The 71667-nt window shown below is 46.3% G+C and overlaps 2 protein-coding genes across 5 annotated transcripts in view; one reads left to right on the top strand and one right to left on the bottom strand.

The window, feature by feature from the left end:
• Positions 1 to 14676: 14676 nt before the first annotated feature.
• LOC123594116 (transmembrane protein 185A) lies at positions 14677 to 51391 on the bottom strand. Of its 4 annotated transcripts, none has more exons than XM_045470755.1 (8): positions 49736 to 49757; positions 29695 to 29871; positions 28252 to 28331; positions 27306 to 27513; positions 21577 to 21660; positions 18219 to 18395; positions 17563 to 17686; positions 14677 to 16354 (listed from the first exon to the last, which is right to left on the bottom strand). In XM_045470755.1, the coding sequence occupies exons 3-8, from the start codon at positions 28299 to 28301 to the stop codon at positions 16110 to 16112; spliced, it is 888 nt and encodes a 295-aa protein (XP_045326711.1). In that variant the 5' UTR covers positions 28302 to 28331; positions 29695 to 29871; positions 49736 to 49757; the 3' UTR covers positions 14677 to 16109. The 4 variants fall into 4 exon arrangements, 3 of the variants coding, with proteins under 3 accessions (XP_045326711.1, XP_045326708.1, XP_045326710.1); XR_006710671.1 differs by lacking the exons at positions 28252 to 28331; positions 49736 to 49757 and adding exons at positions 16448 to 16592; positions 51176 to 51352 and having other exon boundaries at positions 16240 to 16354; XM_045470752.1 differs by lacking the exons at positions 28252 to 28331; positions 49736 to 49757 and adding an exon at positions 51176 to 51391.
• A 17606-nt stretch (positions 51392 to 68997) lies between these two features.
• Positions 68998 to 71667, top strand: part of LOC123594531 (transmembrane protein 185A-like) — a 4477-nt gene continuing 1807 nt past the window's right edge. The window contains exons 1-2 of the mRNA XM_045471285.1: positions 68998 to 69932; positions 70465 to 70588. Of these exons, the coding sequence (XP_045327241.1) occupies positions 69612 to 69932; positions 70465 to 70588 (445 nt within the window). The 5' untranslated portion in view covers positions 68998 to 69611. The remainder of the gene's footprint in view (positions 69933 to 70464; positions 70589 to 71667) is intronic.

Below are 71667 nucleotides of genomic sequence, written 5' to 3'. Positions count from 1 at the left end.
GTCCTGCTCCCCTGAGAAGCCCTCATTCCCCAGCAAAGCCTGCTCTGAACTCCAGCCTCCTTGGCAGGGGTCTGACCTGCAGTCTGGCTGCCACCCACCTGCCCTCCTCTGTGGCAGTTATCGCTGGCAGCTGCCCTAGGTGCTTCATGAGCAAGTAATTGACCTCGCTGCCTGTCCTCAGTCACCGAGCCGAGCCACCCTTGCCAGGTGCCCAGAGGATCTGTCCAAAGTTTCCCCACGACGCTCCCCACCCCTGTGGGGATGCAGCGAGAGTCCACAGGCCCAGTGGGTGTGTGCTCTGAACTGCTGGCCCGTTGAGTGCCTGACGTCCAGCCTGTCCAGGGAGTGAGCCTGCAGGAGAACGCTGGGCCACCCAGCCAGCTGGGATAGAAGGGGACCGGGCTGGGCAGGAGAATGGGACAGCAGGGGCCAAGCATGAACACCAGAGCAGCCTTCAGTTGGCCAAGCTCCTACAGCCACGTGCGAGAGTGATCTTCTCCATCCTCACACCTTCCATCCTCACCCCCACTTGGTGTCCAGAGCCATGGAATCCATTTAGGACAGATGGTGACCCAAAGGGGCTAGGAGAGGCCGTGTCGGCAAGGTGCAGTGTCTGGCACCTTGATGGCATCGTTTTTCCTGGGGTCCCTTCGTAAAGGGACATGAGGCATCATGCTTGACATCCTCACAGAGGACAGCTAGAACCCTGCTGGTTGTGGGGAGAACACCTCTGGCCAGTGTAGGACCACAGCTTTGCACCTGTAGCAGGCTCAATTTGAATGGGAATGCTGCCACTCATAAGCTGAACACCGCATGTCAACTCTCTCTGGCTCTATTTCTGGATGGGCAAATGGGTACAGACAGTATCAGTACACATTCAACGTGTAGCTTCGAGTTGTACACGACGTGACCTGTGTGTAAAACGCCTGGCCCAAATTAGGTGTCAGTAGCCTCACCTATTGTTCTTGTGCGTCTAAGCTGTACCTTTCCCCCTTATTGTGAGGATGGATGCTGAACCAGTCAGTGCATGTGTTGTGATCCCTGTGAGCATCACATGATGGAGTTTTTCTTTCCCGCTGCAAACCTGTTGCCTAGCTAATTCCTCTCACATGTCAGAACTGGGCAAACACGGTATAAGTTGTTCTAGAGTCGGCCAGGGCGAACGTCAGGGCTCCTAGAGTGGGCATAGAGAGGACATGGGGCTGGGGCAGGCATCTAACCTCCCCCAGGCTGCCTCTCCTGCTCTGAGCGCCTCAACCTGGAGCTTTGGAGCACCTCGTGGTGCCTGGTTTGAGGCTGTGTGAAGGAGAACCGCTTGTTGTACACCCCTAGGGATGGTCTGACCACCACCACCTCCCCCCCCCCCGTTATTTTGTGGGCACTTCCTGAGCATCTATTTTATACCAGGTTGCAGGGATGCAGGTGGGTAGCAGGTTGCTCATGGGGGCCTGAGCCGAGGCCTGGGAGAGCACCCACGAACTGTAAGTAGCTCAAGGCAGGGGGCAGCGTGCTGTGCATGGGGCTGATCCCACGAGGCCTTAGAGGCTAGTCCCAGGCCTGGGGGCGCTTCTTGAATGGTGTATGATGCCGAAATGCTTGGTGCAGAAGCAGGGTGCCATCGCACTCGTGTTCTGGGAAGGCCACTCAGGAGAGTGATGTGGGGGCTGCGGGTGGAGCTGGTCCTTTGGGGGGCTCCCGCCATTGTCCAGAGAGGATGAATGTGAGGCTGCTTTAGGCCTGGCCGGGGGCTAGAGAGGAGGGACGGGCTCCTGAGATGAAAGCGAGGTAGAAGAGGCCAGAGTGGTGTAGGAATCAGGCTTGGGGGCTCGGAGACGGCAAAGCGCTGAGGTCATCATCAGGAAGGCTACTGCACCTGCCTGCTACTGGGTGTGTGTGCTCGCTTGATTTCTTGCGTTTTAACACATGTTCATCATCCGTTTAACTTTTTAAATTTCTGTAGACTGGATGTTGGAGAGTTTTATATTTATAGAAAGTCTGCACTCTTTGTACGGAGAGTCCCCATATACTGCACCCCCAGTTTCCCCTAATATTAACCTCTCAGATCAGTAGAGTTCATGAGGTACAACTCGTGAGCTAATGTGGATGTGATATGATTAGCTAAAGTTCACCATGCCTTCAGATTTCCTCAGTTTTCTTCTTGATATTGACCTTGAGCATGTGGCTGAGGTAGAGGCTGTCAGGTGTCCCCTCTGTAAAGGCACTCTTTTATTTGCCGGTTCCACATTGTCCTGTTTGGAAGGAAGTCGCTCTGTACAGCCCTCACTTCACTGGGGTGAGGGATGATGCTCCCACTCTTTGCGGGAGGAGTATCTACTTCAGTCAATTGGAATTCTAATGCAGGGGAAATTTGTCTACTCTCAGGCATTTGTGTCTTTGCCATTTGGTCATGCATTGCTCTCACGATGGACTCAAGGATATTTGTTTTATACTTTGGGTTATATTCCAATATTACTTTCTTTGGTTGCTCAGACTGCTCCATCGTTGGTCATCAGAAGCTGAGTCAGTTACCTTCTGAGTCCTTTTGACATACAGTGTGGTTCGGTTTGTCTTGTTATTTGTTTTCGGTTTTGTTTTTGTTTTTTACCATGTCCCTACTTTCCGGCACTACAAGATGCCCAGGCTCATTGTTAAATGATAAGATATTGATCTCTGTATCTATGTCTCTGTCTCTCTGTGCCTCTCCTTTTCTCCTTCTGTCTTTATTTCTATTATACAGGTTTCTGCCCCTGTTCCTGGCACAGGGCTCCTAAACCTACTGTAAATAGGGGTGCTAGGAGGATCTTTTGTTCTAATGTGTAGTCTTTGGCTCTCGGTTTGATGCAGGGCTCCTCAAACCCTCGTCAATTCTCCAACGATAAGAGCACTAGGAGCATCTTGTCTTCTAATGACGTGACCCTACGTGGGCTCCTGGATGGCTCCTGGGTGGCTCCTAGACCGCTCACCAGAAGGACCAAGCCATGATTAGAAACTTGGAGTGTTCAGCTCTGTTCCCTCATTCTCCAGATTGGTGAGAGGGTCCAGACATGGAATTAATAATCAATCATGCCAACGTGAGGAAGCGTCCATAAAATCCCAATAGTGTTAGGATTTTGGGAGCTTCTATGTGGGTGAATACATCCCCGTCCTGGGAGGGTGGTGCACCCCAAGTCCATGGAGGCAGATGGTCCTGTGCTCAGGACCCTCCCAGACTTCCTTTGATGTGTGTCTTCATGTGGCTGTTCCTGCCCCTTAATAAAGTGGCAATCACAAGTGGTTCCCTGAGTTCTGTGAGCTGCTCTAGCAAATAGTCGAATCCACGGTGGGTCAAGGGACCTTCCAATTTGTAGCCCACTCAGACGGAAGCTGTGGGTAACCTGGGGACCTACTATGTATGATTGGCGTCTAAAGTGGGAGGCAGTCTTGTGGGACCGAGCCCTTCAGCTGAGGGATCTGGCGTTGTCTCCAGGCAGAGAGTGTCAGTGGTGCGTCAATAATTGAACCAGGACACCCAGCTGGTGTTACATAGAATTGGTTGCTGTGGGGGAAAAGCCCACAGAATGTTAAAAGTGTTGTGAGTATGGTAGCAGTGTGGGAGGAAAAGGCAAAAAGGAGGAAGAGTGACATTTTGTTAGTCAATGCTGCATACTGCCTGCCCCGATCCTGGAATCATCCGTACATCTAAGGAGCCCTGCTTCCGTTCCTTGACGAATGGTTTTAGGAAACAAGATGTGCGTGTTAGGTGTGCTCATTGCTACCGAGGTGTTGTTAGTTATAGGCCCTCTCTGCTGACAGAGCAGGGACACATATACAGAGGTACTCACCCCTGCGTACACGTGTATCTATGAACAGTTTTTGTGTAATCTTCTGTTTCTATGTGAAGTTAAACATGGCCTCATGCTGATGACTCCAACTGTAATATACTATCCCCTGGATCTTCTAGCCTCCCACTATTTATAAGTCAACACCCCTCTCAACAGTGAGAAACCTGGCTCCCACTGTTGGCCATCCACTTACATAGTTGTTCAGTTTCAGGTATGCTTGTGTAGCAGCATCAGAATTGTTAACCTGTATGTGCCGTCTTGGGAAATAGTTGCATGAGCTAGAAAACAGTGGTTATCTCATTCCCCGTGTCTTAAGTCTCACAGACTCACTTGCTTCCCTAGTTACTTAGGTAAGAACCTTCTCCCAACCCCCTCCAGTGAAATTATTTCATATATTTGTGATATGTTTGCCAGAGTTGGATTTCTGAGACAGGCTGCATTCCTTCCTGGGATTCCACTGACCTCTTATGTGATTTTGTGCATGTGTGTAATGGGCATACACGAAGGTACACTCTTGTGCTGTAAAGGTCAATGGGCTTTGACAAGTGCGTAATACCATATAACCACCATTACAGTATTATACACAGTGGCCTCACTGTTCCAAAATATCCCCCGTCTCTACCTATTCAGGCCTTCTTCCCTTCTCCCAAACCAGTGGCGATCACTGAACTTTTAAAATAATTCTCTAATTTTGACTTTTCCAGATGCCAGAAACCTGGAATCATACAGTACACAGCCTTTAAGAATGATTTTTAGGAATTTGAGTCTTCTCTGTTTCTCTCGGTAAGTCTAGCTAAAAGTCCGTCACTTCCGTATCTTTTCAAAGAACTGACTTTTCTTTGCATCTATTTCCTCTTTTGTTTTTTTTTTTTCTTTTAAATATTTTATTTTTAGGGGCGCCTGGGTGGCGCAGTCGGTTAAGCGTCCGACTTCAGCCAGGTCACGATCTCGCGGTCCGTGAGTTCGAGCCCCGCGTCGGGCTCTGGGCTGATGGCGCAGAGCCTGGAGCCTGTTTCCGATTCTGTGTCTCCCTCTCTCTCTGCCCCTCCCCCGTTCATGCTCTGTCTCTCTCTGTCCCCAAAATAAATAAACGTTGAAAAAAAAATTAAATATTTTATTTTTAAGTAACCACTACACTCAGCATGGGGCTTGAACCCCAAACCCCAAGATCAAGAGTGGCATCCTCCACCAACTGAGCCAGCCAGGTGCCCCTGTTGTTTCAATATTCTCTATTTCATCTACTCCCACACTAATCTCTCTTATGTCCTTCCTTGTGCTTGCTTTGGGTGTGCTTTGCACTTTTTTTTTAGTGTTTAGTTGTTTTTGTGCTGTGCTGTGCTGACAGCAGAGAGCCCAATGTGGGGCTCACACCCATGAACTGAGCCGAAGTCGGTTGGACGCTCAACTGACTGAGCCACCCAGGCACCCCGGGTGTGCTTTGCTCTTTAGTTTGCCAGTGTTGATGGTTAGGCTTTTTGTTTTGTATAAAGTGGGTGTTTACAGCTCTAAATTTCCGAGGACTGCTTTCACCCCATCTCCTAAGCTTTGGCGTGGTTGCTGTAGATTTTGTTCACTTCAAAGCATTTTCTAGTTTCCCTTTGATTCTGGTATGACCCATTGGTTATTGTCACAGACTGAATTGCAATGCCCCCCAAATTCATATGTTGCAACCATACTCCCAGAACCTCAGAATGTGGCTGTTGCTGGAGATAGGGCCTTTCAAGTGGTGTCTGAGTTAAAAGGTAGCCAGGTAAAATGAGCTCTAATCTGATATGGCTGGTGTCCTCAGGAGAAGGGTAGATTAAGACATATAAAAGGAGACACTAGGGGCGGGGTGCATGCATGCAGGGTGACCATGTGGAGAGGCAGCAAGAGGGCAGCCACCTGCAAGCCAAGGAGAAAGGTTTCCAGAAGAACTCAACCCTGCCAGCACCTTGATGTTGGACTCAAGTCTTGAGAACTCGGAGGGAATAAATATCTTTTGTTCAAGCCAGGCAGTCTGGTCTTTTGTTCTGGCAGCCGTGGCAGACGAACGCGGTTATTTGGGAACGCGCTGCTTGATTTCCATGTATTTGTAAAATTCCCACATTTCCTTCTGTTACTGATGTGTGCTTTCACTCCATTGTGACCTGAGAATGTACCTCATACGGTGGGAAGTTTCTGGAGGGATGTCTCGTAGTCAGGCACGTGGATTTTTCCTGGGGAAAGTGCCCTTGAGAAGCGCATTTATCCTGTTGCTGGGGGGAGTCGTCCACAGGTGTGGTTAGATCCAGTTGTTCCACAGTGCTGTTCTAGTCTTTGATTCCCTTACTGTGTCTCCATCTAGTCCTTCTCTCCTTTACTGAAAGCGGGGTGTGTTCGCCAGCTAGGGCTGCTTAACAAAATGCCACTCACCGGGCAGTTTACACAGCACGCATTTATTTTCTCACAGTTCTGGAGGCTAGAAAAGTACAAGCCAAATGTTGGAAAATTTGGTTTCTGGTGAGGGAAAACCTCTCTTCCTGGCTTGTAGAAGGTGGTCGTCTCACTGTGTCCTTTACATGGCCTCCTTTCTGTTCACGGGGAGAGAGAGATCTCTGCTGTGTCTTCCTCTTCTCACAAGGACACTAGTACCATCAGCCTTGGGGCTTATGACCCTGATGGCCTCATTCACCCTTAGTTACCTCCCTAAGGGCCCTCTCTCCAGATCCAGTCACGTCAGGGGTTAGGGCTGCAGCATATGAATCTGGTAGAGGACACGCAGTTCAGTCCATCACGCGGGGTAGCAAAGTCTCCAACTTGTATGGGAGAAGTGTGTGTTTCTTCCTTCAGTTCCGTCTGTGTTTGCATTGTTCACTTTGGGGCTCTGTCGTTAGCTTTCTCAGGAGATCCCCCCGACCTGCACTAGCGGTTGGATTGTCACCAACAGGGGTGGGAGATGCGACCAGGGGAGACTCAGGGTTCCTCTGGCTCATGGTGGTCATGGCTTCCCTTGTACCCAGGCTCAGCTCTCCTCCCACCCCCACCCCAGCAGTGTTTATGAATGGGCCCTCGCTGTTACCCTGCCCCTGGGAGACTCAAGGAGTCCTGCCCAGGTCTTCCCCTCCCCACTGTGCACCCCGGAGGCAGCATGTGGTTTGCTCTCAGTGCGCCCTCTCCTCCAGTGCTCTTGAAACGTCCCCTGTGCAGTGATTCCACTGCTCAGTGTCCTCACGGAGCAGGCAGGCTCAGGACCGTCCAGCTCAGCTGGGACCCAGCACCTTTCTAGAACACATGCCATTGAACAGTGAGAGCTTGGACAGTTGAGGCTGTGTAGACATTGTGCTGGGTGCTCAGGGTCACCGTCCCTTCTTGTATGAGAACCGTAGCCACCAAGGAAGTGTGACAGCACCTGACAGAAAGTCCTGGCACCCTGGGCGACCATCGGGGCAACATGTAGACCTGTCTCGTCAGGTGGCTGCTGAGGGGAACGCTGAACCATCATTGCCCCAAACAAACTGAGCATCTGTTGTGAGTGAAGGTCCCATGCCATCAAGGAGCGAGCGTGTGGCAGACCGTCACTCCTACTTAAGACAGCAAGAAGTTGTGCAAACAGTTCAGTAAAGTGCCTGCACAGCCTCGGTGGGCGTCTCCCACATGTCGCTTCATAACGTACTCAGTGATCCTGTCCCTGGTGTTGGACAAGGTGGTCAGTAAGATGGGTGTAAGACCAGGTTCACATCGGCCTGAGTCAGCAAAAATATGCCAGCAAGGCCTGTGCCTTGAGTGCTGTGAGGGGCCCGTGACTCTGATGCTGCACTTGGGAAGAAGAAAGGGTGAGTCCTCTGAGTGCATCCTTCCCTAATGGTCTGAGAGACTATTTTCCTGGCCCCTCTTGTACATAATGACCTGAGGTGGCCTCAGGTGTAGAGGAGGGATACAAGAACACATGAGCGGCCCAGTTCCAAGTCCCCATTCGTCCCGTTCTCTGCCTGACATGGTTTTACTGCAAATTCGGCTTTTAAACTGAGCTGAAGCACCGAGAACATCAGTTTAAGAACTTGAGAAATTTAGCTAAGAACAAAGAAACCCATGTTTCCCTGCCACCTGCACCTTAGCTGTTTCCTGAGAGCTGTTGGGTCACTCAGACTTTCAAATACCACCCTCCTGTATTTTTAGGAGCCCCAGTATGTCTCTGAAATGACGTTCCTAACAGTGATGTTGATTCTGTCATCATAGTGACAGAACTGTCACCTGAATGGTCATCATATTCAGCTGACCTTTTCAGTTGGGTTTTATATTTGGGAAGGGGAGGGTGAATTCCTTCTTCCGGATCCTGCCTTGAGGCCTCGTGAGCAGTATCTAGTGGAAGCATGCGGAAATCGGTTGAGAGGGGAGGGTGTGCAAGTCACCGTCTGGGCCAGGGTCTGTGCACAGTGCCACTGTTGGTATTGGGGGCTGGGTCATCCTGTGTGTGGGGGCTGTGCTGGGTGCTGCAGGCTGTTTAGCAGCATGCCTGGTCTCTGACCTCTGGATGGCAGTAGCATCCCGTGCCTGCCCCACTCCCCAGGTGGGACAACCGAAATGGCTCCAGACCTGGTCACATGTAGCCCAGGAGGGAGACCGTCCTGGTGTGAGGGGTTGCCTTAGATGAGAACCCTCTTCTTGGGTACTTGAGGCTATTTTTTTTTACATGTTTATTTTGAGAGAGAGAGGGTGTGATCGTGAGTGGGGGAGGGGCAGAGAGAGAGGGAGAGAGAACCCCAAGCAGACTCCATGCTGAGACCTGCTCTTTCGGAGACCTACACAGGACTCAATCTCCTGACCTTGAGATCATAACCTGAGCTGAAATCAAGGGTCAGACACTCAACCGACTCAGCCACCCAGGCATCCCTATTTGGTGATTTCAAAGGCTTGGCTGCGGAACAAGTTCTCAACTCTTGGTGCCCCTCTAAGAAAGCTGTCTTGGGGGTGGATGCTTTATATTCTGTTACATAACCATGTGACACCTGATATCCATCTTTGGGGCAATGGCCCAAAGCACCAGGTCAGTCTCTGAGGCATTGGTGTGTCCCTGTTTCATATGGTGACTCTCGTGATGAGTGTGAACCACAATCATCCCCGAGCCCTAAAGGACACCCAGCCAGAAAATGGTGTGCATTCTTCCACAGAACATGCAGCCCAGCACCGACAATGACAGCGCTTCTTTTTCCTGGGATTGGCCATTCAGTGGGTGAAAGGCTCTGACTCTTCCACCGTCCCTCCCGTCACCGTTTGGCACCTTCCCCTAAGAAGGGACCGAGAGAAATGGAACCTAGAGATGTTGGGGGCTCACTGAAGAACAGAGCTGACCCCAGCCCAGGCCGAAGGAGGCTTGGGCAATGCTTTGTGGGGAGTGAGTCCACGCTCACCCAAGTCGCCCGGCTCTACGCTGCATCTCACATACTTTGGAGCACCCTTCACGCAGCCCTCCCTATGCAACCCTTGCTGGTTGAATCGCATTTTCACTTTCCTAGACACACTCACCTCTGATGGTGTCCTGGGAAGGAAAGTAAAATCCAGTCTTCTGGGCCAGCATGGTCTCTCCTCTGGACCCCCAAGCACGAGTTCTTTCTAAGACGATCTGGCCATCCCGGCCCAGCCCATAGAAGACTTTCTTGCTCAGTTCACCCTCGGGTGAGCTCCGACTGCTGCCCACTGCCCAGCCCAGGAGGGCTGGAGGCCAGCCACTTTCCGTCCGCAGAGGGAAGGGTCAACATGTAGACATGACTGAGTGGTGTGAAGAAAGTGTGGGATTGGTCTGCTAATGACATCATGCTGTCTAGATTTTGTAAATATGACCATACCCTTTTTGAAAAGCAGACACTGCGAAATTATAGTTCTGCACGTCCACCCCTTTCTGGATAGATCGACATGTCAGCAAGTTTCACATGGGTTTAAGTTCACAGGAAAGTGGTTTTCAAAACAGCATGGAATTTAGGATCAAGAGGCATATGGAAGTCCAAAATAAAGTTGAAAAAACCGTCCCTTTTAAGAGCTAAGGAGTTCACAGGCTACTGAATCTTAGAAAGGGGACGAGAACCCATTTGGCAGCATCAGTTTATAAGGGAGCAGGTGGGGACAGGACAGATGCGCTGCAGTCAGATTAGCACTAAACTCGGGATGACAGGGGCTGCATCCTCCACTGCCATGTGTCCATCCTTTATGGGCTCTTCCTCCTTAGGGGGACTCTCACCTGCTGTCCGGTGGAAAATAAAGGAGAGGGGTCGGTGTCTTTGGGTTCTGGCGGATGGCTGCTTGTGCAGACGTTCCCCCTGCACCTGATTTTGGAGCCTGTCTGGTGTCTATGCCCAATTATTGCCATGGTGAGAGCGTGGACGCTTGCTTCCTATGCTCCTTAAGACCAACACTCTTTAAAGCGGTCCTCGAGAAGAGCGTGCGTTATTTACAAGCTGGACGGCCCAGCAACCAGAGGTTTCTTCCACGTGGAACCATGATGCCTTGAAATATTTAGTTCAAAAGGGAAAGAAAAGAAAAGAAAGAAAAGGAAAAATTCACAAGAAACTGTACCTGCAGTGAAAGCCGAACATAAATCCTGTCTTCCAGGCACCAGGGAGCAGCCTCTCAGACTGGAAAACTGTGGGACTCTGGCAGCGACTGTCCACACCCACATCTGGGTGCTGGAGAACAGTGAGGGCACATTTTAGCCCTCTTATGAGGTGAGACTTGATCTCTTCTCGTGTATAAACCGAAGATCCTGCTATCTACGGGCACCAAGAGGACAGGGAAATGTGCCTGGATGGCCAGGAAAACATTGCCACTGTTATCCTTAGGCCACTGATGCTAGGTTCTTGGACCTGTCCAGTGCCTTAAAGAGCCTCTTTAACGAGTGGATGGTGAACATCGGAGGGGCTTAACTGACTATCTACTCGGTGCTGCATTATGCCAGGAGTGGTATTCCACTGAATTCTCTAGCACACAAGCGAAAGAGGGCTACCCCACTGCTAAGAAAGAAACATCACAGGGGCCAGGAGCGCTTGGGTTCAGCAGAAAATGGCTCCTTTTCTGATACATTTTATTGACCTGCCTGTTTTCTGACAAAATGATCACCTGCAGGGGTTGTAGTGTGCGTAGATGGGGTACCCTGGTGGCCATCAGTAGGTGGCAGGTATTCTGGGAAACAACGGCAGTCCAAACCGCCGTGGAATGGACCTGGGGGACAAGGAATCACAGTCATGGAGGCGGCGGGTCTGGAAGCCACGACAGGCATCCAGCGATGGCACGAGGGCAGCAGCCCAGCCACGGGGAGGGGCGCAGATGGCACATGTCCCCGGGCTGGTCTGGGGGTGCCAGGAGCGTGGGAGGCATGGCAGCAAAGCTACCAGCGGCCCGTAGGAATGCACATGGGCAGAAGGCAGGGCGAGACAGACCAGGGCGAAGGCCCCAGGCATGGCCATGGCAGCCATGGGAGTGTCAAGACCTGGGTGCCCTCAGGCTGGCCGCTGGTCGGCCGGCCTCCTGCAGCATCCAGATCCAAGTTGGGCCTGGCTGCCATCCTTGGAATGGCTGGAGGGGCGGACTCACTCCTGACCGGGGTAGTAGGACTGTCAAGCTCTCGGCTACTCACCGGCTCCCACTTGTCCTCATTAGAGGTGGGGAGTTCCTCTGGTCGTTCAGTGGCTGCAGGTGCTGGGGGAATTCCCAGGGCTTCGGGCTTGCTCTCCACCTGCCTTAACCCAGATTTAATGCCCACTCTCCTCTTCATCCTCACGAGGAGGTGAGAGCAGGCTCCCTTAAACAAGGGACTGCTGTAGAACTGTAACTGAGATGCAAAATCGAAAGAGGAAAAGAAATCCCAAGTCACAACAGAGTTGATCACAACCAGCACCAACATTCTAGGCCCCTGTGTGACCTAAGCCAGTGGTCCAGAGACCTCTTTGGAGGAGATCGCAGTCCCAACAGGAAGCTGTGCGCTAGCTTGCCCATCATCCCCATTCACTGACTTATGACCCGCACGTCACCTGGGACAAGGAATACAAGGGGCCAAGTGGGGTAAGCGTATAAGTCCGACAAAGGGGGACGTGGAGTCTGCAGATGGGGAGAGATCTGGCGGCTCTATGAGCAAGTGTCAGCTGGCAACAGAATTGCCCCGTTGCTGGGAGTTGCTCTTGGCCTGCAGGGGCCCGCTGAACTTGGCAAGCACACCCATTTGGCCAGTCTTCAGCAGGCTTCAAAAAGTGCTTGGGGGCTAGCACCCCCAGACCAGCCCAGGGACACAGCTCTTTCACCAAAAGGGACCCGTACACCCACCTCAGTTACGGTTTAGAGCTATGGGCATCATGCATGCACACGTCCCCGGTGACACTTGTCACTTGTCCCCGAGCAGGAGGGCATGAAGATACAGTGTCTCCCAAGTTTTATTGAGATGGGATTGTCAGGCAGCACTCTGTTTAGGGTGCACAGAGCAATGCCTTCGCCTACGTGTGCTGTGGAGTGATGGCCACAGCACGCTCAGGGCATGCCCATCACCTCACATAGACACCAAACCAAAAGAAAAAATTAAGAAACGGGGAAAGAGAAAAAAGCAGGTGGCAACAAGGAAAAAGTTTTCCCCGTGCGACGAGAACTCTTAGGATCTACTCTCTTAACCACGTGCCAGCATCCCACCCTGCAGCGTGTGCTCTCGTCCTCATGCGCTGGGCCTTTGAAGAAAGCACTCAGGACACCCTTGGCACCATCCGGAGCACCTTCCCCATTTTCAGTCTCTGCTGCCATTGCCACTGTCCATAGTGGGACACGGGCACCCGATCACCATTGGGGCTGCTGGGATTTCCAGCCCCCTGGACACCACCACCCAAGAGTCTGCGGGTTCAGCCCCTGGCGGGGGTGGGGTCACCCACCCTTACTTTGCTCAGCATGGGGTCTCCGGGGAAGAAGCTGGCCAGGCACATGGATGGGAGGACATCCTGAAGAATTTTGTTGAATCCATAGAGGATTCCATCGAGCTGGTGGATGAAACTTCATACAGTCTGTTTCAAACACTTTGTTCAGGTCATGCCTCTCCAAAAACTCCTTCTGGAACAGTTTCTCGTCGATGCCTATGCAAGTCCCATCATCGCCCCACCAAATGGATGCAAACTGATTGCTGTTAACAATGTTCCGCAGCTTCTTGGGGAAGGGCAGGCAGAGGAAATTGCCTGCTCCCAAGGACAGGGCGTCACAGGTGGTGCGTGGCCTTTTGAACAAAGGCTCCTCAGTCAAAGCTTGCAAAGTATTTTCTTCAAGCAGCAGCCTGAAGCCAGGGTGTGGGGAGGGTCTGCTGGGGAGCATAGCTCTGCAAGCCAATTGCGGGAACCCCTATTTCTGGAGGAAACGGCCCATCCTGAAGCCAGGCCCCTGGCCTGTCGGATGACTTTTCTTGTGGTTAGCCATCCTCGGCGGTGGTGCGTCCTTCCTTCCTGTAAACATGAGAGTGTATCGTGGCCAGCAGCACCCCTTGCTAACAGTGCAGCTTGAGACACCACAAAGGGGCTCGGGTCACTTGGGGGTGACATCGCAACACAGCTAGCCGGTAACCTAATAAAAGGCCAGCCATGCAAGTGACCTGTCAGTGTGCCAACATTCTGGTCACACAAGGTAGTTCACCCGGAAAGCCGACACTCATCTACGGGTTTAAAGTAACCATGCCAAACATGGGGGCAAACCACCAACTGTCTTTGTGTCCTCGATCTCCCAGGACCTGGCTGACCCACACTGATGTGCTGCCCAAAGGTCAGAGCTCATTTTCTGAGGCCATGGCCTTGAGAGCCCCGCACCAGATGTATACTTTCAAACAGGCAGCAGAAGTCAGGACGGGTGTCCAGGGTCAAGGGAGTAGCCACACGGTCCTTTCAGCATTGTCACAGCCAGGACGGCGAGGTCCTCCACAGAGACCCTCCTAATTCACCCACGCCTGGGTCACCCGAAGGCACATGGAGACTGCTGCTTAGGTGAATGGGTTAGCCAAGGGACCCACCGCCACCTTGCACAATGACGAGGGGGAGAAGGCCTTCTCTTTGCCTCTCCTCAGCCTGCACGTTGCCCCTCTCCTCACCCCACCAATGCCTCCCGGGCAGATTCCCGTGCCCGTCGGGACAAGGCAAGAGCCACGGGCCTCACGCTGGCTTACTTTCCTTGACTGATGTCTGTAGGGACACCCGGTTTGTGCCCAGGGTTTGAGCTCTGCAATCCTTGCCTGGGGGGCGGGGCTGGGAGAATCAGTAAGAGGCGGCCGTGCAGAGAAGCCTCTCTCGCACATTCTCCCCATGTGCAGGGCCACCTACCCTGAAGACCCACCACACACACTCGATTCTAGGCAGGAAGTCAATGATCTTCCAGACATTTCCATGAAGCAGAAATGCCTCCACACTCCAGGGCATTCTAACAGCAAGTCTGAAATACAGTCTGTGGCCTTTGGCTACCTGCAGGCGAACCATGGGCTGAAAAGCCATCTGACTCAAATGCCCGGTAAAATGCAGAGACAGCTAGGCAAGCTAGGCAGAAATCACAGGGGATTTTAAATGTAAGTAGCACTCTGCCGCTGGTGTCACCGAGCAATGCCTCAGGATCACTAAAAAGCCCATTTCAGTTTTAGACTGTCTTGGGTCTCAGGAGTACTCTCGTAAGGCTCCTAAGCTATCCCAATGATGGCACGGGGTTCCCCAGCCAATGGTTGAGTCTCCATGATGTCTGTGTCCGTCTACACTCTCTAGGTTCAGGCTGTACCTGGAGACTCATCAGAGATGTTCACCCACCCCCACACGCCTTGACCGCCTGTGGCAGCTACAAGGTGTTTCATGCTGGCCGAGAAGAACCCAAGCGTCCTGGACCGACCGTATCTCGCGGAAGATGCACGCAGTACCATGGAAAAGGAGGAACCAGTTTATTGAACAACTGCAGGGAGCAAAAATAGTGGATTGAGCTACATTTGTTACACAGCAAGCAAGAAAGGCTATGCCATTCCCAACGTTCCCCCTCCCCCCCAGAGACAACAGGCTTGCTGGGCGCCGCTTCCAGGCGGCCTCGTGTGCTGGACGTCGGCCGAGCCTGACGGAGAGATGTCAGCAGCTGCCCCCGTTAAACCCTTCCCTCTCCTGCGTGACAATGCCAGTGCGCCTTTTCCCTCCTTTCACAAACGGCTACTTGTTCTCAGGCCAAAGGCTCTTATCCTGGAGGATCTGCTTTCTTCTGCTTCGCCCAGGGCTCTACCAGCAGCTCTTGGAGCAAGTGTACTCCTAGTTGAAAGCACGGGGCTGGCCGGCCGGAAGGACTTTTGTTGGGGGCCCGACAAAGGGCCTCAGACCCTAACAAACACGTGATTCCAGTGGCTGTTTCCAGTTTCAGCAACTTCTTCCAGTTTCTCTAGTTTCAGCTCACGCACATATTCCCAGAATGTAGGAAAAGCACAAACCATTTCTTGCTTATTGTGGCTGTTCTGGCAGTAGCAGCCACTGTGTGTGTGGAGGATTTCAAGGGGGGTGATGACGATGGCCCGTTAAGGGGTGACACCCCCTGGGCGGGACAGGTGCGCCAGCAGCTTCTGCTTCTGCAACAGAACACACGTCTCCCATACAAGCTCGTAAAAAAATACTTTAACAGAATATACTGTACAGAACTAGGATTTAACACGGTATATTACAATGCTAAAATATTTGTATAAATACTATACAGGCACGGAGTCACTCCATTGGAAAGGGCTCACCGATGGGGCCATTAAAAACTGCTGTCAGCATTGCCCAAAGAGAAACGACTTCCACAGCAGGAACACAAACAGTAATGACGGTGTAGGTACACTCGTGGTGCCGCAGAGGCGTATTTACAGTTCCTACTGACTACGCTGCGACAGGAGAATCTAAGCTACATGGTGTGGCCGGCCTGGTCTAAAAAACCATTTTCCAAGAACACTTTCAATAGGAATTTTAGCACTTTGAAAACCAGCTCCTTCTCTGGCCTAAGCAGCCATCCCTAACAGATCCAAGTCAGCTCCTGAGGCGCCTGCCCAGAGGTGATGGCTTTCCCCTTCTCACACACACTCCCTCCTTCACGCCCACGTCCACTGACACGCGCCCTAGCCCAGCCCGCACCGCGGGTGCCAGTCACCTGCCATGTGTGCGTCCCGTCAGGGTGAGTCACTGGTAGGCATTGAGTGCAAACAAGGCATGAGATGGAAGTTCCCGGAGCCCTGGCCTCGGCTCCAGTTCTGGGTGGGGTCAACAAAGAGGCAGAGGAGGGTAGGAGACAGCGTGTGTGCGTCCCGGTGGTCCGCTTGCATTCTGTCCAAGGAAGTGGTGTCTAATCTGGCATTTCAATATTCAGTTTGGGAGGTGGGAGGACATACTTCCCAGGGCTCTGGGTGATAACGACCCTGGTCTTCTTCCGAAACATTGGAGCAATTTTAGGAGGTTCAGGAACTGGGGTTTCTTCGGTTTCCTCAGTATCTTCATGATGGAGGTCGTAGGAAATGTTTCCATATTCTCTCAAAAATGGGAAGATTTCAAGCAGAAACTGACAGAAATCCTTGCGAATACCAAACCACCCTGAAAAAGAAGTATGAAAAAACTTTTTCAAACACTAGCCTCCACTGAATTTCGTGTGACTTTTCTTTCCTGAATGTGACGTTTTACACGTACCGTTTAATGCTTTATCCTGATGTCTTAGAAATGAAGATAGAGCAAGGCCTGAATAGCCACTAAGGGCAAGGGGAAAGGCCTGTGGGCTCCGTGGCTCTCCAAGTGGGGCCTCCAGGCTGGCAGTGACCACATGAACCCCTGCAACCTTGTTAGGGATGGGAAACTGTGGGTGAGGTGGGGCGGCCCACAGGCACAGGCCTTCCGGGACTCGGATGGCTGCTCCAATGAGAAGGACCACTCTAGCAATGTCAAGTCCCTGCGGCATCAAGACTTTGTCAACATCCTCCCATCTGCCCCGCCTGGGATACGCTCACATGTGACAAAGAATGTCAAGGATGTCATCCCAGAAAGGGACTTCTGTCAGTATCTGGCAGGCACATTGGTCCAGGCAGGCAGGCAGCCTGAGCTACTTCTCAAAGTTACTTCTCTGAGGCCTGCTCTTGCTGTCTGTACCATGGGACCATCGGCTCAGTGCTGGTTCTCCCAGGGCACAATGTGCTCCGCCTCCATCCCCCTGGCTTTTAGAATGGTGTGCTCTGGGGCTACCCGCAGAGGAGTTCACAGTCTAATGAGGAGGGAACCTCTGTCAAGGATCACTTCAAAACCGAATGTGCCATCGTGTGGGTGGAGAGAGAAGAGAGAGCAAGCAGAGCACCACTGACAAGACACAGTGATATCAGGAATGTCACTGGGGAGAATGAGGAGGACACAGAACCTAAAAGGACTCTCAGGATTTGGTTGGCGACATGGATCTTCATCTGATCAATCCTTGGGAGCCCCTGGAAAGCAGGTATCTTGATCCCCATGTTGCAGCAGAGGGGACGGGGCTGAGAGGCTACCTACCATGGTCAGTCCTACCTCAAATGGCAGAGCGTACACTAGGAAGGCCATGGTGTGGTCAGGGAAAGCAAGGTTGAAAGCTCACCCTTTCCTTGGAAAATTCCAGGCCTTCCTCAGGTCCAGATTTCCCACACGACCTCCCTGAGCGCAGACCCTCAGGCTCATCTTTTCAAAGAGTGGGGCCACGTGCATGCACACGCACACGCACACGCACACACACACATGCACGCACACACACACACAGGTCAAGGGCTTCTGAAGTGCTGAGTACATACAGTGGTTTCCTCCCTTCTGTCCAAATGTGGTTGCCATCAGAGTGATCAAGGAGAGCCAAAGGGGGACAAATATTGGGATACAAGAGAATGCGTTGTGGCCATCCAGTTTGTGAACCAACAGGATCTAAGGAAAGAGAAACAGTTGAGGTTCTATTGATAAAGCATCTGAGGGTGGATGATGTCTGAAGCCAGTCCACCCTTCCCTTGTCAGGTGTCATAAGGGGAAAAGTCAGCTCCACAGGAGACTACGAAACCCTCTATTCTGTGGGACAGAATGAGATAAGCTTTTGTATCCCTCTTCAGGACTAAGCAAAATCTGTCCATTTGGGAAGTTTCCAACACCAACATTGTTACAGGAGGCTCCTCTGGTGCGCATTCTATAATCCTGCACAGAACTCAAAATACCAAAAACACCCAACGTTCTCTTTCTACATGTAAACAAATCAGTACACACCCATGCATCATGGCTAGAGAGACTTCTCACTGCCAGCCCCCCAAAAGAAAGGTCGCTCTAATTTTACCATCATCCTCTCCATGTGCTTTTCAGGGGCCAGCTCATTTCCAGGCAGAGCAGGCTGCCTTGACAGGCACGCAGGGTGCTGTCACAGGGAAGGGTGGGACTCGGGGCCTGAAGAGTTCTGCTGTCAAAAGCTTACCTCAAAAGTAAGGAGAGGCACGACAATGGTCATCCAGCTCAGTGCCATTGTTATGTGTGTCCTTCGCTGTTCTGCAATCACATCCATGGAACGCAGGAACAAAACAGACCACACGATGTAATAGAGGACCACCAGGCACAGAAAGGACATAAGAATCCACAGGGGAACACACACGACCTGAGGGAAGGAGGAGAGGAAAAAACCTTTATAGTTTGTGCCCAGCACCTCAAGGGAGGCATAGCCAAGCCCCCGATGGATCTCTGTAGCTAAGACAGTGTGCACCCGAACGAGGACAGCCGCCCCGCACCCCAGGGGTGCCATGAAGGACAGTGTGGGGCCTGCCGCCCGCGCTGGGACATGCTCTGCTGTGGGCCACTCCTGGGGGAGGAGCCCAACAGCCGCCCTTCCTAAGATATGATCTCACTCAGCCGGCCCCTGGCTCTGCCCTGCAGGGAACAGGGCAGCCCGCCACCCTGCACACTCACCTCACCTGCCCCTGACATGCCCTCTCCACGGGCTGCTTCCCCATCCCACCAGAGGCACTTTGGCCAGAGACTCTGGGGGACGTGCTCCTGGGAACTTTCGCTGCCCGGGTTGCAGAAGCCCTCCGCTCACATGCACGCTGTCACTGACAGGGTTCTGCCACCTGGTCCCTGCCACCTTGCCCAGGCGGGTTACATGTCTGCTGCCGTTGCACCGGAAAGACCTGGCTTCACCCCTGCATGAGCCCAGAGAAGAGGCACTTGAGGCCCCACCAGTCTCCCCTGCGTGATCCTTCTCCTTCCTGTTCTGCCCCTTGGATCTGTCTGTCATCCTTCCGTCCCATGTTATCGAACGGTAAACTGACTGTGTCCTTTTGGTATATACTTCTAGGATTTGTCACCCATGCACGTGCAGAACTGTGTATCCCCTGGCAGGACACAGGACAGCTCCTTTACCCCACAGGACTCCTCCGTGCTGTCCCTGCAGTGTCATACCCTCACCCCACCCCTACCCCAGGCAACCACTGATCCATCCTCTATCACTAGCACTTTTATCTTTCCCAGAGCGTGATGTGCATGGCACCACAGAGCATGTGACATTCTGAGACTACCCTCTCTCAATCTGCAGAATGTCTGGGAGGTTCTTCCAGTCTGTTGTGTGTAACGACAGGTCGTTTTTAGTGCCGAGTGGTATTCTGCCAGACGGATGCACCACTGCCTGTTTATCGAGCCACCCGTGGAAGTTGATCTGGCTGCTTTCTCGTGTCTGGCTATCACAAACAAAGCTGCTGTGAACACTTGCGCGTGGCTTTTGTGTAGCTGTACGTACTCATCTCTCTAGGGCAAATACCCAGGATTGGCGCTGCGGCGTCATAGGGTGACTGCACGTTTAACTGGATACGAAATTGCCTGACTGTTTCTCAGAGTGCCTATGCAGTTCGGTACTCCCCCTGGCGGTGCACAAGTGTCCCGGCCCCTCCGCGCCCTCCCCTGCGCTTGGCATTGCTTTCTTTCTCCTTGCCATTCCGGTGAGTGTGCTGAAGGGCCTCATCCTGATTTTCCTCTGCCTTTCCCTGATGGGTGATGACATCCTGTCCATGTGCGTATTTGTCGTGTGTCTATCCTCTTTGTGAACGGTCTTTCCAAGTCTTCTGTCAGTTTTAAAATTGGGTGGTTTTTTGAGTTTTGAGAGTTCCTTCAGATGTTTTGGATACAAGTCCTTGTTTGGACATGTGCTTTCCAAATATTTTCTGCTGCTCTGTGGCCTGTCTTTTCATTAATTCCATTTCAATTCTGAGCTTCTTTTATGGACCTTGTTGTTAGTGTCACTTGTAGGGACTCCTCATCTAACCCCAGGCCTCAAAGATTTTCTCCTACGTTTTCTTCAAATAGTACTTTGGTTTTCCATTTTGTTTTTAGACCTATGACTTGAGTTGGTGTGTGATTTTTAATCCTCTCGAATCGCTTAGAGTTGCTGATGGTAGGTCTGGCCGAAAAGTCTCTGGAGAGCCTCTTTCTTCCCTGTGTTCCCTCCTCATGCAGCCGCTCTCACTTGGGGCCCCCGTGGGTGGAATGTCCGTGATCATAGCAGCCTCACTCGGTCTCTCTTGATCATTGTGGGAAGTGCACAATCAGACTGCTCCACCTGCTGGGACCTGCACAGGACTGGGGCCGGAAAAATCCCTCCATTCACCTACAGAAGACATTCTTCATTCCTCATCTTTTTTTTTTTTTTCTCTGAGGGCACGTTATACTAAAATTTCGGTCTTGCTCACATTTGTTTCCTCCATGTCACAACACAAAATTCTGAACCCAATTACGATTCCCCAGAGACGGCACCCTAAAAGTGTAGGACAGGTAGCCAAACGTTGTTTTATTATGACTGTTTTATCAAAGACTTGGGCAGAGGTGAAGAGTCTTGTCTCTATTCACTATGGAGGTGACTTGTGTTCCCTCATTTTCTTCCCTGTCACCAAATGAATATTTTCTTTTTTTACTCTATTTGTTACTTTTTCTTAAAGTAAACCACGTTCACATGTAAAAGTACACATGAAACAGCAGAGGGGAAAAAAAAAAACAGAAGAAAACACTGGCATGACCTCATCTCCCAGAGGCAACGCACCTCTTCCACCTCTGTTCTCTGCATCAGTAGTGGGAAGTCCTACCGGATTCCCTAATTTGTAGCTTGCCATGAGTACATACTTACATATATATGTAGCCCGATCGATCCATCCACCCGCCCTTCTATCCATCTATGTAGGCAATTTTAACCACACACCCAGTAACTGAGGCCACAGATTATACGCATGGCTTTACACCTCATCCCTGGAAGGAGTGTGAACTGACACAACTCTTTTGAGAAGCAAGCTGGTAGTGCAGTTTGTATTTCAAAATCTCAGAAAGCTCCCACCCAGTAATACTGTTTCCAGAGTCTTTCCTATGAAAACAATCAGGCAAAGATTTTTATGTACAAAAATATATGTTACATCATGGTTTAGAATCACACTCGTCTCAACTTCAATATTCGGAAATAAAGGGATGGTTTGGTAAATGCACTGGAAGAATACTGCATCAATTAAACCTTAGGTTATATTATCAAGGCCTTTTCCACACAGGAAAATGCTTACGATGCATTAGAATGAGAAAGCAGTGCACAAAATGACACACACAGTACGCTCTCAGCCATCTGTATGAGACAATAACCTCCAGCACAGGAAACACAAACCACTAACCGAAGAATCTCCCAGGGGATTACAGGGGATTATCATTCTATTACCCAAGCTCCTCTGTCTTTTCCAAGTTTTCTACAATGAACACAAATTACGTTTATAATTAAAAAAAGAAAAGTTTATTTTAGGATTTTAAAAGTTACATACAAGCCAGGGCCAGTGGATGATCTTGTCCAGTCTTAAGGCAATGAATATAAACTGCAGGATGTTGACAGAACACAGTATTTCTAGCTAAAAATGAAGAGAAGAGTCAATTAAACAAAGTAAAAGTTGTATTCAATACTGCAATTATTTGGTTGACACACTAAAAGGCAATGCGAATTACAATATGGTAAAAGTTTTAGCAAGTTATAGTGGGACCTCCAGGGGTGCCTGGGTGGCTCACCCAGGTTAAGCACTGACTGGCTCAGGTCACGATCTCACGGTTCATGACTTCAAGCCCCACATCGGGCTCTGTGCTGACAGTGCGGAACCCGCTTGGGATTCTCCTCTCTCCCTCTCTCTCCGCCTCTCCCCGACTTGCACACAATTTCTGTATTTTGAGAGACAGTTTATTTATTACTTTATAAATAAATAAACTTAAAAAATTATACTGGGACCTCCTGATTTTCAGCACCACAGGAACAAAGCAATGCAGCGGCAAAAAGAAACCTGCCCCTGGTCTCCTGCCTCAGGCCCTCTACTTAGTGGCTGCTCTGTCCTTTACACTCTTACCAAACAATAACTTTGTTTCCAGGCTCGCTGAGTAGAGGCAATCCGTGGCAGACACCCCAAGCATCCTTCTTGCCCCTACCCACAAACTTCTTGATTTCTAACCATACCTGTATCTCCTTCTTCTTGTACTCAGGACCCAGATCTACACCCCACCCCTTCCTTTCTGGTTCCTTGAGGACCTTGTCACATCAAGACATCAATTACAGATTCCTTACTGCATCTTTTTTTTTTTAATGTTTATTTTTGAGAGAGAGACAGAGACAGAGTGCGAGTGGGGGAGGGGCAGAGAGAGAGGGAGACACAGCATCCAAAGCAGGCTCCAGACTCAGCTGTCAGCACAGAGCCAACGTGGGGCTTGGACCCACGAACAGTGAGATCATGACTTGAGCCTGAGATGTTCAAACAACTGAGCCACCAGGCGCCCTTCCTTATTGCATCTTTAGCCCTGCCTATTCCACTGATCCCTCCCAGAAGCACAGAAAAAAATTCAAGTCATTCTCATCAAACACAAAACAACCCCAAGACCAAATGACCCCATCCGTCCCTGGAGTCAGCATCCCCTCCAGCCACAGCACTTTCTGTTTCCATCAAGCTATATAAGACCTCCTGGATGCGCAAGCCCTCCTGGCCTCCCCTGCCATTCTGAGCTCTCAGCACTGTGATCCGGCCCCCAGCCCTGACCACTGGCGACTGCTTCTATCAACGTCGCCAGTCACCTCTATAGCATCAGACCCCCTATATCAGATCATCCTACGGGGCATCTATGTGGCATGTCTTTCCAGGAGCCCACTGCAGTCTTACCCTCCTCCTCGTGCTCTTACAGCTCCTTTTCAGTCTCCTCCTCTCCTTAAACCCTGATTTCCCCCCAGAGCCTTCAACTCAGTCTTCTGTCCCCACTAGAGAGGCACAGATGCAAACACACATGCTTACACTTGCTTGCCCTGCCGTCCAGAGCCTTGTCTTGTATGACCTCCTGTTGGTTGCTTCTCCCACTCCTGTCTCTGATCTAGCCTTCCTGCTGTGGTCCAGACCCAGACCTCCCAGAGGTGCCTTGGCTGGAGCCGGCCCCGGACTGAGTCCATTATCCCCTCGCACCTTTACAACTTTATCCCGTCCCACTCCCTTCCGTAGCCTCCCACCTTGAAGGTTGGGTGGTAAGGCACCACACTGGCCCAATTACCCAAGCCACACTGCCAGCAAGCACCCTATATTCTTTTTCCCACTCTTGCATGCTCAGTCACCATGTCCCGTCCTCTCTACCACCCTGAGGACCACTGCCTAGTCAGGACCTTCCCCTCACCAGCCCCCCAAATGCCTCCAACAGGCCCCTAACTAGCTTCCCAGCCTCCAGTCTGGAAGGCTCTCTGCTCCCAAGTATCTGGGCTGTCTTCCTTCTGGCCGTGGCACTCACTGCTCTTCAATGGCTTGCCACTGCCTACAAAATGAAACTCACAGGAAGCCATCTGATCTGGCCCAGAGCTTCCCCAAAGTTCTCAGCCCACAGGGCATTTAGTGAGGTAGTAATTCTTTCATAGGCCTCTGGGCTAAAAGAAATCCCTAGCAGTTCCACTGGGTTAAGTATTTAGATCTAAACTTAGTAAGTATTTATGTCCTGAGTAGCCATCTAAAAAAAAAAAAAAAAAAAAAAAACCTCATATAAATTGAAAGAAAAATATGATTTTTATCTCCTTCTTAAAGAACCACAACTGTTCCCTAAGAGGATGTGTGTGCCTATTGGGTACTGCATCATTTCTTAAGACAGTGCCACCCTCATTACCTGTTCTCCAGGTAGATTTTTGCACAGGACTACCTTTGCATCATGGCAACTGGCAACAACCTTGCTTCTTATACAGTATCATCAAAACCAATGTAGTGTGACCAAAAAATAAAATGGTAAACTACTTGGAGGTAGTAGTTCATATCATGTCCCCAAGGCCGGTTGCTGTCATTGCTTCTCCCTCAAAAATGTCCAATATCCCACGGTGCCCTGTGAGTTCACTATGGCGCCCTGGGATGGCTCAGTGCATGCTCTGAGGACTGAGGATCTGGGCCCTACTCAGCTCTTCTCTATGGCCTTCCTTTCCCCAACTCCCGCCACTGTCTCCTTTCCACTTCGTGTTCTAGGCGACCTTTTTTTTTTCTCTTTTTTTACCATGGTAAAATGCACACACTGGAAAACTTACCGTCTTAACCATCTCTAGTTGCATAATTTGGTGGCATTACATACACCCATACTGTTGTGCAGCTGTCATCAACATCTACCTCTAGAAGCCTCGCAACTCGCCAAACTGTGCTCCAGTCATACTGGAGTCACCATAGTTCGCTCAGCATGAGGACAGATTTTCTCCTGCCTCTGTGCCTTTGTGTGTTATTCCTTCTGCCTGGAAAACACCATCCCCTGCCCCACCTGCATAGGCAGCCTGGCAAACCCTGCTCTTCCTCCACATCTCTGTGTAAGCCTATCCCTGGTCACCCTCTAGCAAATGCAGGTAGGTACTCTTGCTCCCAGGAGATGAGAAGCAAGAGGGAGGGAGCTCAACTGCCAGCATGCTGTTTCTTCTTGCAGGCAGGAAGGCCGAGACTGTGACTGCATGAACGACTTGCATCTTGTAGCTCCACATTAGGAAAATATGGTTTCGTGCCCAATGTAGTCCTGGTCCTTGTATATACTTTTACTTTCTAAGAAACAAAGTTCCAAAATTTTAGTCATCTTAAACCTCCTCCTCAGTCCCTATCCAACTATATTTAGGTAACTCTCCCAGTGCTTTTCAACCTGGGCGACACCGCTGCTGCCCCAGGAAAAAGCTAGGAAATGCGCAGCGGTACCGCCAGCCATCACAAAGACCTGTCATGGGGAGCCCCTCCGCTACCATTTCATGGCCAGAGGTCAGGCATAAGCATCCTGCAATGCAGAAGTCAGTCCTGTTCAACACAACATTTCCCATCCAAAAGGCCAACAGCTCATGTCCCTCACTTCCTGAGAAATGTCGAGCCACATGCGGAGTATCTAGAACACGTGCTCTCAGTGATTCTGTGTAATGTGAACTTTCGCAAATGATTTTTAAAGCTTGGTTTTGCTTCATCTGCCCAGGTAATAGAGAAAACATGCAGAGCAAGAGAGGCATAAAGTAAAACGGTAAGGGTGACTGGGTGGAAGTGGTGCCTTTAACCGGCACAGGGAGTGCATATTCAGGTGGGGTTGCATGAGGAGCCTGAAGCTGGCGGAGAGATCGGAGTTTTGCAGTGTGAATTTAGGGAGTGACAGAACCTAAGTGGCAGTGGAGACAGGAAGTATAAACAAGATCAAGATAATTCCGAGGGAGTAGGCAAGGTGAGGACAGAAAGTGCTCCCAAGCCTAGAACCCTAAGAAGCGGCGATAGAGCCAAAGCAGAGGTGACCAGACTAGTCAAAGGCTCAGGAGTGTCAGGAGCTACAGAAAAGATGAACTGAGAGAGACCACTGGATCTGGCCAGTTTCTGGGGAGTGTAGGGCTGAACAGGGAGCACGGGGTCAGAACAGCGGTCAGAACAGCGCTGAGGCAGGGAGCCTTTCTGTGAACTCAGGAGCGAATGCTCAGAGGAACCAGCAGGGGAGAAGGTCTCCTTCCCCCTGGGAAGGAGTGCCACGCAGAGGCAGACGGGCGGTAGGCTGCACAGGGGGCAAGGAGGGTCTCGGTGTTTCCCAGCCTTGCTCCCATTACTGTCCCCCAAGGAGTCTTTTTCCTAACTGCACTCCCTCATGAAGTCTTCATACCCTGGCAAGCAGCCAGGGGGCCGTGCGGCGAAGCAGCCGGGTTGGTGAAGGCTGGGGGGACTGCAGGGAGGGGAAAGTGGGTCCTCAGATCCCGTGGCCGCTCCAGCCTACCAGCCACACTGCCCTGTGCCCTTGTCCCCAGTGCCAGGATGGGGAATGCCCTCCCTGTTCCAGACCAAGCCCTTCCTAGTGCTCAGGGTCCTGTGCCCATGGGGTCCCTCAGGGTCTTATTCTTTCCCCCTCCCTCTCTGTGGGTGCCTTCTCAAGTTCACGTACCCTGAGCCTTCCAGCTCAAGTGCCACCCCCTTCCTCTACTTTTTACTCAGCCAGCTCAAAACAGAGATCCCTAGCCATCTCGTTCTCCCCTCGACTCATCTGTATAGGGCTCTGGGCCTTCAGCCTCCGTGTGGTTCGGTGCGGGCTCTGGAGTCAGGCTGACTGACATGGGATCCTGGCCCCAGCCCTGCCCCTTAACCAACAGCCAGGAACACATTCCTTCCTCTCTCTGGAAGACAGGGGTGGTGACTGCATCTACTTCGCAGGGTTGTTGTGAATCTTTAAGAAGATACTACCACATGGGAAGGGACTAGCCCAGTGCCCAGCACACAGTAAGTGCTCAACAAATGTGAGCTGCCATCATTTTTGATACTAGTATTAGTTTTGCTAGTATTACTTTTTTAATTGATCTGTGTATCCTCTGTGTCTAGGCAAAAACAGGGCTTGAAGCTAACTAGAGAGCAGATGAAGTGCTAGATCATGGGGTCTGAGGTGGCAAGGTGGTTAGTTTTATGTGTCTGTTTGGCTGGGCTACATGGCACCCGGTTATTTAATCAAGCACGAGTCTAGGTATTGCTGTGAAAAGTATTGCCTTTCAGTAAAGAAGGTGGTCCTCGATACTGTGGGTGGCTTTTGTCAATTAGGTAGAAGGCCTGAGGCTCCCTGGAGAGGAAGAAATGCTGTCTCAAGGCCGTAGCACCAAGGCAGCCTGCATATTCAGCCTACCGGCACAACCTCTGAACACCAGGCTCGTCAGCGCCCAACACATGAGCCAGCTCCTTACAACTGATCTCTCTCTCTGTCTGTCTCTCTATCTCTGTCTCCCTCCTTTGCTCCCTTCCTTCTCCCCTTCCCCACTTCTCTTATTGGTTCTGTTTCTCAGGAGAAGCCTGACTACCACGGGTGGCTGGGGCGAGCTGTGACGCTGGATGAAGCCTGATGGCCTGGGTGAAGAGCCAGCGCTCTAAGCCAAGAAACAGAACCATGATTATTTCCATCGTCCTTTTGCTTCCTTACATACCATCACCTGGAGTTAATGATTCATCTCTTCCTAACAAAGGGCAAGAGATCTTCATTACAGTAAGTGACCAGATTTCCTGTTTAAAACATTCTCAAATAAACGAAATCTTACCTCCAGGGACCGGTCGTGTCGAAAGCCCCAAACACAAGCTGCCACAGACACCGGGGAAACAAAGAACAGAGGCATGAAGACCAGAAGCCAAAAATGGCTTCCTCTTTCAATCCTGTCACAGACCAGAACTTCAAACATCAACAGGAGCAAGTGGATGCCCACTGCAATTAGCATGGCTTTAAACTCCACACATGTTTCTCCTTCTGCTCTAAAAAGGGACACAAGAAGAAGAAGAAGAAAAATAGTCTCAGTTCAGAATCTTCAAACCAAGCAAGCAGTCCTGGCCAAATACCAACTTATGTTGATACCATGAACTGTAGTGATAAGTCTGACAAAAAGTGAAGGAAGTTAGGTAGAAAACTAACTTAAACTTCATCTTTAATATGTAATCTTCCAAACACCAAAGAACTACTACATGGCAAGAAATGAACACTGCAGGCAAACCAAAGTTTTAACTGGGTAAGGATGTTCTCAGAAGTAATGGTCAGTTATTTCTCTGACCATGTATACAAATGGTTTTATTCACAACTTTGAATTCAGCTGCTTCCAAGATTATTCAAGCGGTTTGCTTCTACCACTAACAACTGACAACTATCCCCTAAATCTCATGATCCTCATTCCTCAATGAATTAAAAACCATGTAAATCACATTCCATGCAACACTATAAAAATAACTAGCTTTATGAATCAGCGTGGGTGATAGTTCAAGAAAATATAGCAATTATTGTTAGGTGCTATTTTAAAATGCAAATAAAATTATGAATGCCTTTTTGTTTTCCTTTCTCTTCCACTGGGATGAATTAACACCTGCAGATGAAAGAGAAATAAGAACAGTGAAAACTGTTTTTAAACAAAATCAGTTTACCTAGCTGTTTACGTACCATGGAGGAAATGCTCTGATTGAAAACTGAAAAAGAATAAGGCTGCTAATCAAGAAAATGCTTACAAAAGCATCTGCAAAGCCGAGAACATTTCATTCAAAATACAGGTAAACATTTATGATGTATCTTCTTGGTGAAAATATACCTGGAAAGGAAGCCAGTGGTTACTTCTATGGGAACCAAGAACTTTCCACTGGATAATGTTAACACCAGAATGACCATGCCCCAACATTCACGACACTCAACCACACGCATATAATTCCTTTCCTTGCTCTAAACCACCTGTTGGGATGAGCCCTGGGTGTTCTATGGAAACCAATTTGACAATAAGTTATATTTAATATAAAAAAATAAATAAAAAATTAAAAAAAATAAACATTGTAAATTAAACCACTAGGGCAAAGCTCAAATAGCTTCTAAATATCAATCAGTGGAATCTAAAATGTTTAGTTATTTAACTTCTCAATCTTTGAGTCGTAAACATTAGACATCTGAAAATATCTCATAAAAAAGAAAAGATTTGCCAGCTGCACAGGTAATCTTCAAAAATAAAGGAAGTCTAAGGACTTTAAAACAACTGCACACAAATGTCTCCCATCTGCCAAGGCTCTTTGTAGGACTGTTTTAAAGTTCTTAGATGCATATGTGCTAATGGGCTAAATCTTATTATTAAAGTTGATCAAGACTGAAACACCTCCTGCCCTTTTCTCACGAGCAGCTGAATGTGCCCTGCCTGTCCGCTGGGCACTCCTGCCCTCCCCCTCTGCCTGGCGAAGGCTGAGAACAGCACCCCCCCCCAGTCCCCCTTTTCCCTTTCTGAAGTGCCTGTCTCTGTGAGGGAGAAGAGACTCTCCAGGCCCCAGCAACCTAGGCTGCACAGCAGAGGGAGCCGACTCCAGGAACCTGGACTAGCTGAGGCAGCCAAGAAAGGCTCAGGGGAGTTGAGGGTAAAGGTGACCCCTCTTCCTGGCTCCCAAAGGCTCTGCTCTCCTTCACGGCATCTGGGCCTCAACTTTCCCTGTCTCAGGGACTCACTGTTTCCCAGCCAAACCACCTCACCCACACCACTAACAGCCCTAAAACCCCAGGACCAGGGGATTGGGACAAGGCGAACCCCAGCTCTGGGACTGAATTGGAGACTGATAGATCCCTGGTGACCAAAGCCAGGACTTTGTTTTGTAGAACTGCTCTTGCAAACATGATAGTCTTATACTTCCCAGTTTAGCATGGTGTAACAGTTCGATATTTTGGATGCATTTTAGTTTACATTGCCTATTGTGGGCCAGCTAGGACCTTAAGCAACCCAAAAAACACTGCTTATATGTAAAAAATGCATATCCAACAACTAATTTAGAAAAGTACTTAGGCTAGAACCCAGTTTGCCTATATTATGGTTCTTATAAAACCCTAGATAGGTAGAAAAAAATAGTGCTTATTTAATTAAAAGTGAAAAACAAGATCTTGCTCCCTTAGGGAAGAGACCAATCAGTTTTATAAAGCAGTATTACCGATATTGGGGATTTCGTGCCCAGACTCCAGTTCCAACTGAGGCTCCAACAATGACCATCAACTTCCACAGCCATATTGGAGCAAAAACAGCCCAGTAACTCCACTGAATGATGCCATCCAGACGAAGGGCCAGCAGCACAGAGAACAGCAGGAGACAGGCATAGATGAGGAATTTACTAGGAGAAAAGTAAAATGATTAAAGAGGACTCACTTTTACAAATATGTGATACTGAAAGGGAGAGTAAGAACAGTATTTTTGAGCATGTGTAAAGAGTCACTAATTCAACAATCGTTTATTGAAAGGTTCTATGCAGTAGACATACACTGTGTGTTAGAGGATAAGGGACACATAAAGAAGACTAAAATAAGTTCCCTGCTTTCTTGGGCTTCCTGGTAGGAGAGAGTCCACACAGAAACACGTCACTGTATGGGGTGCCTGGGTGGCTCAGACGGTTAAGCATCTGACTTTGGCTAAGGTCATGATCTCACGGTTCGTGGGTTCGAGCCCCGCGTCGGGCTCTGTGCTGACAGCTCAGAGCCTGGAGCCTGCTTCGGATTTTGTGTCTCCCTCTCTCTCTCTGCCCCTACCCTGCTGGTGCTCTGTCTCTTTCTCTCTCTCAAAAATAAATAAAAGCATTAAAATTTTTCTTAAAAGAAACACACAATTATAATACAACATGATACGTGCTGGAATGGTGCTAGGGTAGACAGTGGAAACCCAGAAGAAGAAATATGGATTCTGTCTGGGGGTACTAAGAAGGAGAGAAACTTCCAGAAGATATATGGAAAGCTGCCAGGCAAGAAATATTGTGAAATGAGGAAGCATTCCAAGCAGAAAGAACTAGATGTACCAAGACATGGAGACTGAAAAAGGCTGACATGTTTACGATATGGTCAAGTTTTGTCACTAATTATTTGATTCTATTTTTAAAAAGGCATGACATTTTTAATCTTCAATGTTCAGATATAGTAACATTTTAGTACATGTATTATAATTTCTGTGACTGAATAGATTTCTCTCTCGCACTCACTCTCGTGCGCTCTCTCTCTCTCTCTCTCTCACACACACACACACACACACACACACACACATTTCCCATAAAAGGGATTTCCTGAAGATAATGTCCTTAAAATAGTTAGAAATTACATTGTTGAGGTCTTCTATTTCCAGCTTTAATGAAGTAAGAGGAATGGGGTTTTTCTTCCAACCTTAAACAACAGACTGGACAAAACATATGAAACAACAGTTATCAGATACTGGACACCGGACAACAAAGGACTGTGATGACAGGGAGGGAGGGAGGGAGGAAGGAAGGAAGAAAATAAACTTTATTAATGCTCCAGCTTACTGCCTAGAGGCAGTTCCCAGGGTTCAGCAAGAGGTAGTTAAAACCGAACCCTACTGACAATCACAGTAAGTGTAAATGGTCTACCAGTTAAAAGGTAAAGATGGTCACACTGGATTAAAAAGCAGGACAACTATATGCTATCTATAAGAAACCTATGTCATGAATCGATAAAATCACAGATTAAAACTAAAAGGACAGAGAAAATTTATACCAAGCAAATACTGACCAAAAGAAAGCTGCAGTGGTATAGTAATATCTGTTTTCATCTTCTATTGTTGCTATAACACATTATCACAAACTTAGCAGGTTAAAACAATACAAGTTTATTATCTCACAGTTGTGTATGTCAGAAGTCCAGACAGGCTTGGTTGGTTTCACTGCTCAGATGTTCATAAGGCTGAAGTCAACATTTCGGTTGGCTGGACTCTTATCAAGGGATTCTGGCAAGAATCGCTTCCAAGATCATTCAGGTGGCTGGCAATTTGCTTTCTTGTGGTTGTAGGACTGAGATCCCAGTTTCTTCACTGACTGCCAGCATGGGGCTGCCCTTAAGATCCTAGATGTCTCTCTCTGATCCCGGCACATAAGCCTTTAAAACTCAAAGCCAGCAACAGCACAGTGAATCTTTCTCATGCTTAGAATTTTTCTGACTGCCCCTTCTGCCATATTGCTCCTGCTTCCATAGAAGGTTCTTTGCTTAAGAGCTCATGTGATTAGATTGGGTCCACCTGGATAATCAGGATACTATTCCTGTCATCAAGTCCATAACTTTGGTAGGCAGAATTATAAACATGCCCCCCAAGATTCCTGTCCTCTTTATTCAATCAAATACTAATCTAGGTACTGCCATGAAAGGACTTTGTAGATGGAATTATTAATCAGGTGACCTTAAAATATTGGGGATTATCCAGGTGAGCCCAATGTGATTATATGAATCCTTAAAAGCAGAAAAGGAGGCATAAGAGTGATTCAGAGAGAGACAGCAGAAGAGGAGAGATGAGGCCGAAGGGGAAGTCAGAATGATTCTAAACATGAGAAGGACTCGACCTGTCTTTGCTGGCTTTGAAGATGGAGGAAGGGAGCCATGAGCCAAGGAATGCAGGCAGATTCTAGAAGTTGAAAATGACCCCTGCTGACAGCCAGCAAGAACACTGGAGTCTTCTGTTAAGTTTCTCAGGATCCACATAAGAGTGAAAACATATGGTATCTGTCTCTCTCTGTATGACTTATTTCACTTAGCGTAACCCTCTCCAGTTCCATCCACATTGCTACAAAAGGCCATATTTCATTCTTTCTCATTGCCACGTAGTATTCCATTGTGTATATAAACCACAATTTCTTTACCCATTCATCAGTTGATGGACATTTAGGCTCTTTCCATAATTTGGCTATTGATGTTGGGATGAGCACTGGGTGTTGTATGGAAACCAATTTGACAATAAATTTCATATTAAAAAAACATGATAAAAAATAAAATAAAATAAAAATAAAATAAGTAAAGTGCTGTTGAATTCATAAAAAAAAAAAAAAAAAAAAAGAACATTGGAGTCTTCAGCCCTACAACTGCAAGGAACTAAATTCTGACAACAACCCAAATGAGTCTGGAAGCAGATTAATCCCCAGAGCCCTAGAAAGGAATGTGGCCCTGCCAACACCTTGATTTTGGCCTTGTGAGACTCTAAGCAGAAAATCCAACTTAGCCCTGCTGTACCTGTACTTCTGACCCACAGAAATGTAAGATAATGAGTTCTGTGTGGTTTTGAGACACTAAACCTGTGGCAATTTGTCATGGAAACAACAGAAACTAATACTGTCACCTTAGATACTTCTGCAAAGTCTCCCTTACCATGTAACATAACAGTCCCAGGTTCCATGGTTTAGGGCCTGGATATCTTTGGGGAGCCACTTTGCCTACCACAATATAAGACAAGGTATATTTTTGAACAAGGAATATTACCAGCGACAAATAAGGGCAGTTAATAACAATAAAGAGGTCAATTTGTCAGAGGATCTAACAACTGTAAATATTTATGTACCTAATAATGCTTCAAAATGCATGCAGAAAATAAAGGAAAAATAGAAAAATCCACAATTATTATTGGAAATTAACATTTCTCTCTAAACAACTGATAGAACACATAGAAATTACTAAGGTTACACAAGAGTGCAATAATGCTATTAACAAACATGACCTAATTGATACTGATAAAGCATTCCTCCCATAACAGCAGAACAGAAATTCCTTTCAAATGCACATGGAATATTCACCAAGACAGGCTGAAATCTGGGTCATAAAACAAGACTCAAGAAACTTAAAAGAATCAAAATCATACAAAGTAAATCTCTAGGGGTGCCTGGGTGGGTGGCTTGGTTGGTTAAGCGTCCAACACTTGGTTTCAGCTCAGGTTATGATCTCACGGTTCATGAGTTTGAGCCCTGAATCGGGTTCTGTGCTGACAGCATGGAGCCTGCTTGGGATTCTCTCTCTCCCTCTCTCCCTGCCCTTCCCCTGCTTGCTCTCTCTCTCTCTCTCTCAAAATAAATAAACTTAAAAAATTAAAAAAAAAAAGTCTCTATACACAATGAAATTAAACCAAAAATCAACAACAGAAAGATACCTTGAAAATTCTCAAAATGCTTGCAAATTAAACAACATGGTTCTAAATAATCCATAAGTAACGTAAAAAACCACAAGGAGAATTTGAAAATTCCAGAATAAATGAAAAGTGGAAACACAACTTACTAAAATCTGTGAGATACAGCTAAAGCAGTACTTAAGGGCAATTTATAGCATCAAATGCTTTCATTAGAAAAAACATAAAGTCAACGTTCTAAGGTGCACCTTAAGAAACTAGGAAGAGAAGGAAACTTTAAAAAGTAAGCAGAAGGAAGGAAATGATAAATATAAGTGCAGAAAAATCAATGAAACTAAATCCTGGTTCCTTGAAAAGATCAAGAAAAAGAGTAAACCTATAGTCAGAGAGATCAGAAAAAAATAGTGGGCAAAATCACCAATATCAGAAAGGAAAGCAGGGACATTACTACAAATCCTACAAACATTACAGGGATTAGAAGGGGATATTATGAACATCTTTATGCAAGTAAATTTCTTGAGACATTATCAAAGTTCACACCAGATGAAATATCACATGTCTGTATCTATTGAATAAACTAAAACTGTAGTTAAAATCCTTCTCACATAAGAATGAAATATGGCCCTTTGTAGCAACATGGATGGAACTGGAGAGTGTGATGCTAAGTGAAATAAGCCATACAGAGAAAGACAGATACCATATGGTTTCACTCTCATGTGGATCCTGAAAAACTTAACAGAAACCCATGGGGGAGGAGAAGGAAAAAAAAATAAAAGAGGTTAGAGTGGAAGAAAGCCAAAGCATAAGAGACTCTTAAGAGCTGAGAACCAACTGAGGGTTGATGGGGGGTGGGAGGGGGGGAGGGTGGGTGATGGGTATTGAGGAGGGCACATTTTGGGATGAGCACTGGGTGTTGTATGGAAACCAATTTGACAATAAACTTCATATATTGGAAAAAAAATCCTTCTCACAAAGAAAATGTTAGGCTCTGAAAAAAAATCTATCAAATACATAAAGAATAAATAGTACCAATTTTTTGCAAATTCTTACAGAGAAAGATAGGAGGGGGATATTTCCAACTTTATTTTATGAGGCTAGCATTACCCTGATACCAAAACCTGACCAAAAAAGAAAACTATAAACCAATATCCTTCATGAACATAGATGCAAAATCCTTAAAAATTTATCAAATTGAATCCAGCACTATATAAAAAGGATATTACAGTATGACTAAGTGTGGTTTAGTCAAGATTGTAAGCTTGGCTTAACATTTGAAACCAATTAATGTAATTCATTGCATTAATAGAATGAAAAAGAAAAAACATATGATTATCTCAATAGTTTCAGAAAAAGAATTTGACATAAATTAGGAAGAGAAGGATATCTATGAAAATAATGTTTAATGCTGCAAGACTAAATACTTCCCCTAAGATTAGAAACAAGGCAAGTACATCTATTCAACCTTGTACTGGAGGTCCTTGCCATAACCATAATTCAAGAAAGAGAAATAAAAGGGGTAAAGAGTTGAAAGGAAGGAGTACATCTAATATTTGCAGACAACATGATTATCTATGTTGAAAATCCTAGCTAATCTACCAAAAACAAAACAAAATAAAACAAAACAAAACACTTCCAAATCAAATAAGTGAATTTATCAAGGTTGCAGGATACAAGGCAATTTGTACAAAAAAATATTACTGCATTTCTGTTTGCCAGCAATTAAAAAGTGGACCCTGAGATGTTTTTTAAACCTATTATCTACAACTTTCCTATAAATCTAAAACTATTCTAAAATTAAACGTTCATGAAAAAAAACTGCCATTTACAAACATCATCAAAATATGAAATACTGAAATAAATGTAACAAAATATGTGCAAGACTTGTACGCTGAAACCTACCAAACACTACCAAGAAAAATTAAAGATACCATATGTTTTCACTCATATGTGGATCTTGAGAAACTTAACAGAAGACCACGGGGGAGGGGAAGGGGGAAAAAAAAGTTACAGAGAGGGAGGGAGGCAAACCACAAGAGACTCAAGGACTGAGAACTGAGGGTTGATGGGGGGTGAGGGAGAGAGAAAAGTAGGTGATGGGCAGGGAGGAGGGCACCTGTTGGGATGAGCACTGGGTGTCGTATGGAAACCAATTTGACAATAAATTTTATTTAAAAAAAAACGATCTAAGTAAATGGAGAGAGATCCCATGCTTATAGATTAGAAAATTCGATATTGTTAAAGTTTGCACACACTGTGTATTAATTTCCTATGGTTGCTATAGCAAATTACCACCAACTCGGTGGCTTAAAACAACACACATTTATTCTCTTATAGTTGTGGATGGAGGCCAGAGGTCCAAAATGGGTTTTGCTAGGTTAAAACTAAGGTGTCACAGGGCCCGCTCCCTCTGGAGATTAGGGGAGAATCCATTTCTTGCCTTTCCCCGTTTCTATAACTGTATTCCTTTCACTCCTTAGGCCCCTTCCTCCATCATTAAAACCAGCAGTGCAGCGTCTTCAAATCTTTTTCTCTGCTCACATCACATTGCTTTCATGGAAACCCATGATTGCATTTAGGATCCACCTAGATAATCCAGGATACTCTCCCCATCTCAAGATCTTTAAGCGAGTCACATCTTTTGGGACATAAGCTAATATTCACCTTTTTGCCTTAGAAGGTAATATTCACAGGTTCCATGGATTAGGAAAATGGTTATCTTTGGCAATCATTATTTAGCCTGCCATGCTCACCAAATTATTCTACAGATTCAATACAATTTCAATGAAAATCCCTCTGTAGAAACTGATACACTGATTCTAAAAGTTATATGAAAACGAAAGGACTCATAAAGGGGAAAACAATGGTGAGAAAGAATAAAGTTGGAGAACGTATACTACATGCTTTTAAGGCTTATTGTAAAACTACAATAATCAAGACAATGTGGTATTAGCATCAGGAGAGACACAGAGAACAGAAAAGTATACAAAAACAGACTCATACATATATGGTCAGTTAATTTTTGACAAAGCTGCCAAGGTAATTCAATGGAGTGAGGACTGTGTTCCAACAAATGGTGCTGAAACAACTGGAAAGATGAAGAAAATGCACCTAGACTCTTACCCTCACAGCATATACAAGCATTATGTGAAATGGATCAGACCTCCATGTTATAGCCAAAACTATAAAACATCTAGAAAACACAGAAGGAAAAACTACTTGTCACCTAGAGTTAGGAAAAGATTTCTTAGATGGAATACAAAACTGGACTTATTCCAAATTAAAAACTTTTAATCTCCAAAAGAGACAATTAAAGCGGTGCTTGTGTGGCTCAGTTAAGTGCCCAACTTCGGCTCAGGTCATGATCTCATGGTCTGTGAGTTTGAGCCCCGTGTCGGGCTCTGTGCTGACAGCCTAGAGCCTGGAGCCTGCTTTGGATTCTGTGTCTCCCTCTCTCTTTGCCCCTCCCCTGCGTGCTCTGTCTCTCTCAAAATTAAAATAAACAATAAAAAAATTTAAGTCAATTAAAAAAATGAAAACCCAAGCCACAAACTGGGAGAACACATTCTGAAAACATGTATCTGACAAAGTACCTGAATCCAGTACATATAAAGAACTTTTACAACTATAAAATGAGAAAACAATCCGATTAAAATTGGCAAAAAAAAAAATAATAATAATAAGGACACTCCATCAGAGAACTTATACAAAAGGCAAATAAGCACATGAAAAGATATTCAATATTTTCAGGCACTAAAGAAATACAATATCAATGCAATACAACAAGATAAAACAACACACTCCCACCATGGCTAAAATTAAGATGATCAACTTTGACAACTGTTGCTAAGGATGTAGAACAACTGAGACCCTCAAATATTGCTGGTGGGCATGTGAAACAGCACAGCCACTTTAGAAAACACTTGAGCAGTTTCTTATAAAGTTAAGTACACACTTACTCTATGGCCTTGCAATCCCATGCCTAGGTATTTACTCAAGAAAATGAAAAGCATATGTACACACAAAAACTTGTATTCAAATTCTCAAAGCAGCTTTATTTATAATAGCCACTGGCACCAACCCAAATGTCCATCAGCTGGTGAATGGTTAAACCAACTGTCGTATATCTGTTCACTGGAGTACTTACTAATCAGCAGTAAAAGGGAACGAAGCAAGGATGCATGCCTCAAGTGCACTCTGTTGAGTAAAACAACTCAAACTGAAAACACAACATACTGCACGACTCCATTTAGTTGATGTTCTGGAAAAGGCAAAAGTATAGATACAGAAAATACATCAGTGTGGTTGCCAGTGGCTGTGTTGGCGGGGAAATCTGACTATAAAGGGACATGAGGGAATTTTTTGCAGTGATGGACCTGTTCTGTATCTTTGGGTTATCCACATATCCACAAATACATGGATTAAAATGCACAGGACTGTGCACTAAAAAAGGGTAAATTTTACTGCATGTAAAATATATTTCAATAAAGCCAGTATATCTATCAATCTATCTGGGCATGCACAGCAACATCAATAGCTGACATTTACTGGACGCTTATGACACGTCAATACTATGCTGCTTTTCACGCATTGTCTCACTTAAGCCTCACAGCAACCCTGCAAAGGAGGAGTTTTCACTACTCCCATTTTGCAGATGAGGAATGAAGGCTTAGATGTTAAATAACTTGTCCAAGCAGCTCACAATGCACAGGGCTGGATTCAAACTAAGATCTATTTGCTATTTGACCCCAGAGTCCTTTTACTACTGACATTATACTGATAATTCAACATTCTTGGAAAAGCATCTGGATAGATACACACTGAGAATTAAGAATGATCTCCAGCAGGGAGGATTAAGGATAGTCTTTACATTCTTGTTTATGATTCCTGACTTTTTTCAAGGTACATGTACTGCACCTGCATTATGAAAAACAACATAAGAAACTTCAACTGGAAAAAAAGGGGGAGGCTGTAAGGATTGGGACCTATAAAACTCGGCTCAGAAGCAGACCTTCAAGAATGTAAACTACAGTGGGAAGACTATCAGATTTGGAAAGGTTGCTAACTAGAATATGTATACAGCCTTTTTGTGTCACAGTATTCTTGTCTATAAAATCAGTAAGGTGGTTGTGAATACAAGATAATGAATCCGAAAAGTGCTTTGTGTAAAGCAGTACATTCGTGGCTCTCAAAATCTTTTTTTTAATTAAAAAAATTTTTAACATTTATTCAGTTTTGAGAGACAGAGGACAAATGGGGGACGGGCAGGGAAAGAGAGAGGGGTAACACAGAATCCAAAGCAGGCTCCAGGCTCTGAGCTGTCAGCATAGAGCAATGCAGGGCTTGAACTCATGAACCATGAGATCATGACCTGAGCCAAAGTCAAGCTGCTTAACCAACCGAGCCACCCAGGTGCCCCTCTCAAAATCTTTTGTATCAGGATTCCTTTACATTCTGAAAAATTACTGAGGAACCCAACGAGCTTTGTTTCTATCGTTTACCTATTGTTATTTACTGTATCGGATTTTGAAATGGCTATTTTTGAAATATTTATTAATTCATTTAAAAATTACAATAAACTCATATATTAACATACATAACGTAATTTTAATGAAAAAACACTATTTTTCAAAATTTGTACAGTTTTGAAAATGTTTTAAATGTCTGGCATCATAAAGGACACCGAGATTTTCATACCCACATCTGTATTCATTCTATTATAATATGCTGTTTTGGTGCAAGCATATGAAGAAAATCTGGCCTCACAGAGATCTGTAGTTAGAAAAGAACGGAATATTTTAACAGCTCTTTCAGATAATGGTGGATATTATTTGACAGGATGCCAAAAGTCAAACAGTGGTAGTTTCCTGAAGGCTAACTGTGATGTGGAATCTGAAACCCTGTCAGTGAACTTCTTGTAGGCTGTATATTAAAATCCATTGGTCTCTCTTGCACTTTGGATGAATGTTTTATCCCTGCAAAATCATGATACCATGTAGGCTGATTGAAAAATAGTAGTTCACTAAGTAATAAGGATCTTTCAAATGTTGACACACTTCACTATACCAAGGAAAGATCACAGTATTTATTGTCACAACTCATTTCATCAGAAATATGTCGGTATTGGTTGGGGCGCCTCGGTGGCTCAGTTAAGCAGCCGACTTCGGCTCAGGTCATGATCTCACGCTTTGTGAGTCTGAGCCCTGTGTTGGGCTCTGTGCTCATAGCTCAGAACCTGGAGCCTGCTTTGGATTCTGTGTTTCCCCTCCTCTCTGCCCCTCCCATGCTCATGCTCTGTCTCTGTTTCTCAATAATAAATAAATGTTAAAAAATTAAAAAAAAAAGAAATATGTAAGTATTGGGAGGCTGTCAAGTTCACGGGGATAGATAAAACTTTTCAAAAATTCTGACTTTCCCTTGAAAGCTCAAACTTTACTATTTGCAAAAATATATCATCAGTTGTTTTCCTTGTTGAAAACGTTGAAGGCACTCCAACAGTTTTTTTACATTTTAAATTAGATTTGTGTTTATTGTGTTATCAGTGCTGTTTCCAAGTTACAGGTTCACTTGTATTTTCAAGAAAAATGTCTGCCAAATGCCCTAATACAAATAGCCGTAGTCTTGTGTGTTAGCTGTCCTTCCAGGTAAAAATGGTGTTCCGTGAAAAAAGGCAGCTTGCAGCCCATGCACATAAGTGCTGTTCCTTGAGTCAAGCACTGTACAGCAGACAGTCTTTCTGCATTCTTCCTATTTTGTCACACAGAATATTAAAATGGACGTGTACTCAAGGGTCACTATTTAGTGAGACTGGTATTTTTGTATGCTTTATTAAGGACATCCTTACGTGAAGCTGGCTGTTTGAACTGTAAGCGTACTGCAGTGAAGACTCCAAAGACTACTAATACAGTTTCGTGTCACCAGCTTGATTTGTGCTCAGGTTCCAACAGTCTACCCACCACTGCTTTTGTACCATCGGTGCAAATGTCAACCCAGAGAGAGGCAAAGAACATCTTAGTGTTATGAAAATAGTTGTGACCTCACAGACCCCTAAAAGGTTCTCAAGGACCCCCCCCCCCGCCAAGATGTCTGTGGAAAATGGTTTGATAACCACTGCACTAAATACATGTTAGTTATGATCAATGCTCAAAACCAAAGGATGTTTTTCAAGCTGTCACAAAGACAAGAGAGCTACCACTGAAAGATGCCAAGGCAAGAATGACTTCACCACTAGACTCTGGAGAAGGAAAGGGCTTGATGGGGACTCATGAGCTCACAGAAATGGAGTCATCGCCACAGAGACAGGAACCAGCAGAGGCAACTTTTTCCCTCTAACGCGCAGGGGGATAGTGCAAAATCTAGAAAACCAGAACCAATTTGTCAACCCAAACCTGTGGCTATACCTATCATTACCAGAAACAATGGACTTGAAAACAGAATATTTTTTTTTAAAAATAAGTGAATTCAAACATCAGCAAATGCGAGGACAATGATAAACAGAGGATTCACAAGTAAATTAAATAATATGTAGAGGTAAAATTTTTCTAGAGTTTCAAACTATAAACAAAAAATAAATGAGGTGGTGGGAGAGTAAACCCTCTAAGCTAAATTCATGATCTTCTCTAAAGGAGAGGATTTTTTTTATTTAATTAAAGAGTAGAAATAATGGAAACAGAAGTACCAAAATGTTTAAAATGTTGGGAAAGTGATTATTTTATAATTTTTGATGTAATTTAAAAGGAAATTAAGAGTTCTAGGTCTCTTACATGAAAAATGAAAAATAGAAGCAAGAAACTTACAAGAGAACAAATAATAATACAAAAATATAATTCCTAATTCAAATACTGGGGTTGAAAAAATATAAGTAGGAAGAAATGTTCTTGTATTACTCTTCTATTGTTGTCATGCAAAGTTACCACCAATCTAGTGGCTTAAAATGCATAAATTTATTATCTTTACTGTTCCAGACATCAGAAGTCTGAAGTGGTTCTCACTGGGCTAAAATCAAGGTGCCACCAGAGCTGTGATCTTACTGGAGGCTCTAGGAGAGACTGTTGCTCTGCCTTACCAGCTTCTAGAGGCTGTTGTGCAGCCCCTTGGCTCATGGCCCCTTGCTCCAGTTTCAAAGCCAGCAGTAGAGAGCCCAGTCCTCCTTACATTGACTCACTCTGACCTCCTCTTCTGCCTCTCTCTTCCACATTTAAGACCTGTAATAATGGGCCTAGGCAGAGAATTCAGAATAATCTCCTTATTGTCAGGTCAGCTGATTGGCAACCTTAATTCCATCTGTGACATTAATTCCTCTTTGCCATATAATGGAATATATTTCCAGGTTCCTAGAATTAGGATGTGGGCATATTTGGGGGGATCATTATTCTGCCTACCACAGACCTACAATAAGAAAGTTCATTCAGTGGATTAAAAAATAAAACCTAAATCTGTTGCATTCAAGAGTCACATTTGCAACCAGTATCAAAAGTCAAACCAACTACAGGAAAGGAGATAACAAAGGTTTATCATGTCTGGGTGGGGACAAGAGAAGCAGTTTACTAGTACAGTAATTTGGTGGATTTTAAAGATAAAGCATTAAAATACTAAAATGACTAACAATGAAAGCATAAACAATGAAAACTTAGCAACATGGTCATAGAATATGGCAATAACGTGACAATTTTTCTTTTAAGAATATACAGAGATATTTTCACTGTCAGCTTCTACACGCTACTGTTAAATCATCACAGATAAAGTAGATAAAATTCCTAAGGAAACTAGAAACTATGGAAATGAACACAAGAGTAGATAAAAATAGCACGGTTCTATACAGAGAATCAAGTAGCAGGACAAAAATAATGCTTTCTTTACATACATACAGATTTTTCCAGAGGAGGAGAAAAAAGATCACAGGGCACTGACACACAAAAACCATGAATCTAATTTAAAATTTAACTGTTTGAGTGCCTGCAATGTATGGAATGTATAAAAATGAGAAAGTGGGGGTGCCTGGGTAGCCCAGTTGGTTAAGTGTCCAACTCTGGCTCAGTCATGATCTCAGGGTTTGTGAGTTCGAGCCCCACATCAGGCTCACTACTGTCAGCACAGAGCCTGCTTCGGATCCTCTGGCCCCCTCTCTCTGCCCCTCCCCCGCTTGCATGCTCTCAAAAATACATAAAACATTTTTTAAAAGAAAAAAAATGAGAAAGGAAGTCTCTGCTCTGAAGTTGTTCAAGACTAATGGGAACAGGGGCGCCTGGGTGGCTCAGTCAGTTGGGTAGCTGACTACAGCTCAGGTCATGATCTTGCGGTCTGTGAGTTCGAGCCCCGCATCAGGCTCTGTGCTGACAGCTCAGAGCTTAGAGCCTGCTTCTGATTTTGTGTCTCCCTGTCTCTCTGCCCCTTCCGTGCTTGCTCTCTGTCTCCCTCTCTCTCTCAAAAATAATAAACATTAAATTTTTTTTTTAAAAAAGACTAATGGGAACAGAGGGAGGTGATCTACAACAAGTAACTACATATCATTGTAAACTGGTACATGGAACATTGGTTTCCCTGGGAGAGTTGGGAAGGGAGGCAGGAGTTGGGCAACAGGGTGGGGACAGGGAATTCCAGACAAAGGGATAAGATTCTTTAAAGTATGAAACAGTTTTTTGTATCCCAGGAGACCGAACACCCAGAATAAATTCTGTAAGTCGTTGGGGGTGGGGTAGGGAGACAGGAGAAAAGGCACCAGAGGAAATCAGGGAAAAGTAAGCTGGGGTTAGAAGGTAGTGGGATTAGAATAATAAGGTAAAGTCCTTGGAATTTATTAATAGGCAATGGGGAGCCACTGGAGATTTTCTGAGCAAAAGAAAGGTATAGAAGGCATAGAAAAATGTGTAAGGTAGATTGCAATTGGCAGAGACTGGAGGCAGAAATTCTACACAATTCATAATAAACTGACAACAATGGACTGAACATTGCCTAACCATATGGATCTTTTTCAATGCTCACTTGTTAAGCAGAACAGCAGAGCTGAAGAGATTATTTGTGCAACTCTATTTGAACCTTTGCTTCTTCATAGCAAAATGCAGATAATACTACCTTTACCAGGCAGTGCTGAGATCAGAATTAAATAACTTATCAGAAAGTACCTATTGCAGGGCTTGGCACCAAGCAAGTAACTTGTTAGTTTCCTTCTTTAAATAATGACTAAATCCAGGATGAAACAGAACACTATTGGAGAATATTCAAAATCCTGCTAAAGCATGACTGAAACATCAAAACACCCAGGCTGTTGCCAAAGCAAAACTTGGAGAAAATGTATCCACTCCAAAAGTGGAACTAAAATCAAAAAAGAAAAGAAAGAAAAAAGAGGCAAAGCGAAAACTAGTGAACTAAGTTTGTACACTAGTGAACTAAGTTTGTACCTAAGAAATTTAGGGGTGAAAAAACCCCAAGGGAACCAAAATATGGAAATAATAAAACTAAAAGTAGTAATATAGATACCAAAGTGGAATTAATCGATAAGTAACACCAACAGCTAGTTCTTTGAAAAAAAATAAACAACTACAAAGTTGACTGAATAAGTTAATGCACTCAGAAATTTTAGAAGATGTAATTGGTACACACATTTGTAACTGGGGGAAGAAGGAACAGTATGTCAACTATACCAATACATTTGAGAACCAAGTAAAAAAGATGACTCCATATCAAATAGGAAATCTTCAACCTGACTGGCAATAAGAGAATATGATGCAGCAATAACATAGTGACAAGAAAATTTATTTAAAAAAAAAAAAAGTTGGCACGCCTGGGTGGCTGAGTAGGTTAAGCGTCAGACTCTTAATTTTGGCTCAGGCTGTGATCTCACAGTCATGGGATCGAGCTCCGTGTCAGGCTCTGTGTATGGGATTCTCTCTCTCTCAAAATAAATAAACATTCAAAAAAAGTCACAATCAAAGCCTAAACTACTTTGAATCACTTTTCAAGAAACATTTAGACTAGAGTCCAAGTATAAAAATAGACTTTGCTTAATTCTCCACAAACCAGCAAATGGAGGTTCCACTGGATGTTGTGGCATCAACCACTACTTCCTAAATTTCACTTTTGCAATTACACGTTTAAAATGGGTGTATTCCACTCTATGAATCTGTAACGCTAGTACATGATCACTGAGTAGTGTTACATAGGTCTAACTACAAAGCTAGTGTCCTCTCTGAAATGTATATGGAGCTTTCTGCTAGAGGCTCAAATTCCCTCTCTCCACTTTGAGGGACAAGGGAAAAGGACGGGGAGGGAGGAGGGAGGAGAGAACACACCTAGTAAAGAGACAACTATGGGTGTAAAAGTTCTAACATCTGTTATCTGCAAATCAAAAGAATGCAACTGGACTTGTGTTAGACCTATCGGTCTTCTCCAGTTAAATGCAGCAGGTGCACATGCAAACACACGCGTGCACGTGCACACACACAAACGCGCTCTGCGTGACACATCCCTGTAGGTGCCTCTTGTCTACAACTTCAGAGAATGGCTCCAACTGACAAACTGCTAACTGACACTCTCCCAAACTGTTAAAGGGACTGTATTTCTGACATTGAGCAGAACCTTACCAACAAAATTTAAATTCTTTTAGTGGTGATTTTAACTGGCTTTATTAAGATGAAAAGTGTTTAAGATCAGCTAGCCAGTAGATGTAAGAAAGCAAAAAAGCCCAATAAAAACAAATCACTCTTAAGGAGGTCTAGAAGGGGGCCAGGCTGGAAGTTTATCAGCTGTGCAATTGCCGAGGGTTACTCTTTCCCTAAGCCTGTCTCTTCCCGGGGTGCTCACATATTAATTCACTAAGATTAGGGGATGTGAAAGCCCTGTGTAAACAATCAATTTTATCTACTTTTGCTGCTACTACTATTATAAAAGAGAAAAGTTGTAACAATCTCACTTAGCAATCCTTTTTCTCACTATTAGACCATAGCTGACAAAGTATGAATCATTAGTTACAAAGAACCTATCTTGAATTCAATTCAACTCTTTCATCTTAAATTCTAGTTCGGGTACAACCTGTGATCAGGCAAGGCAATTAGAAACCCCAAGCTCAATACTGGGAAGCTTAACTCCTAGAGTCCTAAGAAATCATCAAAAACTCCTCCAACCTACTGTCTCTCACCTACAGCAGAGTCTCCAATGGTACATGTCTATTTGTACTCAACATCCGCTCATTCAGCACATTTACTGAATGCCTCAACATCCTGGACTTCAAAGAGCTCACAGCCAAGAAAAATATGTATGTAATTATCAAGTAATGGGAATGATATTTTTAAAACCAGAAATTATGCATTCAAATGAGACTTGTCTCCTTTAAATAGTCCCCCTGGGAGGCAAAAGGCTAATTCCACTTCATTGCTCAAACCACCTTTGGAGCTGTCCTCCTAGAATCGCCTTGAGAGCCTGCAGTCTGTTCTTCTGAATATCCTCAATGGTGCCAACTCTTCACTGAAAGTGAATTCGATTTTTGGAAATGGGCAAAAGTCAGTCAAAGCCAAGTTTAGTGAACAAGATGTATGATCAAACTAGGTGGCACTATTTTGGTTCAAAAATGATACATGATTATAAAGCAATGAGATGCAGTTCCTTATATGATTTGTAATCTGACTCCAAAGGAAATTTCAGATGAGTAACAAGGTGTATGAGCAGTGGAATAGATGTGTGTGTGTGTGTGTGTGTGTGTGTGTGTGTGTATTTCTCTTTCCTAAGCAACTTCTTGGAGGCAGAACACTCATTTGGATGTGTAAGCTCAGATAGAAGGTTTACTTTGTTTAATCACAACTCATAAGGTTAGAGTGGGAGAGAGCAAAAGCATAAGAGACTTAAAAACTGAGAAAAAACTGAGGGCTGATGGGGGTGGGAGTGAGGGGAGGGTGGGTGATGGGTATTGAAGAGGGCATCTTTTGGGATGAGCACTGGGTGTTGTATGGAAACCAATTTGACAATAAATTTCATATATTAAAAAAAACAATCACAACTCATAAATAGAAGGCTCCTTAGGATGTTGGACCCATTGTGGTATGGTGGACTGTCACTAAATTAGAGAGGTGGCATGGCATGCAGGAAAGAGCACAGGCTTCAGAAGGAGACTGACTCACATTAGAATCCTGACTTGGCCCCCTGCCGCCTGTGCAACTTTAGGGAAGTCACAAGCTCTCTAAGACTCTGCAAAGCAATGCTTATAATCTAACTTGCTGGTTTTGCACAGATGGGAGATAATGATCCCCATTGTGCCTAACATATGGTAGGGGCCCCATAAGTCACACATATTATTAATAATAACCTCAGTATAATCAAGAGGTTTTTCTTACTCTAGGTGGCTTGAGATGACAGAACGAAAGATAAACCAACATTTGGGTGGTGGGTGAGTAGTTCATTAACAGTACCAGCATACACTCACTACCAATGGATCTGAAGCCTGTTTAAAAAAAAAACAGTAATACATAAAACTATTTGCAATAATTAATAACACTACATGTAGTAGTTTTCAATCCTATGACATGTGCCACCTGCAGCGCTCCTACCACACTGACCTTTCACCACTGTCTGAGCATACCAGGTCCTCTCATGAACCCTATGCCTTTGCATCCTCTGTCCCTCCTAATTTGCCTTTCCTGACCTCTGGTCTGACAAAAGCCTACAATTACATCCTTCAAGATTGAGCTGTGGAACCATCCCTGCCCACTCTGACAGAATGATGGCTCTGCCCCTTGTGCTCCCACAGCGTTTGGTTCCTGTCTCTGGAATGCCTCTTCTTGTCTTGAATTTTAATTTCTCTTCCCATTTCTGCTTCTCCTGCCAGGCTTGAGCATGGAGAAGAATTATATCTCATTTATTTTTGTACTTAGAGCACATAGCACATCTCTTGGCACACAGCAAGAACTCAGGAGATGTTTGACCAACGAATGCTTTAAAGAGAAATCTTTTACAAATGATTGGTAAAGACCAGGTAGCTGCCTTTGGTTAACAATTACCAGAAATCACATCCATTTTTCCTAAATTCAAAGAGACAAGATAGCTTACATAGACCCCAGAATAGCTTTAGAAGTTGCAGCATATGGAACTTTCTAAACGCTACCGGCCTCCTTAGTACTCCATGCTCACGTGACAGAACCCCCAGAGCAGCATCCCTCAGCCTTCGCCCCGGTCTGGCTTACCTGCGGGACTCACTGCGTGGCCAGGTGCCTACAACAGATGACTCAGAGGGCCTAGCACAGCTCTCACAGCCTTCCAACACTGTCTGGCTACCAGGGCCAAAGAGCCTTCTTCAAGCCAGCAACTCCAGCAAGTTCAAGTTAGCAGAAAATCCCGAGGCTCCATGGTGCGGGCGGGGTGTTGGCTCAGTGCCACTATTCCCAGATCCCCACCTCCCACAGGTACCTCAGAATCAGTCTTCCAATTCTGTATACTGCTAATAGCTGCCTCTTCAATGAATGAGGCTCCCTCACTGCTAAGTTAGGAAGCCTTAGGCACTCAGGGAAGGACTTGGTGGGTCCAGTGTGTGTGTGTTTCAGCAAGTCTTAACCTGTGTATCTAAAAAGAGGTTCATGAGCAACCAGTTATGGGTCAAAGGAAATAGGCAGAGGGTCAGCTGGCAGCCCTGTGTATCCGGTGCTGACACTTGTGAATCATTCTGTTACCGCAGTTTCCCAGGGCCTTGGCAATATAGTGGTGGGTTCAGACTCACCAAGATCAAAAGGTTGGAAAGGAGATCTGGAGCCATGGCCCATGCCTTGGGACCCACAAAACCATGACAGGGACGATTTTTGTGACACACATAACCCGCAAAGTAAAGACAGCCATATTCTGCCTTAGCATCACCATCTTCCCTGTCTCTCCAATGGAATGGCTGCATTCTGAGGGAGGGAAGAAGATAAGAAAGAGAACCAAGCCAAAGACCACCAGGAAAACAGTGACTGGAAGAAGCCATTTCAGATTTCTCCTATAGGCTCTGGAGAGTATTGTATTCATTCATCCATCCATCCATTCATTCATTCCACAAATATTTATTGAGTCAGGTACTATTCCAGGTATGCAGGATACTATAATGAACAGAGTCATGGCCCTGGCCCCATGGAGCTTATAGTTTAGTAGGGGAGACAGGCATTAATCAAATAAGCACACAAATATAAGGATACAAGTAAGTGCTCTGATGGAAGAGTTCAGCATGCTACAGGAATTGTATAAACAGGTATCAGCAGACTTAGGGAAGTCAGAAAAGCTTTCCTCAGCAAGTAACAAGTGAGCTGAAACCTCAGGAATAAGTAAGAGTTAACTAGGTCAGGAGAAGAGAGGCAAACATTCTTGGCAAAGAGAACAATATGTGCCAAGGTCCTGGGGTAGGAGGGAGATGTTGAACTGGCTTTGAATTAGAGGCAGGGAGAAAGGCAGTAGCACCAAGGTTAGAGGCCCTGGCACAAGGTATCTTCCTGTCTACACTCCTTGGCTTGTGCTTCAGCTGTCTAGAAGGCCCGCCCCAGCATGGAACAAGACTAAAGAACAATGTTCAAAACTAGGTGTGCCCACGACACATGACACATCACTAGCTAAAAAATTGGACTTGCCAATATTACCTGGCCATTACTCTAATAGCAATCACCACTGTGAGGTAACACTGCTCACTCCCACTGAGTCAACACTGCATCAGGAAAATGGTACCTTATAAAAGGTCTCTAAACTTAGAGATGCCTTTCAATCCCAATAGAAGTAAAATGTTGATAACTATGTTGACGATTACTATACATCTGTTTAGATACCTAATATTTCATTGTGATTTTCATATCACAATTTTTGCTGGAGGGGAGGGGAAGGGAAGAAGCTACAGGAAAAAAATGGTTAAGGTTCTTATGTGCACAGCACTGCTGTGCTTTGGCAACTCTGTTCACCAGTTAGAACACTCGAGGCAGTTCTTGGGTTCTGAATTATCTGTCACCCTGCAAAATAGTCCTGGAACTTTCTATTTGTAAAGCACTTTGCAATCAATCATTAATTTAGCCTCCCATCCTGCTGAGATTATACTCAAATCTACAAATAAAACAGAAAGATAAGTGAGTGGCCCAAGGCTACAAAACAAGTCAGGTTTTACTTACCTTTCTTATCACTCTTGCCAAACAAGGTAGACACACAAAGCCTGTCCAACTCCAGGACCAACGCTGCTAGGCTGTGGACCAATCCTAACCCCTAGGAGAGGCAGTGGAAGGCACCGCAGTCACTTCTCCCTTACCTACTCAACAAGCTCCTCTACGCAGACTGCCTCCAAGGCCAACAATGATAATGACTGCACTGTGATTGGAACATTGGCACTCCAGACTAGAATATGAACTCTGGTAGTGCCCAAAGAATAAGAGTACCTAGGAAGTCACGACGGCTCGTAGCTTAAAGTGTCACTGTCCCTAGGGAGACTGCGTTCCCAACACTCTCTCAATCTCTCTCTCCCAAGACTTCGCTTCATCTCCCACAAGCAGCCCAGGCAGTGGCCTCCACTGGGCTCCCTCCATACAATACTGAAAAGTGTTGTCAATCATATATTTACATGCCCCTTCTCCATCCCTAAGTTGGGACCTTCCAGCATCTGAGGGACCTAGAATATAAAAGGTTGATTGAGGGCATGGCTTCCCACCAGCAAATAAGGGAAACAGGTACTCCCTTCACAGACTAGTGGACTTAAAAGATCAATTAGGTCAACTCGTTGTCAGATGAGCAGGGAATATGTAACCCAGTTACATGAGGCCTGGTCCTCAATCCAGGTCTTTTGGCTCACTTTAGTTCCACAAACATTTTATAAGGGCCTGCTAAGTTTCAGATGCGGTGGTAGGTGCTGGGGATAGTGAGAAGAGCAGGAAATGGGTCTCTGCTTCAGGGAGCTCAAGGCCCGGGGTGGGGGGGGGGCGGGGGGGTGATGGACAGAGTTACAGAACACTTGGGCAAGTGCAAGGACAGGCACTTGATTCCTTAGTCAGTGTTCTCTCCACACTGTCCAGAGGATATTCCCCAGCTAGGAAGCAGGACGGTAATATCTACTTCCTGCAAATAAACTTACAGTGAAGACCGATGAGAAACCGCATATGGAAAATCGTCAGGTTCACCCCCAGAGGCATTATGTAAGGTATTGCCATACCCTGACACCGACTCCGAGGATTCAACGTCGTTTCAGATATCACTCGACAAAGCAGCAAACAAGCGAGGGATGGGCATATATCCAAGGAAAACCTCAAGGGCTCAGAGGAACTGGAGGAAACAGCTGGGTGGTGGTGAGGGGGTGGTTAGGGGTGTCGGGTCAAGCGAAATGGCCCTGGCGCGGGGAACGGAGGCCAGGCAGCGGGGCGCGAGAAGAGGGGACGAGAGGGGGCGTTGGGCCAGCAGCGAGGGTGGGCCGGCCGAGAGGAACGCGGGTCCCGCGGAGCCGGGGCCCGGGGCTCGAGGCACCAGGCGCGGGAGCGGGAAGCGCTGCCCAGAGAGCCGCTCGCAGGGAGCTGCCCTGCCGCCCGCCGCAGCCTCACGCCCGCCGCGCCTCCCAGGCGGAGCCTCACCTCGGGTTGAAGTCCTGGAAGAGGCCCCTCAGGTTCATGGCGGAGAACTTCGCCGCGGCGGCCTCCTCCTCCCCCCTCCCCCCGCGCCGCGCAGCCTGTGCGTTACAGCGGGTTCATGGTGCCGCCTCCAGCCGCGTCCCCGCCGCTGCCGCCGCCCGCCGCCGCCCGCCGCCCGCAGAAACCTGAACCGCCGACCCCCGCCCCTCCTTCCGGGCTTCCGTACGACGGCGGCGCATGCGCCCGAGCCCCGCCCCGTCGGCCGGGGAAGCGCAGCTTGCCGCGTGCGACGTCGCTCTCCCGGCTGGCCGCGGCCCTGGGTGCTCGCGTGACGGCCCCAGGAGACGGCTGGGGGCGTGGAGGCTGGGAAAGTCGGGGAGCCTGAGGGCGGCGGCGGAGAGCTGAGCAGAGAAAACTACCTGATACAGGCCTGCGGAAAAGGAGCGCGCCGCCCCCCCCCCCCCCCCAGGAGTCCCGCGGGGGAGGTCTTCGCAGACACCTGTCACCTTGGCCCGTTGCTGCCTTCTGGAGATTTCCCCTGAGCCTCGGAGGGTGGGGTGGGTAGTGAGCACGGGTGACACGTTGCATTTTGGCGATCTCAGCCCAGGCTTCACCTGTTAGATCTCCCCAGTCTGCGTCTCAACTTCCCTCCCAAGAGGGATATGGACATATGGGCTGGCATATGGACACGTGGGCTGCCGGTCCCAAATTTGGACTACCTGTCATCTTTCCTCCCAACTGCCTTCCCCTCCTGGGTTGCCCTCTCTCTCCATTGGCTGCAGACCTATTCATGGGGGCACGCCAAACTGGAAATCTGGTAGTCATCCTCCCATTTGCCAACATAGTCCAGAGACTCGGCCCTCGCCTAGACTTTGGGGTCACTTCACACCCGGCCTCTCCCTTCACTCCAGGCCATCTATTCATAACTGCCAGGTTCATCTTCCTTGGGCAAGTCAACATCTTTGTTGCCTCATTTTTTCTCCTTTGCAAAATGTAGATGATAAAACTGACTCCCTAAACTCAGATGAGATAGTGTGCATAACACTGTGCTTGGTTCACACCAGGTGCTCTGTTGGTGTTGCTCTCTGGCTCCTTCTGGATGCCTGCCTCCTCAAAGAGTCTATTTACTTTTGGAATTGGAGAGCTGGACAAGTTCACAGCAGGTGCCCTAGTCTACCTTCTTCACTTCCGGCTGATTTAAGACTTTTCCATGAGTACAGCAATACCTTGCACATTAGTATCATTAGGGATAATAGTTGTACTTTGTCACACTAGCAAGGTTTCATGAATGGCAGTTTTATATGGGTTAGCCCTGGGGCAGCTTGAGAAGTTCACGATTATTATGATAGTCATACCTTGCCATGATGTATCACCTTTCTTATGAGAAACAGAAAACATTTCACAAGTGGTAATTAAGCTTCCCAAACCCGCTGGAGAATAGATATTATTATATGAGCAGGTTGGTTTTAAGGATGAGTAACCTGAATCAGGTTTGTCAGCTGCTGAAGCGCCAGAACTCTGTCCCAGAGTTTTTGGTCCAGCTCCCTTGTCCATCCTCTGGATAGAGTCCAGTGTCCAACCCTGAGGAGGTTCTCAATGAATACTTAAATACAGAAGAGAACACTGAGGCATAGAGAAGCTTATATAATGTGCCCTGAGCTACCCATTTAGTAGACGTGTAGGAGCAAAGAGGCAACTTGGGGTCCTGCCAAAACTGCAGCCCACAGTGGAAAACAGAGGTACTTGCCAGTGGGCAGACTGGCTAGCACCATCTTAATTACTGGTGACCTCCCCACAAACGGGCATTAAGCCTGGGATTGTCAGTTAAGACACTTGAACAACAGATACTGTTGCCCTTTCAAAACCTTCACAGACAGAGACCAGGCAGGCTGCTCCAAGTCCAGAGCTTTGGGGGCAGGTACTACTTTGGTGAGGTCCCAGGGAGTCCCAGAGTTGAACCACTGCTCTTCAGGCTCACAGTCCCCCAGACTGGACTAGGTTGTGAGGGCTATCCAGCCCGAGGAACAGAATGCTAATACACAAACCAATTGTCAATGCAATCTTTTGCTCTGACAAGCCAAATTGCCGAGGGGAGCTTAGAAGCCTGTCCGTGGGAACATAAGGGAAGAATCAGACTATCCCAAAGCCTCACATCACCAATCTTCACAAAGTGGACGTATCTGGACTTCCTCAGCTTCACTGGAGTCCAACCCTGTACTCTACTGGTGCTCTCATGGAAATATAAATGCACACCCTCATCATCTCCCCTAGCAAACTTTGACTTGCCACCAGATTTCAGGGCCATCTTAGTACAGACTCTCAACCTTCCCTATACAGAGGCATGAAATGGCTCAGGATTGAAAAAGCCAGAAAGCACATCCATGTGGCTTTGGAGTGGATAAATGTCACAGTGTCCCAGAAGCATCAGTGTATATCTGGACCATGGTTGGATGCGCACCACCGTTCCGATAAGTTGGTGGCTTGTCCAATTCAACGTTCACATTGGCTCCAATCTGATGGGGTGAAGGGCAGGCTTCTGAAGAGCAGGGCTGTGAAAGAGAGAATCCTGGTATATTCAGACACTTTGGTCATGGAAGGCCTGGGTTAGGGGACAGAAATGGCTGTGGCCCAGCTCTCACACCACTTGGCTCCTCCCCTGGGCTGCAGCAGAATGGAGAGAGCATAGAATTAGAAGACTCAGACAAGCTTCACCACTGCTCCAGTGGAAGGAGGGATAGCTGGGATCCAATACTGGGCAAGGCCAGCAGACCTACTAAACTTCCTGGAGTATCAGCTTGACAACTTCTTCAGCCAGGAAACACAAGGTGCCAGCTGCACGCTGACCCTCTCTCAACCCACAATTCTCCACCCCAAGTTCCCCAACGTCCACACCCTCAATGCCACCAATTAAAGAATCACTGGAGTCCCCAGGACTCCACTTGCAAAATGCACCCCTTGCTTCCTGAGAGGGCCCTGTGTTTCTGGCTACTTTAAGTTGACTTGGGGGGAGTGTGTGGTCTTTCTCTTCCTGAGATCTCCCTGGGAGCTGTTTGGGGTCTGGACAAGGGTGTGGTAGAACACATAGCTGGATTTGGGGGGCTCAAGGAACTTGGGGAGGAGGCTGGGGGCAATGGAAGGGACCAAGAAAGTAGTGCCTTGGTCTGCTTTGACTTGCAGCTGTCCCTGGTCTTCAAGAGCCCGGAAAGAGCCACTCCTCACATGGAGGCATCCCTGAGGACTTGCAAAATGCAACTGTTGAGAGACAAGAGGGAGGGAAGGCAGTCCCAAAGCCCCACTGGCCCTCTTGTCACTGAAGGTGGCCCCAGGAGCAAGTGGGTCAGCATCCATCCGTCTTGGGGCAAGCTTCCCAGTGAAGGGAGCAGGGGCTATTTCCTATTGGAAGGTGGAGTGAGGAGGCTTTGTCTGGGCCTCCAGAGCTACCACAGTGTCCCTGTGCTTCCCCCCACCCCACACCCCAGACCTCTCCTGCCACCAGGGGCTCCAGGAAGTCTTCCTAGGTGGAGAGGGAAGCTCCTGGGACCCTCTCCTTCAATGAGATGTGCCTGTAAATCCCAGGTCAAGTACATGTGGCCAGGCCTCTTGGGAAGACAGAAAGAAATGTGCCTGTGAGAGGTCACCAACCAGCTGTCCACACAATTCCCTTCTCTCCTCATCCCTGTCCTGACCTCCTTCCTGTGTCTCCACTCACTGCTTGCCTTTTGACCTTTATGCTTCCATGCTGGCTTTCTGTCACTTTTCTCTGGGACCCTCTGCCCTTACTGATCAGATGCCCCCTGCTTCCCCATGCCTTCTCCTAATGCACCCTTTTCGCTGGGGCAGCCCACAAACTCCACTTCTACTATTATTACCTTAGATTAATGTCTTTTATGAAGCGTCTGCTTCATGCCAGGTGCTGTGGAAGGCACTGCTAACACACAGCATTGTATGTGCTAAGCTTCCAGGGCAGGAGAACCGCTGAGCTGAACCTGAAAGGACACATAAGATTTCAGGCCAGGAGGAGAAGAAAGGGGACTGCAAACTGAGGGAACAGCACTTGCAAGTACACAGAAGCCAGCAAGTGGAGGCAGGCGGACCTTTCAGGAGAAAAATGTCATCTACATTCATTCTCTGTGGAGTCTCGGGAGAACCCTCCTTTTGGGCAAGTCCTCTAGTCTGGGCTCTGAGAACTCATTGCAAAAATATTTTCCCCAGACTGACCCCTGGAACAGAACAGGACTCAGCCTGGGCCATGCTAGATGCTGTGTGTAAACACAGCACACAGAACTGAGCAATGTAAAGCAACAGCTCAGTGAGGTTGTTTCATACATTTCTAATACTGGTAGATTGCCTTCTCTCAGTCTCCAGTCTATCCGGGGATCCTGTGGCCTCCTGAAATGATTGTTTTCTCCAGCTTCATGAGCAACACACTGCCCCCTGCTCTGGCTTACTTGCGATCCTAGGCCTATGGTCAGTGAGAACTCAGCTCAGGAAGCCTGTTACAGACCAGCAACCTCCCTGCATACCGTAGGTACTCGAGGAGTGGTCACGAAATGAGTGCAAGAGTCAGATCATCCCCAGATCCTTTCAAACAAGCCATTCTTCTCCCCCCACGCCTCAAACTGGACCCCCAACATCTGTCGGAACAATGATCTATTATTCCTAAGTTTATAGTAGCTGCAGGCATTATCTGTGGGCACCCACTCTCTCTTTTTCCTACCACATTCTCCAGGTCATTGACACACTGAGGGTTTCTGAGTCTTGTGATACAACAAGTTATACCATGTTTGCACATGACCATCCATTTGAGATGGGTCATCCATTTGATAACTGATTTTCAAGGGAAAAAAATCACTGCACCAATCAATTTACATATAGATTGTAAGACATATACTGATTCAACAATATTAAATGGGGGGAAGGAAGGTACACCTTAGATGCTTAGTAATAATAGCTCCCTCTCACTGACCACCTACTTTGAGCCAGTCATTTTACATACAGATGACACCTTGTATAATCTTTGTTAGGGTTGAATTATGCCCCCCTAAAATTATGCTGAACTACTAATCTCCAGGATCGGGAAGGTGACCTTATTTGGACGTAGGGTCTTTGCAGACATACTTAAGTTCAGATGAGGTCATTAGTGTAGGCCATAATGAATCTGACCGGTGTCCTCATAAGAAAAGGGAAAGTTGGACATATACAGGTATGGGGGGAAGACAGACTTGTGAAAAGGAAGAGACTGGAGCGATGTGAACACGAGCCAAGGAAAAGTTGGGGACACCAGATTCTGGAAGAGGCAAGAATACAATCCCTTCCAGACCTCAGAGGGAGCATGGCCTTACCAACACCTTGACTGTGGACTGTAAGCACCCATAAATGTGAGAGAAGAGATCCCTCACATCCAATTTGTTAGGCAGTCCTAAGAAATGAATACAATATCACATCAAGGCACACAATTATATTGTTTTATCCTTCCCAATTTACAGAAGAGGAAACTGAGAGCTGGACACTGACAGCCGGACACTGGAACAGCCCATGTGCCCTCTCCCAGCCCCATTGGGTCAATATCTGTCCTGAAATGGAGATGAGAGGTGGGCTGTAAGACAGAAGGAGGAAAGATGGAGAAGGTTCCACTTGGAGGTAAGTGTTGGAACTGTGGCCACTGAAGGCTGCTCTGATGTTCAATCTTGGCCCTTGCTCTCCCATTCTCCTGCCCAGCCTGGTCCCCTTCTATCCCAGCTGGCTGGATGGCCCAGCGTTCTCCTGGGCAGCGTTCTCCTGCAGGCTCACTCCCTGGGCAGGCTGGACGTCAAGCACTCAATGGGCCAGCAGTTCAGAGCACACACCCACTGGGCTTGTGGACTCTCACTGCATCCCCACGGAGAGAGTTTCTGAAGGGGTTTTTGGACAGACCCTTTATCTGGGTGCTAGGTAAATGTGGCCTTGCTCCTGGATGCTGTCTTGTGGATGGCCTTTGGTGTCACATCCCATACCCTCTCATGAAGGACCTAGGGTAGCTGCGAACGATATTTGCCCCAGAAGAGGGCAGGCGAGAGCCACGCAGGCTGTCAAGCCCTTGCCAAGGAGGCTGGAGTTCAGAGCAGGCTTTGCTGGGGAATGGAGGCTTCTCAGAGGAGCAGGACCATGGATGAGACCCCTCACAGCAGCCCATCAGGGGGCATGCTCAGGGGATCTTCTTGCTAATGGTCAGAGGAGCTCTTGCCTCCTCTGCCCCACCCTGGTACAACTGCCCAGGACCTGGGTGGTGGGTGTCAGCACAGACATTGCTGGAGAGGACTTTGCACCCTGGAAAATGCCTTCCTGAAGGACCCTTGTGGTGGGGCTTGGGGCATCCTGGGTGCTACCTCCCAGCGGGCCATCCAGCCTGGGGGGAGCACCATCCAACACCAGTCATTTCCCTCTATGGACAGCATGCAGGAGCCCTGCTTCCACCCTCGAGTACCCCATGGGGTCTGGTCCTGGGACGTGTGCCAAGAGCGCCCCTCTCATGATGTCATCCAGGGCTCCAGCTCCCCTCAGGCCACATCTGCTCCCACGACCCTCCCCTGGTCAGCCCAGGGCAGATCCAGATGGGGTCTGGTGGGAGCTCCTCATTCTACCCCTACTGGGGTGGCTGACCCTCTTCACGGCCTGCTGCCTGGGAACCCGAAACCCCCTCCTGCTCGACGGCTCTCCAAATCCTCATTTGAGTCCACTGTCATCTGCTAAAGTCTTTCCTCTGTTCACCTGCCCATTTGCAGACACCAGGGTCCTAGCTGGCTCTGTGGATGGCTGACAGATAGAACACCCCATCTCTGGTTCAGTGTCAGAGAGCAAAACCTCAGAATCGCCTTCACAAGGCCTTCAGCTTAACGAAATGGTTGGCATTACATAGGGAGTTATTAGAAAATAACTCATAATCCTAGCAACTTGTCACACAGTCATATGACAAAGATTATTATTCACCAGCTTCTAGGAGACTCACCAAAATGCTGCATCAAGTCATGCCAGCCCTACCTGAACCAGAGCAGTCATGAAAAGGCACTTTTCACTCCTGCACTTTCAAATGAAGATAATTACTTATGAACATGAACACTGGAGACTGAGAAGTTGGCAGCGGGGAGACAGGAGGACAAAGCCTCAAGTTCTGAAGACTGAAGCAAGGTTCAGGGGAGACTGAGCAGTGCGAGTAGCGAGGAAGATGGGGACTGCCAGCTGGGCCGCGGGAGGAGGACAGCCCCCTTTCCAGCATGGCCACTTGGATGCCTGTCCTAAGCCTTGCTGGACATTATGGCTCTCAGGAGACTGATGGGTGTAGCTCTGGTCCCTAGAGAGTATGGATAGTACCCCACCAATTCCTGCAGGCAGCATCCTGTGGGGCAGCCCCTGTTTTGAACACTTCCACCCCTGCCTTGTGCCTTAAAGGTGCCTTAAAAAAGCACATATGCATGACTTAAGTCCCTGACTATGAGAATAGAGTGGACTGTGCTCTGTGATCTCTTGGTGTGGTAATGAAACTCATAGCTCCTGAAGCTTCTTCTATAGAAACAGCTTCATGCAGCTTCCCATGCCCCCAGCTTCATGCTCACCATTATCCAACTGTCAGGCCCCAGTCCCCCATTCTTGTCACTCACTTTTTCTGACCGGGGTGGAGAGGATGCTTGGTCCTGCAAAGATGAAGGCAGGAAGAGGAATGCACTGTCCTCATGGGCGGCCTTGTATTTGCAGCTCAGACATAGACTCCTGCACATGTCCCATTTGGGCACCTGCATATGTCCTGAGTGGTGGTAGAGTCGGAGGGACCATAGACTGGCTAACACTCCTGGGAGCAAAAGGGCGGGGATATGCCCTTTTTCTTTCCAACCCAGGATGCCACATTACCTGTAGTCATTATGCCCCCTTAATGTCCTCCAATCTGTGATCGTTTCCTAGTATTTCCTGTTTCACTGAACCTGTATTACTTTCCTATTGCTGATGTAACAAACTACCACAAACGTAGTGCTACAACTCAGATTTGTTTGTGGAACAACAGAAATGTATTCTGTAGCAGTTATGGAAGTCAGAAGTCCAAAAAGAGTCTCATTGGGCTAAAATCAAGCTGTCAGTGGGGCTGTGATCTTTTTGGAAGTCTCTAGGGAGAAATCTGTTTTCATGACTTTTCCAGAATCCAGAGTTGGAACTCTGGAAAAGTATTTTCTAACTCACACAATCTAGACCACGATCTTTGGCCCATGAACCCTTATTCCATCTTCAAAGCCAGCAGTAGGTAGTTGAGTCTTTCTCACATGGCCTCCGTCTCCCATATTTGGACAATTTTATTAACATTGGATCTACCTGGATTACCTTGGACAAAATCCCTATCTTAAGGTCGGCTGATTAGTAACTTTAATTCTATCTCCAACTTTAATTCCACTTTTATGTGTAACTTAACATATTCCAGCTCCTGAGCATTCAGATGTGGACATCTCTGGGAGACCAGTACTCTGCTTCTATCAGTGGTGTTGACACTTCTGAGGAGGACTGGTCCACTTTTGGTAGAATGTCCCTCAGTTTGAGTGTGTCTTATGTCTTCTCACAATTAGGTTGGCCTTTGGCATTATCGTGAAGGACACCACAGGGAGGAAGAGCACTTCTCATTGCGGGCACAGTATCTCCAACACTTCGAAATGCAAGAAACAGTATGTGCAAAGGCCGGGGGGGGGGCACCTGTACTCTGGCAATGGGGAGAAATCCTAGTGGTTGGGGTATTTGGGGTTTGAAAGTAACCTCACAAACTTACTTTTTGTGGCTAAGAAGAGGCTAACCCCCTCTTCTACTTTCTCCAGAGAAATCTCATCAAGGTCATTGGTGAATATGCGTGTGCTCTCCAGATCATGCCCAGGAATCAGTGGGCAAGTGCTGTTTGGACCGGCTGTTTGCAAAACTCTTTGTGGCCCAGGCCAAACCCAAGGGCATGTGAGTCCCTAATTGCAGCAACTTACAGATACAAGCCAACAAAAAAGAGGAGCAGAGCATAGGAGTGAAGGTCATAGCTGCCTGCTGGCAGGAAAGAGTGCAATAAGCCATGGGTGTTTGGAGTCCTGTGATGCTGACATTCCCAGAATACCAGAAGCACGGACTAGGGACTGGAGGAAGGGGTCTCTAGAGTCCCCAGTAAGCTTGGTTGCTTACCTCACCCATGATCCAATAATTAGAGAATGGTGGGAAGCATTCAAACTTTGCCTGTTTGGGTAGTTGTGGGGGTTAGAAATGCCAAGGGGGTTAGGAAAGTAGACTCCAAATACTGGGACCTTGGAGTTGGCAGTTCTTTATTCATTTTCAAAATGAGAAGTGAGCATGTACTATGTGTCAGGTACTGCTCGAGGCTCTAAGGATACCATATTGAGCAAATACCCTGCCTCTGTAGTACTTATACTCTACTGGGTGTAGGGGTATAGACTGTGTAGACTGAAATGAACAATGGAACAAAGTAAAAGGTGAAGTAGGTTGAATAGTGATAAATGCTATGGAAAAAAATTGAATCTACAGACCTGAATAAGGAGTCTTGGGGATGGAGTGGGAAGAGGGATTACAATTTAGGATTGGGTATTCATGGAAAGACTCATGGAGAAGGCGACACTGAAGGAGAGACTTGAGGACGTCTCAGGAGGAGTACTAGCAGCATGACAAAGCCAATGCCCAGGGGAGAACAATGGCATACAGTAGCTCAAGGCCCGGCAACAGAGAGTAGGAGGCAGAGGTCTAGAAAGCCAGTCTGGAGGGCCTGATCCTCTGAGCCAAGGGCAGCCTTTCAGCAAGATCAGTGGCACTGGTACCATGAACTAGCTTTTTTGATTCCAGTTTGTATCTGAGGTTTGTGACTTGACCTATGAGATAGGGAGCAAATGCAGATCTAAGCATCCAGGACCATTCTCCCAAGATAAAGGGAAGGGAAGGCACCTAAAGAAGCAGAATACACATTCTTCTCGAGTGCACATGGAACATTATCCAAAATAGATCACATGCTGAGTCACAAAACAACCCTCAACAAGTATAAAAAGATTGAGATCATACCATGCATATTTTCAGATCATAGCGCTATGAAACTTGAAATCAATCACAAGAAAAAATTTGGAAAGCCCCTAAATACATGGAGTTTAAAGAACATCCTACTAAAGAATGAATGGGTCAACCAGGAAATTAAAGTAGAAATTAGGGGTACCTGCATGGCTCAGTTGGTTGAGCATCTGACTTTGGCTCAGGTCATGATCTCACAGTTTGTGAGTTTGAGCCCCGCCTCAGGCTCTGTGCTAGAGCCTGTTTGGATTCTCTCTCTCTCTCTCTCTCTCTCTCTCTCAAAAATAAATAAACATTAAAAGTTTAAGTAGAAATTTAAAAATATATGGAAGCAAATGAAAATGAAAACACGACAGTCCAAACCCTTTGGGATGCAGCAAAGGCAGTCCTAAGAGGAAAATACATTGCAATTCAGGCCTATCTCACAAAGCAAGAAATGTCCCAAATATACAACCTAACCTTATACCTAAAGGAGCTAGAAAGGCAGCAGCAAAGAAAGCCCAAAGCCAGCAGAAGAAGAGAAATAATAAATATTAGACCAGAAATAAACAATATAGAATCCAAAAAACAGTAGAATGGATCAAAGAATCTAAGAACTGGTTTTTGAAAGAATAAACCAAATTGATAAACCCCTAGTCAGACTTCTCAAAAAGAAACGAGAGAGGACCTAAATACATAAAATCATGAATGAAAGAGGAGAGATCACAACCAACACCACAGAAATACAAACAATTATTAGAGAATACTATGAAAAATTATATGCCAACAAGCTGGACAATCTGGAAGAAATGGACAAACTCCTAGACACCCACACACTACCAAAACTCAAATGGGAAGAAATAGAAAATTTGAACAGACCCATAACCAGTGAAGAATTTGAATTGATTATCAAAAATCTCTCAACAAATAAGAGTCCTGGGCCAGATGGCTTCCCAGGAGAATTGTACCAGACATTTAAAACAGAGTTAATATATAGTCTTCTTTTTTGTCCCAAAAAATAGAAATAGAAGGAAAGCTTCCAGACTCGTTCTGTAAAGATAGCATTACCTAGATTTAAAAAACAGACAAAGAACCCACTAAAAAGGAGAATTACAGGCCAATATACCTGATGAACATGGATGCAAAAATTCTCAACAAGATACTAGCAAATTGAATTCAACAGTACATTAAAAGAATTATTCACCATGATCAAGTGGGATTCATTCCGGGGCTGCAGGGCTGGTTCAATATTCACGAATCAATCAATGTGATACATCACATTAATAGGAGAAAGGATATGAACCATATTATCCTGTCAATAAAAGCAGGAAAAGCATTTGGCAAAATACAGGATCCCTTCTTAATAAAAACCCTCAATAAAGTAGGGATAGAAGGAACATAATTTAGTATCATAAAAGTCATATATGAAAGGCCCACAGCTAATATCATCCTCAATGGGGAAAAACATAGAGCTTTCCCCCTGAGATCAGGAACATGACAAGTATGTCTACACTCACCACTGTCATTTAACACAGTGTTAGAAGTCTTAGCCTCAGCAATCAGACAACAAAACTAAATAAAAGGCATCTAAATTGGCAAATAAGTCAATCTTACGCTCTTCACATATGAAATGATATTCTACATGGAAAACCCGAAAGACTCCACCAAAAAGCTGCTAAAGCTGTTACAGGAATTAAGTAAAGTTGCAGGATATAAAATCAATGTACAGAAGTCAGTTGCATTTCTATGCACCAATAATGAAGCAACAGAAAGAGATATCAGGGAATCAATCCCATTTACAGTTGCATCAAAAACCATAAAATACCTAGGAATAAACCTAAGAGCAGAACCAAACCAAAGAGATAAAAGATCTGTACACTGAAAACTAGAGAAAGCTTATGAAAGAAATTGAAGAAGACATAAAGAAATGGAAAAACATTCCATACTCACGGATTGGAAGAACAAATATTGTTAAAAATGTCTATATGACCCAAGGCGATCTACACATTCAATGCAATCCCAATCAAAATAGCACCAGCGTTCTTCACAGAGCTAGAACAAACAATCCTTAAATTTGTATGGAACCAAAAAAGACCCAGAATAGCCCAAGTAATGTTGAAAAAGAAAATGAAAGCTGGAGATATCACAATTCCAGACTCCAAGCTGTATTACAAAGCTGTAATCATCAAGACAGAATGGTACTGGCACAAAAACAGACATGTAGATCAATGGAACAGAGAACCCAGAAGGGACCCACAAATATATGGGCAATTAATTTTCAACAAAACAGGAAAGAATAGCCAATGGAAAAAAAGACAGTCTCTTCAGCAAATGGTGCTGGGAAAACTGGACAGCGACATGCAGAAGAATGAACCTGGACCACTTTTTTAAACCATACACAAAAATAAACTCAAAATTAGGGGCACCTGGGTGGCTCAGTCGGTTAAGCGACCGACTTTGGCTCAGGTCATGATCTCACAGTCTGTGAGTTCGAGCCCCACATCGGGCTTTGTGCTGACAGCTCAGAGCCTGGAACCTGCTTCAGATTCTATGTCTCCCTCTCTCTCTGACCCTCCCTTGTTCATGCTCTGTCTCTCTGTCTCAAAAATAAATAAACATTAAAAAATTTTTAAAAAAACCTCAAAATGAATGAAAGAGCTAAATGTGAGACAGGAAACCATCAGAATCCTATAAGAGACAACAGGCAGAAACCTCTTTGACTGCAGCCACAGGAACTTCTTACTTGACATGCCTCTGAAAGCAAGGGAAATAAAAGCAAAAATGAACTATTGGGACCTTATCAAGATACAAAGCTTCTGCACAGTGAAGGAAACAATTAACAAAACTAAAAGGCAACCGACGGAATGGGAGAAGATATTTGCAAATGACATATTGGATAAAGGATTAGTATCCAAAATCTGTAAAAAACTTATCAAACTCAACATCCCCAAAACAAATAATCCAGTGAAGAAATGGGCAGAAGAAATGAATAGATACTTTTCCAAAGAAGACATCCAGATGGCTAATAGACACATGAAAAGATGCTCAACATCGCTCAGCATCAGGGAAATACAAATCATAACCATAATGAGATACCACCTCACACGAGTCAGAGTGGCTAAAATTAACAACTCAGGAGACAACAGATATTGGCGAGGATGTGGAGAAATGGGAATCTTCTTCCTGCACTGTAGATGGAAATGCAAACCGGTGCAGCCACTCTGGGAAACAGTGTGGAGGTTCCTCAAAAAAGTAAAAATAGAACTACCCTACAACCCAGCAATAGCACTACTAGGAATTTATCCAAAGGATGCAGGAGTGCTGATTCATAGGGGTACATACACCCCAAAGTTTATGAGCAGTGCTATCAACAAGAACCAAATTATGGAAAGAGCACAAATGTCAACCAACTGATGAATGGATTAAGAAGATGTGGTATATATACACAATGGAATACTACTCGGCAATGAAAAAGAATGAAATCTTGCCATTTGCAACAGTGTGGATGGAACTGGAGGGTATTATGCTAAGTGAAATAGGTCAGTCAGAGAAATACATATCACATGATTTCACTCACATGTGGAATTTGAGAAACTTAACATGATCATAGAGAAAGGGAAGAAAAAATAAGATAAAAACAAAGAGGGAGGCAAACTATGAAAGACTCTTAAATACAGAGAACAAACAGGGTTGGTGGAGGTGGGGAAAATTGTGATGGGCATTAAGGAGGGCACTTGTTGGGATGAGCAATGAGTGTTATATGTTAAGTGATGAATCACTGGATTCTACTTCTGAAGCCAAGACTACACTGTATGTTAAATAACTTGAGAATAAATTTTAAAAAAAGAAAAAGAAAAGAAAAGATATGATATTTTGGATATACTCTACAATATTCCAGCCCTGAGATACCAGGTGTGTAGGGGTAGAGTTGGAACCTGATTGATCATGTATAGAAGATTGGTGATCTTGGGTGTCAGGTATATGGGGTTCATTATAATATGCCCTACTGTTTGCATGTTTGAGAATTTTGGTAATAAAACATTTTTATAGTTTATTTATTTACTTAGAGAGGGAGGGCAGAGAGAGGGAGAGAGAGAGAATCCAAAACAGGCTCCATGCTGTCAGTGTGGACCTTGATTCGGGGCTTGAATTCACAAACCATGAGATCATGGACACTTACACGACTGAGCCACCCAGGTGTCCCTGTAATAAAACAATTTTATTCATAAATATCCTGCCATTAAGTTTGAAAATCTAAGTAAGATGGATTTTTTTTTAGAAAAAGATATGACAAATTTATCCATATAAAATAGAAAACCTTAATGTTACGTTACAAACTGAAATCATATCATAAGCTCAAGCAACCCTCAAATGTTCCAGGGCAAGGCAGTTTTCGAGGCTAGTTCTACCAAATGGATGGGGAGAACTCATCATCATAGGAAAATGCTTTCAAACTAAAGAAGAATATGGGGAATTATTCAATTAATTTTCCCAGGCTAGTGCTCCTAGATTTAAATGCTAGAGGAGAAACCCACCATGAAAGAACACTTAAGCAAAAATCATTCATAAAGCAACAAATACACAAAATAAATTTATGCATAGTCAACATAGGAGTGAATTAAATGGACATTAGGCTGTGCCCAAAGAATGTAAATGTGCTTTAACATTAGAAAATTCTTTCAACTATATTTACCTACATTAACAAAGTAATGGAATAGAAAACATCTGATCACAAATGGGTACAGAAAAATCCTTGGAAGGAAATTCAATACAAGTTAATGGGAAAAAACTTTTATCAAAATAAGATTAGAAGGGAATTTCTTTTTTGAGTGTCTGATTACAGCTCAGATCATGATCTCACGGTTCGTGAGTTTGAGTCCCATATCAGGCTCTCTGCTGTCAGTGTGGAGCCTGCTTTGGATCCTTTGTCCCCCTCTTGCTTGCCCTCCCCTACTTGTGTGCACACACGCTGCTCTTTCTCTCTCTCTCTCAAAAATAAATAAACATTTTTTAAAAAAATTTAAAAAAGGGGGAGTGACTTGGGTGGCTCAGTTGGTTAACAGTAGGACTCCTGATTTCGGCTCAGGTCATGATCTCATGGTTTGTGAGTTCAAGTCCTGCATTGGATTCTGTGCTGACAGCACAGAGCCTCCTTGAGATTCTGCCTCCCTCTCTCTCTGCCCCTCCACTGCCCACTCTTTATCTGAAAAAATAAACATTTAAAAAATATGGGACTTTCTTTTTGAATTTCTGTGTAACTAAAACTACTCTTCAAAAATTAAAGTCTTGAAAACCACACACAGAAGGAACAACAATGTCCGAACAATAAAACAGGAGAAAGCCCTGGGGGACATTGAAAACCCCTGAGCTGGTACTTGTGTCTGGGGCAGGGACACAGGGAGCAACAGGGATTTGGGAAGGTAAGGTAGGCTGCATAAATGCAGGTGACAGGATGGATAAAGGAACCAGTTTTCAACTTCTGCTTCCCCTTCCTTGTACACACTGGAGGCAGGAGGATCTCAGAGCACACATGCCAGGAGCCCTGGGGTGAGACCAGGACAGAGGGAAAGATGGGATGATTGAGGCATTTGACTACAGAGTCTATGCTATTAACACCTGAAATCATCTTAGCGGGGAGGAATGTCCTTTTAAAAAAGTATTTGAATGGAATATAAAGAATTGACTGGAAATAGAATAGTGGGTATCAAGGCAAATCACATAGTAAGAGAAGGTATTCTTCATGAGGTAAGTATACACATAGTATACACATATATAAATACATACACATATAAATGCATATACAATGTGAACACACATGCATATATATGTGTCAACATCCATATGTATGTATATGCAGGTGTATATAAGCATATATAGTCTACACATATCATATATATATATATATATATATATATATATATATATATATAGTAAACACACTAGGTAGTGTTGGACAATGTATTTCTTACTATGGATGAACATGACAAAGGAAAACTCACTGAACTGGACCCTACAATATTAGATAAGCATAAAAGTGCAGGACTATCCCTCATGGCAAGCTACAAATTAGGGAATCCGGTAGGACTTCCCACTACTGATGCAGAGAACAGAGGTGGAAGAGGTGCGTTGCCTCTGGGAGATGAGGTCATGCCAGTGTTTTCTTCTGTTTTTTTTTTTCCCCTCTGCTGTTTCATGTGTACTTTTACATGTGAACGTGGTTTACTTTAAGAAAAAGTAACAAATAGAGTAAAAAAAGAAAATATTCATTTGGTGACAGGGAAGAAAATGAGGGAACACAAGTCACCTCCATAGTGAATAGAGACAAGACTCTTCACCTCTGCCCAAGTCTTTGATAAAACAGTCATAATAAAACAACGTTTGGCTACCTGTCCTACACTTTTAGGGTGCCGTCTCTGGGGAATCGTAATTGGGTTCAGAATTTTGTGTTGTGACATGGAGGAAACAAATGTGAGCAAGACCGAAATTTTAGTATAACGTGCCCTCAGAGAAAAAAAAAAAAAAGATGAGGAATGAAGAATGTCTTCTGTAGGTGAATGGAGGGATTTTTCCGGCCCCAGTCCTGTGCAGGTCCCAGCAGGTGGAGCAGTCTGATTGTGCACTTCCCACAATGATCAAGAGAGACCGAGTGAGGCTGCTATGATCACGGACATTCCACCCACGGGGGCCCCAAGTGAGAGCGGCTGCATGAGGAGGGAACACAGGGAAGAAAGAGGCTCTCCAGAGACTTTTCGGCCAGACCTACCATCAGCAACTCTAAGCGATTCGAGAGGATTAAAAATCACACACCAACTCAAGTCATAGGTCTAAAAACAAAATGGAAAACCAAAGTACTATTTGAAGAAAACGTAGGAGAAAATCTTTGAGGCCTGGGGTTAGATGAGGAGTCCCTACAAGTGACACTAACAACAAGGTCCATAAAAGAAGCTCAGAATTGAAATGGAATTAATGAAAAGACAGGCCACAGAGCAGCAGAAAATATTTGGAAAGCACATGTCCAAACAAGGACTTGTATCCAAAACATCTGAAGGAACTCTCAAAACTCAAAAAACCACCCAATTTTAAAACTGACAGAAGACTTGGAAAGACCGTTCACAAAGAGGATAGACACACGACAAATACGCACATGGACAGGATGTCATCACCCATCAGGGAAAGGCAGAGGAAAATCAGGATGAGGCCCTTCAGCACACTCACCGGAATGGCAAGGAGAAAGAAAGCAATGCCAAGCGCAGGGGAGGGCGCGGAGGGGCCGGGACACTTGTGCACCGCCAGGGGGAGTACCGAACTGCATAGGCACTCTGAGAAACAGTCAGGCAATTTCGTATCCAGTTAAACGTGCAGTCACCCTATGACGCCGCAGCGCCAATCCTGGGTATTTGCCCTAGAGAGATGAGTACGTACAGCTACACAAAAGCCACGCGCAAGTGTTCACAGCAGCTTTGTTTGTGATAGCCAGACACGAGAAAGCAGCCAGATCAACTTCCACGGGTGGCTCGATAAACAGGCAGTGGTGCATCCGTCTGGCAGAATACCACTCGGCACTAAAAACGACCTGTCGTTACACACAACAGACTGGAAGAACCTCCCAGACATTCTGCAGATTGAGAGAGGGTAGTCTCAGAATGTCACATGCTCTGTGGTGCCATGCACATCACGCTCTGGGAAAGATAAAAGTGCTAGTGATAGAGGATGGATCAGTGGTTGCCTGGGGTAGGGGTGGGGTGAGGGTATGACACTGCAGGGACAGCACGGAGGAGTCCTGTGGGGTAAAGGAGCTGTCCTGTGTCCTGCCAGGGGATACACAGTTCTGCACGTGCATGGGTGACAAATCCTAGAAGTATATACCAAAAGGACACAGTCAGTTTACCGTTCGATAACATGGGACGGAAGGATGACAGACAGATCCAAGGGGCAGAACAGGAAGGAGAAGGATCACGCAGGGGAGACTGGTGGGGCCTCAAGTGCCTCTTCTCTGGGCTCATGCAGGGGTGAAGCCAGGTCTTTCCGGTGCAACGGCAGCAGACATGTAACCCGCCTGGGCAAGGTGGCAGGGACCAGGTGGCAGAACCCTGTCAGTGACAGCGTGCATGTGAGCGGAGGGCTTCTGCAACCCGGGCAGCGAAAGTTCCCAGGAGCACGTCCCCCAGAGTCTCTGGCCAAAGTGCCTCTGGTGGGATGGGGAAGCAGCCCGTGGAGAGGGCATGTCAGGGGCAGGTGAGGTGAGTGTGCAGGGTGGCGGGCTGCCCTGTTCCCTGCAGGGCAGAGCCAGGGGCCGGCTGAGTGAGATCATATCTTAGGAAGGGCGGCTGTTGGGCTCCTCCCCCAGGAGTGGCCCACAGCAGAGCATGTCCCAGCGCGGGCGGCAGGCCCCACACTGTCCTTCATGGCACCCCTGGGGTGCGGGGCGGCTGTCCTCGTTCGGGTGCACACTGTCTTAGCTACAGAGATCCATCGGGGGCTTGGCTATGCCTCCCTTGAGGTGCTGGGCACAAACTATAAAGGTTTTTTCCTCTCCTCCTTCCCTCAGGTCGTGTGTGTTCCCCTGTGGATTCTTATGTCCTTTCTGTGCCTGGTGGTCCTCTATTACATCGTGTGGTCTGTTTTGTTCCTGCGTTCCATGGATGTGATTGCAGAACAGCGAAGGACACACATAACAATGGCACTGAGCTGGATGACCATTGTCGTGCCTCTCCTTACTTTTGAGGTAAGCTTTTGACAGCAGAACTCTTCAGGCCCCGAGTCCCACCCTTCCCTGTGACAGCACCCTGCGTGCCTGTCAAGGCAGCCTGCTCTGCCTGGAAATGAGCTGGCCCCTGAAAAGCACATGGAGAGGATGATGGTAAAATTAGAGCGACCTTTCTTTTGGGGGGCTGGCAGTGAGAAGTCTCTCTAGCCATGATGCATGGGTGTGTACTGATTTGTTTACATGTAGAAAGAGAACGTTGGGTGTTTTTGGTATTTTGAGTTCTGTGCAGGATTATAGAATGCGCACCAGAGGAGCCTCCTGTAACAATGTTGGTGTTGGAAACTTCCCAAATGGACAGATTTTGCTTAGTCCTGAAGAGGGATACAAAAGCTTATCTCATTCTGTCCCACAGAATAGAGGGTTTCGTAGTCTCCTGTGGAGCTGACTTTTCCCCTTATGACACCTGACAAGGGAAGGGTGGACTGGCTTCAGACATCATCCACCCTCAGATGCTTTATCAATAGAACCTCAACTGTTTCTCTTTCCTTAGATCCTGTTGGTTCACAAACTGGATGGCCACAACGCATTCTCTTGTATCCCAATATTTGTCCCCCTTTGGCTCTCCTTGATCACTCTGATGGCAACCACATTTGGACAGAAGGGAGGAAACCACTGTATGTACTCAGCACTTCAGAAGCCCTTGACCTGTGTGTGTGTGTGCGTGCATGTGTGTGTGTGCGTGTGCGTGTGCGTGTGCATGCACGTGGCCCCACTCTTTGAAAAGATGAGCCTGAGGGTCTGCGCTCAGGGAGGTCGTGTGGGAAATCTGGACCTGAGGAAGGCCTGGAATTTTCCAAGGAAAGGGTGAGCTTTCAACCTTGCTTTCCCTGACCACACCATGGCCTTCCTAGTGTACGCTCTGCCATTTGAGGTAGGACTGACCATGGTAGGTAGCCTCTCAGCCCCGTCCCCTCTGCTGCAACATGGGGATCAAGATACCTGCTTTCCAGGGGCTCCCAAGGATTGATCAGATGAAGATCCATGTCGCCAACCAAATCCTGAGAGTCCTTTTAGGTTCTGTGTCCTCCTCATTCTCCCCAGTGACATTCCTGATATCACTGTGTCTTGTCAGTGGTGCTCTGCTTGCTCTCTCTTCTCTCTCCACCCACACGATGGCACATTCGGTTTTGAAGTGATCCTTGACAGAGGTTCCCTCCTCATTAGACTGTGAACTCCTCTGCGGGTAGCCCCAGAGCACACCATTCTAAAAGCCAGGGGGATGGAGGCGGAGCACATTGTGCCCTGGGAGAACCAGCACTGAGCCGATGGTCCCATGGTACAGACAGCAAGAGCAGGCCTCAGAGAAGTAACTTTGAGAAGTAGCTCAGGCTGCCTGCCTGCCTGGACCAATGTGCCTGCCAGATACTGACAGAAGTCCCTTTCTGGGATGACATCCTTGACATTCTTTGTCACATGTGAGCGTATCCCAGGCGGGGCAGATGGGAGGATGTTGACAAAGTCTTGATGCCGCAGGGACTTGACATTGCTAGAGTGGTCCTTCTCATTGGAGCAGCCATCCGAGTCCCGGAAGGCCTGTGCCTGTGGGCCGCCCCACCTCACCCACAGTTTCCCATCCCTAACAAGGTTGCAGGGGTTCATGTGGTCACTGCCAGCCTGGAGGCCCCACTTGGAGAGCCACGGAGCCCACAGGCCTTTCCCCTTGCCCTTAGTGGCTATTCAGGCCTTGCTCTAT

The sequence above is a fragment of the Leopardus geoffroyi genome, chromosome X (assembly GCF_018350155.1).
Source record: "Leopardus geoffroyi isolate Oge1 chromosome X, O.geoffroyi_Oge1_pat1.0, whole genome shotgun sequence".
In the NCBI taxonomy this organism is placed as follows: Eukaryota; Metazoa; Chordata; class Mammalia; order Carnivora; family Felidae; genus Leopardus; species Leopardus geoffroyi.
Note: the sequence above shows the minus strand (reverse complement) of the source record. Positions and strands in the feature narration are given on the sequence as shown.

Excerpts from the sequence above, each read along its gene's own strand:
- LOC123594116 (XM_045470752.1), bottom strand. The coding sequence starts at position 51,213 with ATGAACCTGAGGGGCCTCTTCCAGGACTTCAACCCGAG. Across the intron at positions 21,661-27,305 it reads GACACGACCGGTCCCTGGAG|CTAGAAATACTGTGTTCTGT; the intron begins GTAAGATTTCGT and ends CTTCATTTTTAG. Across the intron at positions 16,355-17,562 it reads ACAGAAGGGAGGAAACCACT|GGTGGTTTGGTATTCGCAAG; the intron begins GTATGTACTCAG and ends CTTCTTTTTCAG.